This window comes from Helianthus annuus, chromosome 12 (genome assembly GCF_002127325.2).
Source record: "Helianthus annuus cultivar XRQ/B chromosome 12, HanXRQr2.0-SUNRISE, whole genome shotgun sequence".
Lineage (NCBI taxonomy): Eukaryota > Viridiplantae > Streptophyta > Magnoliopsida > Asterales > Asteraceae > Helianthus > Helianthus annuus.
This window is the reverse complement of record NC_035444.2, coordinates 63996035-64068123: the sequence shown is the minus strand read 5'-3', so window position 1 is coordinate 64068123 and position 72089 is coordinate 63996035. Positions and strand designations below refer to the sequence as shown.

Sequence of the window (72089 nt, the reverse complement as noted above, 5' to 3'; positions counted from 1 at the left end):
GTAGGCGAGGGAGTTGTTGACGAGCATGATGAGGAAAAGGTTGAAGAAGTTGAGGAGGAGCAATTGGATGAGAGTGATGAGTTGTGTGTTCCTGAGCCATTAGAGCTCGACGCGTTTAGTGATGAGAGTACTCCTGTGGAGATTCCACCGCCTTTAGAACTTAAGGTTCTTCCATCACATCTCGAGTACGCATTTCTAGGAGAGAAGCCGAATATGCCTGTCATTATATCTTCGAAACTGACAGAGGAGGAGAAAGGGAGGTTGATTGAGGTGCTGAGAGAGCACAGTGATGCGATTTCCTGGAGGCTATCTGATATCAAGGGCATCAGCCCTACTTTTTGCACGCATCGCATTCTGATGGAGGATGTTTACAAGCCTGTAGTGCAGCCGCAGCGTCGTTTGAATCCGAATATGCAGGATGTCGTTAGGAAGGAAGTGATGAAGTTGTTAGAGTCTGGTTTGATTTACCTGATTTCCGATTCAGCTTGGGTGAGCCCTACGCAGGTTGTCCCGAAGAAAGGGGGGATGACAGTTGTTCTGAATGCGAAGAATGAGCTTATTCCGTCTCGTACTGTTACGGGTTGGCGTGTGTGCATTGACTATCGAAAGTTAAATTACGCCACTCGTAAGGATCATTTTCCGCTCCCATTCATTGATCAGATGCTTGAGCGTCTCGCGGGTCAGCAGTTCTATTGCTTTCTCGACGGGTTTTCGGGTTATTTCCAGATTCCTATTGCACCGGAGGATCAGAGAAAACCACTTTTACATGTCCATATGTTACGTACGCGTACCGACGCATGCCGTTTGGTCTATGTAACGCTCCTGCTACATTTCAGCGTTGTATGATCGCGATCTTTCAGGACATGGTCGAGAGTTTGATGGAGGTATTTATGGACGACTTTTCAGTGTACGGTAGTTCTTTCGATCAGTGCTTGATGAATTTGGAGAAAATGTTGAAGAGATGTGTGGAGACGAAGCTGATGTTGAATTGGGAGAAGTGTCACTTCATGGTGACTGAGGGGATTGTGCTAGGGCACAAGATTTCGCGAGCTGGTATTGAGGTTGATAGGGCGAAGATAGATACGATCAGCCTGCTTCCTCCGCCGACTAGTGTCAAGTCGGTTCGTAGTTTTCTCGGTCATGCGGGGTTTTATCGGCGCTTTATCAAGGATTTTTCCAAAATTACACGCCCCATGATGCGATTGTTGGAAAAGGACATTCCTTTCGTCTTTGACGAGGAGTGCCTCAAGGCGTTTGAGTTTCTGAAGGAGAAGTTGGTGAGTGCACCGATTCTCGTGTCGCCTGATTGGAGCTTACCATTCGAGCTTATGTGTGATGCGAGCGATTACGCAGTTGGTGCGGTGTTAGGGCAGAGACGGGAGAATCATTTTCACCCGATTTACTACGCGAGTAAAACTTTGAATGATGCCCAAGAAAATTACACCACCACGGAGAAGGAGTTGTTGGCAGTTGTCTTTGCGTTCGACAAGTTCCGTTCGTACCTTGTTCTTTCGAAAACCGTTGTGTTTACGGACCATTCCGCTCTGCGTTACTTGTTTCAGAAGAAGGACGCGAAGCCGCGCCTTATACAATGGATTCTGCTTCTTTCCGAGTTCGATATTGAAACTAAGGATAAGAAGGGGGCAGAGAATGTGGCGGCAGACCACTTGTCCCGCTTAGAGGATCCGAAGAGAGAGGAGATTCGTGAGGAGGCGATAGGGGACAGATTCCCTCACGAGTCTATTAATGCTGTTACGGCAGAAGCCATGGAGTTACCGTGGTTTGGCGATATAGCCAATTATTTGGCCGGAGGATTCGTGATGGAGGGTATGCATCGCCAACAAAGGAGAAAGCTTATGAATGATGCGCGGAAGTATATTTGGGATGAGCCTTACCTTTTCAGGATAGGAGGTGATCCAGTGCTGAGGAGATGTGTGAGTAGAAAGGATGGTTGGGACATTATTCGGCATGTCCATGAGGGTTTGACCGGAGGACATCACGGTGCGCATGTGACTGCGCAGAAGGTGTATGATTGCGGATTCTTTTGGCCGACAGTAGTAGGATGATGCGGCCGAGTTTGTGAGAAAGTGTGATCGTTGCCAACGGACCGGCAACATCTCATCCAAGGATGAGATGCCCCAGAATCCTATTCAATTATTGGAAGTCTTCGACGTTTGGGGCATTGATTTCATGGGACCGTTTCCATCTTCGAGTGGAAATCGGTACATCCTCGTTGCGATTGACTACGTTTCGAAGTGGGTGGAAGCTCAAGCTTTGCCCACGAATGATTCACGAGTGGTGGTGAGATTTTTGAAGAAGTTATTCACGCGATTCGGTACCCCGAAGGCAATCATTAGTGATCGCGGTACACACTTTTGCAATACCGTTATGGAGAAGGCGTTAGAGAGATACGGAGTTACGCACCGATTGTCTACCGCGTACCATCCGCAAACGAGCGGTCAAGTGGAAAACGCGAATCGAGGTGTGAAGAGGATTTTAGAGAAAACGGTCGGAAAGAGTAGAAAGGATTGGTCCGACAAGTTGGACGATGCGTTATGGGCATTCTGCACCGCCTACAAGACGCCATTAGGAACTACGCCGTATATGATCGTTTATGGGAAAGCGTGCCATTTACGGTCGAGTTAGAGCATCGGGCTCTTTGGGCACTCAAAACGGTGAATTTAGATTTGACCGAGGCCGCTAGGAGACGATTTTTCCAAATTCATGAGTTGGAGGCGCTTCGTGACGCCGCGTATGATCGTTCGTGGAGTATCAAGGAAAAGTCGAAAACTTTGCATGATAGAAGGTTGCGGAAGTTGAAGGAGTTTAGAGTGGGCGATCAAGTGCTTTTATTTAATTCGAGGTTAAAGTTGATTGCCGAAAAGTTGAAGTCGAGGTGGTCCGGGCCGTATGTCGTGAAGGAGGTTTTCCCGTACGGCACCGTGGAGTTGTTGGATGAAAAAATTTCGAATTCGTGGAAAGTGAATGGGCATAGGTTGAAACACTACATAGGGGGTCCCATCAACACCGCCGAAGAGGAAACCATTCCTCTTTCGGACCCGCCTAGCACCACCGCGTAGCTTCTCGAGTGAAAACTCGAGTGTATAGTTTGTACTTTGAGTCGTATTTTGCGTCGTGTCTTTAGTTAGTGTTTTAATGTTCTTGTGTCATTGTGTTTGTGTTTTTCCGTATTTTTGCGTCCGTATGTGCATCGTGAGTAATTTTTGCAGGTATACATTCCTTCACGAAGGCGAAATCAGCAAACGAGCAGCATCACAGGTAAGTTTTACATTGAAAACACCAAAACAAGTGCAGGGGGTAATTTGGGGATTAATAAAATTATATTCTGCTGCTAACTGTTACTGCTGTCAAACATGTTGCTGATATTTGCTGTCCAGGCGGCCCGCGTAACACCTTCTGTCTAGTTAACGCGGCCCGTTTGGGTTTAAAAGATTTTGAAAAAAATATAGGCGCTCGCGGCCCGCCTCAACTTAGCCTAAACATTTACGCGGGCCGCGTGAACCTTGTCTGTCGGCAGCAGTTTCATAAACCCCCAAATCGATCCATTTCAAACCCTAACCTAAATTGCCATCCCCTCCGGCGATTGTTGACCCCCACCACCACCTCTCTTCCGCCTCTATACCACCAACCACTACCACCATTTACTTCTTCTCATTCGGCGATTCCGACCATCGGCCACCATCTCCGGTTTCTGTCCGATTACGACCACCACCACCTCCGACTGGCTGTTATCCCCACCGTCCGATCACCATATCACCTACACCACTGTCGGCCATCAGTGTCATCATCTCACTATGATTTCTATTGACGTCGCTTACAAGGTATGAACCTGCAATTTACTTGTTTGTTTGGTCGTTTTGTTTGGCTGTATCGAGTCAAGTCAGTGTCGAGTCTTCAGTTTATTGTTCATAGTCGAGTCTCGTGTTAGTATGTGGTTCGAGTCAGTCGATAAGTTTGGGTATTAGGTCAGTAATATTGTCGAGTCGCATCTACATGTTTATGCCGAGTCGTTTACAGTGAGTCAGTCCAGTCCATAGTTAGTGATTTAAAGTCCGCAGGTGTTTACGTCGAGTTCATATTGTCTACAGATCTATTGTTGAATATTTGAGAGGGTGCGGGTAGCTCGGGTTGGTTTGATTGGTTTATTGTTTGATTGCGTTGAGCGATGTGAGATGGGATGGTGATAGAAATAAGGGGGGGTGGTTTTGTCCGAATGATAAATTTTTTTTTACACCGAGGACAGTTTGGTTTGGTTTGTGTATTGTTAAGTTTCATGCGGTCGATTGTTTTGGGCGTAATAACAACTCGAGTGTGGGGATGCGGTTGCGCGTTTTTGACATAAAAGACCAAATTTTTACCAAATCCACGTGCGCCGTTTCCATTGCTTCCACGCTTAGGGTTTGTTTGATGATATCTCGGCACTTGGGATTGCTCGAGGGCGAGCAAGGTGCCGGGAGGGGGTAAAAGTGTAGTTTTGCGTCTAATTGGTCTTAGTGTCGTCTTTTGCGTCGAAAGTCTAGTTTTGCGTCATTTAGGGTCAATTAGTGTGTTTCGAGTCGTTTTTGAGTCTTGTAAGTATCATTGTGCGTTCTGTCGCATTGTTTGTTTACTAAACCGCTTCGCTCGTACTCAATCTCCATTCGGGCGAAGTCGGTTTGTTTTCAAGACGTTTTGCAATAAGTCACTTATTTCGAACAACGGCCGCGAACGAAATGCTATACGGCCGTCGTTTGAGTGTATATTATTATTATATTATTATATTATAAAAAAAATAATAAAAATTTCAAAAATTCATAAAAAATCAGAAAAATTCTTAAAAATTCCAAAAAAATTAAAAAACTCAAAAATACCAAAGATAGCTTGTGTTTACTAACTGTTCACCTGTTTTGCACGTTTATTGAATTATTTGAACAGGATGTCAGGTGAGGGCTCGTCATCGGGAGTGAAGCGCAAGAGGCGCAGTACTAGGGCTCAGGCAGCTGCTCAGGAGCAGCCGGCTGATACATTACTTAGGGAGATCACATATAGGGATGACGGGATCCCACATGGTCAGAATAATAGGTTGTTGGATAGCCCGTTGTTGTGATTTACTGTTGGGTCGGCTGAGTATTTGAAGTTTGATGCTATTAAGAAGCTGAGGCTGCTAGAGTTTAGAAAGATCGATTGGGATTTGGTTAGTCCGTTGGGGCAGGTTGAGAGGCTGTAGGAGCTATTAGGGCCAAAGTTCAGAATGGCGTTGGATTGTGACGCGCCGCAGTATTACGAGCTCACCCTGGAGTTTCATTCCACATTTTACTACAGGCATCCAGGGGGTTTTGATGAGCCAGATGTAGTATCATTTGCGTTGGGTAAACGGATCTTCAACATGAGTTTACCACAGTTCGCGGAGGCAACTGGGTTTTATACAGTTCAGGAGGTCGAGTCTGAGGAGTTTAGGGGTTTGCTGAGGCAGATAGTGAAGGAGGAGAAGGATTCTTGTTTGTTGAAGGGGGAGTTAGCGAGGTTTTGGCGCACCATTGCTATTTCACCATTTTCAAACAACATGGTGGCGTCTGATATCGGAGATCCTCTTTATCGGTTTGTGCACAAGATACTGTCAGCTACATTGATAGATAGGCGTGAAGGGGATAAGGTGAATCAGCACAGTTTGTTTTGTTTGATGTGCATGATAGAGCGTTGCCCAGCAAACTAAGCGAGCATTCTGGCATGGTCGTTGGTGAGGCCAAAGAAGGGACGAGGAAAGGCGAGGTTATATGGCGGCCCGTATATTACGATGTTGGCAGCGAATTTGGGTATATTTGCTGATTTCCCTCCTGAGAGGATGAGTGTAGGACCAGCTCCATCACTTATGGAGCTGAGGAGCTTTCAGCTGGCTAGGATAGTTACATGCGATGATCCGCCAGCGTGGTCTGAGGTTTTGCCAGCACCACCCTCACTAGATGCAGCTGCCGAGGAGGCAACACGCACTACGATTCCCGAGCGTTACCAGGTGCCACTTCAGAGGCATCAGCTGCCGGCACGAGAGTACCCCGTTAGACAGCCGCGGCCCGAGCCGTTGACGTTAGAGGCAGTTTATGACAGGATGGATAGGTTATCTGATTTAGTGGAGCAGACACGAGATGGTATGAGAGTGATTATGGATCACTTCCACTTGCAGCCGCCGGCGTCTTGGCAGCCATAGCAGGAGGATCCTGCAGGCGGGCAACAGGGTGGAGCAGGGGGAGCATGAGGATATGCAGCAGTGCTTATGGAGCTTATATCTTTTTTTTATGCTGTTTTAATCCTCATATTTTGGTCTGTACTGATATTATATACTGGTTGGTAGGGTTTTCGGGTTGGTCGATACTTGGATGATTGTTGATATTTTGATTGTATATATTATGTTGGTTTGGTATGATTTGAGTGTTAGGTCGTTGTTGGTGCCGCTTCCATTCGCGTGTCCGAGTTAGTACAGTTTGCGGAGCGCGTTTTGGATTGGAAGGCATGTGTGGTATCGACTGGCATACTGACAGTCTCATATATTTATTCAGCTAAGTCGTTCCACTTGTACACTTGTATATTTATTTATTTTTCGTTTTTCTTTTTAGGTTTTAGGAGTCATGTTTTCATCCTTGCATTAGGGACAATGCAATATTTAAGTGTGGGGATGGGACATTTGAGTCGTGAGTCGTTTAGTTAGCGAGTCTTAAGTCATAAAAAAAACCCGAAAAATACAGAAACAATTGAAAAAATCCAAAAAAATTAAAAAATAGAAAATGTCTTTTGAAATAAGAAGTTTGCAAAATAAAAATGGAAAATGATAGAAAAGTCGGGTTTTTGATCGGGTTCAAATAATAATAATACGAGAATAAATAATCGTGCTTGTGTCTAGTTTGGGATGCGCGGGTAGGCTTGATTCGGTTTCGGGTTCCTTTGATATTAATTGTACCTAATTGTCGGTCTACTAGTGGGTTCTCATCTAGGAAAAATGGGGAAATTGAAACCGCCAAAAATAACATAAGGGGCACCGTTATAAGTTAGAGCCGTTAGAGTTTGTGGTTTTGAAAAAAAAATATATATAGAATAAAAAGTGAGCTAGAAACTAAATGAAAGTAGCCACTTCTATGTAGTCAGGGTTGGGGATAGTGACTCTACAGCCGGATTACCGCTAGGGTGTGTGAAATCGACCGTGCAAAGCAATAAAAAGAAAAAATAATAATAATAAGTACCGAAACTAAGTAGTCTGTGGTTGGGGATAGCGACTCTACAGCCGGATTGCCTCTTGTGTCGGGAAAGCACCGTCTAGACTCACGGAAGAAAAAAAAAGAGAAAAAATCTGATTGTGAACTCTCTTGGCTTTGATATAAGGCGGTTGGGAATTGGTCCAGTGATCATTCCTTTTGTCCTATAAGTTTGAGGTGGGAGTAGATGGGCCTGCAATTTCTAGTGTGAGACCCTAGGTGGATTGACCGAACTTGAACCTAAATTGCATGATAAGGGCTCGGAACCGGGTTGGGTTTAATAGGATTATTATACTTGCAATCGCGGCTAACACGAGTATCGATTTTATAAAATAACTTAAGCTTTTGTCCCGATCGACTATTCCGACTATGATTCCGTTTGCATAATTCTTTTTCGAGGACGAAAAAAGAGTAAGTGTGGGGATATTTTATGTATTGCAAAATACATCTTTATTCGCGTCCGGTTTTAGTCGTTAGATAGTTGTTTTTGTCCGTTTTTAGCGTAGAATGTATATACTTTTGATATTTTGTGTTTTCCAGGTTTTTACAGCCAAAAGGAGCAAAAACGATTTAAAATCTGGAAAGGCGAAAGGCTGGAACGGAAATCGAGGACTCGGGAGCAGAAACGAAGCGAAAATTCAGTTCTGGAGCTTCCATGCGGGCCGCGTAAACTTACATGCACATTTACGCGCCCCGTGTCAACTTAAAACAGAAATCCAGGATTATTTAAGTCCGGGCGGGCCACGACAACTTATGAAACACCTTAACACGGGCCGCCTGAGCTTAAGATTTGTTTCCGGATGATAACAATGAAGCGAGCCGCGTAAGCTTTCTCCTATATCTTACGCGGGCCGCGAGAACTGTTTAAACGTGCAACCCAATCAACAGCAAATGGCTAGTAGGGTTTTTTGAAGTTATACAAGATCATCATCATCAACAGCCGTGGATATACGAATTTTGGGAGTTCTTTGGCAATTTTGAAGGCTGTTGAAGCATCTTGGAGCATCTTGGAGACGTGGAATCATTCGGGTAACATCTTGGAGCATTCGGGAGTGAAGATTACGGGTTTAATCATCCTTTTTCTCTCATTTTCGTTTGTTTTACTTGTAACTCAATGAATTCAGATTATACTATGATTATGAACATGTTTCTGATTATGTTTTCCGGCAAAACTTCAGTAACTACCTAGGCTAATGACAATAGTATAACAAAGTTTGGATTTTTATTTGATTTTTGGCGTGGTTGTGGATTTTTCTTGTATTGTACAAGCTATGGGAATTTAACTTGGTGCGTATGCGTGCTTGTGACTATTTTATTATTGATTATTGCTTCGTATGATCCTTGGTGACGGTCTTTATCACATAATAGGGTTGTGCTAGGGTTCTTGATTTAGGCGAGTGTCTATATCACGTAATAAATCATTAATCTTTTAGGGTGAAAACGCGTAAGTAACCTTAGAAACAATATTCGGTAATTTGATAAAATCAAGTGTTCTGCTAAACTCGTCGCTGTGAGGCTCGAGGGTATTAATAGGTCTCGGTTTAGTTATAAGTCCTTAACATTCCATTGTCTATTAAACCAAGATTAAAACCCGTAGTTGCTTTAGACATTCGCGCTGTGAGGTAGAGCGTCTTATATAGGCACTTTCAAGAAACTAGAGGACTGTGAGGAAATCTAGAAAACCGGTAAGCGTAACAGCCTAGGTAGTGCCACAAGAATCGCCTTGAGAGTGTTTGAGGGGCTTAGTGGTGTCTTAATAGGTTTAGTATCTAAAGATCCCGGTTCCACACCACAAAATCATCAAATAGAAATCCATTCTGAGTTAGCTTGCGTCTAGCCTAGGTAGTCTTCATCATCTCTGGTCAAAGTCTTCGTTCGAGTTCGTGTTAGTTATTTAGCTAATCTAGTTATTCGTTATTTGTATTCTTAGGATTTTTAGAAACCCCCCCCCCCCCCCCAATCAATAAAAAATAGTTTGAGTCGTGTCAATCTAAGTCTAGATAGAGTCGTTAGCGTAATTAGTAGAGTCTCTTGGGTTCGATACTCGGACTTCCTTAGGCTATACTGCATCGATCGGTACACTTGCCGGTCGTATGGTTTAGGGTTTAGAGAGTCTTAGTTTTATAAATTTAAAGCTTAGAGAGTCTAGTTTAGGGTTTAATTTAGTTACTTTAGTTAAACCACTTTTAGCACATCACTGCTGCTCTTGGATCCATTGAGGGCATTGGGGACGAAGATGATTAACATCCCCACATTTGAAACATGCCCTAGGTGGTCTTGCGTTCTGAGGGGCAGACAGAGCTTGTTGAGCTTGAGGGGCTGGAGGAGCTGGTGGAGCTGGAGGCGTTTGTTGATAGATACGGAAAAAGGCGGTATCGTGCCCATAACAATGATAACTGCCACAACGGTGACACCTAGCATTGGCGGGATGATGGTAATTGCAAGTGGCACACTTAGGATGAATCCCAGTGTATGACTTGGGGGCATCAACAGGAGCAACAGGGTTCGGGTTAACAGGCGGCACAATCGCGTTGCAAACGGGGTTGGATTGCTTTCGCTTCTTCGCCCTATTGTTATTCGATTGTTGGGTGATTTGGTGGGCTGGCTTGGAAGACACAGGGTTTGCGGCTTGTTTATCACGGATACGGTTGTTGTTCAAGGACACGGCCAAACGGTAAATGGCCTCGATACTATCGAGTTTGGCTGCCTCGATCGTATCACGCATGCTAGGGGGTAACCCATTGATATACTTGCTCTTCTTGCGTTCAGGGGTCATAACATGGTGTGGGACAATGAAGCTGAGTTGTTGAAACGGGTGGTGTAAGCTAGGTTATCATCACCAATCTGTTTTAAAGTCCAACATTCTTCTTCCAACTTTCGTTGCTCATGCGGAGGACTAAACTCGTCCATCATCAAGGCTTTGTCTACCTCCCATGTCAGTGCATACGCTAGCTCGTTCGAACGGATGTTTCTTTCGTTCGTCCACCACTCAAGAGCTCAGGCTTGGAATACCCCAGTCGCATTACGCGTTTTGAGCTCATCGGGGCAATCACTGTTGATAAACGTGACCTCTATGCTATCAAACCACTCGAGCATGGCGGTCACCCCACCATTGCCAGTGAATGGCTTGGGATTGCACGAAGAAAAGTGCTTGAAGTGGAACTAGATGGGCTTGCGTATTTCAACCTTAGAGTCGACGGAAGAGTGAGGAGTTTCGGAGGCTCGAATCTCGGAAATGACCTTTGGAACGACGCGCGCAAATTGATCGGCCATGAAAGCCATCATCTTCTTTGTGGAGCGAGACTTTGACTTCTTAGACGCGTTGGAGTGACGAGAAGACATCTAGGATTCAAAAGAGGGAATAGGTGAGACTTGGTTATAATGTTTGTTTAAGAAAAAGAAATTGATCACATAGCATAAAGGGTCACATAGCCATAAAAGGTTCACTTGATTCACATGGCATAAAATGTCAAATAGCATAAAAGGTTCAACTCGAGTTGTATAACATAAAAGATTAAGACGTCTCACATAGTATAATCATGGGTTTCACATAGCATAACATGAATAAGGAAAGCATTGTAAATTTAGTTTGTTCGAGAGGAATTATTATTGTTCGCGATTGCGATAACGTGCAAAATGATTAAAACGACATTTGGAAATGAACGAACGTTCAAGTATAAAATCACATATAAATTAAGATACATAAAAGAGAGGCTCAATAAAACATTGGATTGTTTCGGGTAGAGAAACGTCGACTATTCCAAAGTGGGTCGAAAGTTCTTTCGAATTAGAGATATTGTGCTTTGGCCTATAAGTAAGATACTCTCGTCGAGATGCGATTAACGGTATCTTACCCTTCCGGTTACTACACATCTCTAAATGATTGAAACATTCGGGACTTTGGCGAGAATAAAAATCGAGGAATGGGACTTAATCGACGAGATGCGGGTTTCACCCCTAACTTGACGATTTCGTACCCTAAATGTGGTTGGTACTCGTCGATCAAAAATAAAATTTTGACACTTTGACAAGGGTCCACTAGAGTTGAAATGGAAATTACCATTAAGTTGTGGATGTCACTCCTAGCTTAATGGTGAAATTTCGTGCAAAAATAGATTAAAGGTAGGATGAGAGTCGTTTACCAAATTGTGGGTTTCACGCCTATTTTGGTAAATTCTTCTCGTTGATGTTACAAGAGTATAAAAGTAGCATAAGTGTATTCGTGTTAGCCTTAGGAAAGACACATAAATTTAATCAAAAGTATAGCTAGGAAGCATGCATGGTAGAGTACAAAAGTTTTAAACAACAAATAAGAGGCAAAATTCCTAAAACTATAGATTAGGGCAAAAGCATGGCAATTTTCCTAATTCCCTATAGTTATGACTCTGATACCAATCTGTCACACCCCAACCGATGGCGGAAACATCGGGATGAGACGAAGTGTGTATAGATTGCTAGAGACTTCATAACACTATGTGACAATATTTAATTAAATTCAAATTTCATTGCAATACTAAATTGTCATACAAGATTCAAATAGAAATATCAACATTGTTTCAAATTGTAACATAACAACAAAAGATAGATTAATCTGGGTGTGTATCTAGTCCACCCTAAATCTCATTTCATCATTTGTCCATACTTCAATAATTAACCTGCAACATGTATTAAAATAGAGTTCAATGCAAAAGCAAAGGCGAGTATACAAGTTTGACTACATAGCATAATAGAATAAAACTCATATCCAACATGTTACATAATGTGTAAATTACAAGCAATGCAATTTTTGGCGTACAATATGATCAAACCCAGGAATACAACGCATAACAAGCCTAATCCCAAAAGTTTAGCGGGGTGGTAAAGTTTAACTTAACAATACCCACAAGAATAACGGGCGGGGCGTCAATCCTATAGCGCTATAATTGTTAAGGTGGGCTAGAAAAGTTAATGAGCATATAACGTTCCAAATCGTTCATAGAGCATACAAGCATAGCAAATATTCACAATAGTTTCATGTTTCGTTCATAGATAGAGTATGTTTTGTTTAAGCATAAAAGTTGTTTTGAATAGGCATACATGTTGCATCCCAAAGTGTAAAGGGGAAAAAGGGAACGAGTATACTCACGGTTTACAAGTCTTGACTTGAAGATCCGAGAGTAAGTTTGGTGGATGATTTAGTTTGGAGCACCTAGTCCTTCTACACGAGGAAACGTAGGTGTGTGAGTTTGGCGTTTACGGAGGATTAAGAATATGGAATAACTTTGCATAAAGGAAATATATATATATATATATATATATATATATATATATATATATATATATATAATCATATTTTAAACCTTATAACCATCATATGACACTAGGTAACCAATATGGTTATTTAATGTTTTTCATGGGTAGTATACCCATTAGAATCATATTAAGGCTTAGGTCTTGGATGATGTTCTACTTCTTTAACATGTAAACATAAGTTTAACATCAAAGGTTCGAATGAGTATGTGCTTATACTTAGGTTAAATATTACATATTATTTAGGTCCAATATTTCAAGTAGGAGGTAGAAGATTAAATCTCCATTTAGGCACCTCTAGTTACAAGGATGTCATGTATGGGGTAGGAAGACTAAGCTTCCATTTAGGCACCCCTTTGATGTTCACCACTACACTTGATGTAAAAACAACCAAGGAGGGTCATGAACTAAGGTTAATATAAGCATGTAAGATAAACTATACTAATAGAAATCATCAAATCATGTGAGGATTGTATGTTTGGACAACCCAAGTTGTTCCATAATCACTCATGCATCAAAGTCTAAGTTTGACATGACTTGTGGGTTAAACCCTAAACAAAACACCAAGTTTGTGAGGTTTAATCCTCTGATTTTTAAGTATCTCAACCTTGTTTTTAAGCTTAACCAACCACGAAAAGTGTTGTAAGCATTAGGACATAGGTGTGAGATGAGTAGGCTCAAGTTTGATAAGAAATAACAAATTGTTGAATAAAAATAAACAAAACAGAAAGTTTTAGTCCATTTTAGGGAAATCCAAGCATGATTCTTCCAAGGAAAAACCAAGGATTCAAACCCAAGGACATAACAAAGCATTAGGAAGAAGAACCAAGTGATTTGATTAAGAAATGAGCAAGTTACACTCACTTTTGTGAAGATACAAGAATCTGTCCAAAACTCAGATTTACTACAGATTAAGAGTGATTTTGTGAAGATTAGAGAGTTGTGAAAGTGTAAAATGGGTTGGAGAAGGTGGGTATTTATAATGGGAGAGGTTAGAGATTATTGGAGGTGATTAGAGGTGGATTAAAGGTGATTGGGTGGGTTAGATTAATGTGATTTCGTGCAGCCAGCTCAAAGAAACACATTCTGCCGAAACAAGGGGCTCGCGTGACGCCAAGCCCCTTCGCTTCACGCGGCGGGTATGGTTCTCTAAACTTTCTTTTTGTTACACTTAGGCCCCTGGAGTTTATGTTTGATTCATTTTGATGCCTTTTTGGTAGTTTAGGGACTTGTTTGGTCATAAAGGCATAGTATAAGGTGAAATCAAGTACGACGATCATAATCAAAGATAAATTAAGTGTATAGATGTCATACCCAAGTATTGTTCTCGTTCAAAACACGTTCAATGCATAAGTTTAGTTTAATTACAAGTTTAGCACATAGTTTCCAAGAAATACGTTCAAGCACAAATTGATTCACCAATCGAACATACGAGCATAATTAGAGTGCGTACAACATAAATGTAACAAAATACAAGTTTCATTAATGATCCAAGTCTCGGTTTGACAATGATTACAAAGAGAGGAACGATTACAAGAATACAAGGTTTCCAAAAATAGAAATACGAAAAAACTTTCTATAAATGGTAAGTACAAAAGAGCCGGGCGTTACACTAATATAGCACTTACAGACAATAAACGTCACGATACCGAATGTTACCAACACGAATCGTACGACCAAAATACGCGACAGTACATAAAAATAGTGACAATAAACATCATAATATGACATTTAATGACAAAATACGTGAAGTACTGATCCGGTAGGACGTGTATACATACAACACGGGATGTTGGACTACAAGTGAAATCAAAACAGAATCACACGAAATCATGGAATACGACAACACACATAATCAAACTTATCCGGAACATGCCGTATAGACCATATACTTCATAAAATGAAGTGTAATCACAAAATACATAAAAAGTAGACAAATATAGTTGTGTTTTTGAATTAAAAACATTTTTAAAAAATCAAAAAACCACCCAAACGTCGCGGTTTGCTCAAAGCGTTGCGTTTTGGCCTTAAAAATTTACACTTTTGACCCAAAGAGCAAAGCTTTGGGTCAAAAGAGTAAATTTTGGACCCCTAGCGCAGCGCTTTGGCCAAAGCGCGGCGCTTAAGACCCGCGTTTAACACCAAAGCGTTCCAGCTTCCCCTCATTTCAGTTCAAACTCAGAAACACACACATAGGTGCGATAACACACAGTGACGAGAAATCGAGCTCGATTCAACACCATTTTCGACGAGACAAAAGCTATAAGGTAATATTTTCATTCCCCGATTATGTACATTCATTAATTTTGTTATTTGCATGTGTTTTGATCAAATCTTTGGGTGATTGAGGCTGTTTTAGTGGGGTTTTTTTTTTTTTTGAAGAACAGAACCCAAAGCGATGCGCTTTGGCCCTTTATTATTATTTTATTTGTAAATTATTTTTAAATATAAATTGTTAAGAATTTTTTTATAATATAAATGTTGTATTTAAAATTAAAAATTTCAATTCTAAATATAATTGTTAAGAAATTGTTTTTAAAATTTAAAAACTGTTTTTAAAATTTAAAAACTGTTTTTAAAATTAAAAATTGTTATTTAAATATATATTGTTAAGAATTTTTTTAAACTAAAAATTGTTTTTTTAAGTATAAATGTTTTTAACACAGATATGGATATGGATATTGATTTTGATGACACGGATTTCAAAAGGTGCAGCAGCCCGCAGTTGGTCCACTTGATGGTCATGTGTATCTTACGTTCCCGTAGAGGTCGAGTAAGCATGAGAGGTGCGCGAAGTTGTGCACTATGGAGATAGGAGGGCACGTGTGGATTGACTAGGATCTGTTAGAGACCTTGACCAAGTCCACGAAAGCGAGGGAGATAGTTGGATTGGTCACTCCGTTTGCGCGTTTGTTCCCGATTCGACAGAGGACTCGTATCGTGAGCTTACGGTCAAGTTTCTATCGTCATTTATATACGAGTTGCATCCGGACGATTATGTGGAGGACCCGGACCATCCAGTGTATGAGATTTCTTTCCGTTTGGCCGGCTAGGAATTTCATATAAGTATGCGGATGTTTGTCGTCCATTCAAGTTTGTACACACTGGTCGAGCTTGATACAAATATTTATACACAAGGGGGTTAGAGCCTTAGACAGGCAGACCCTTATTAGTTTTTGGATGGCTATTGTGAGGGTTCCCTTTGGGAAATTCTCGCAAAAGGCCACCGCCATCAGAGACCCCCTGTACCTATACCTTCACTGCATAATTAGGTCATCGATCGTGCCCCGACATCGCAGTCGGGACAAGGTCAACCTAGGTGACCTTTTCTTTCTTTACTGCCTATTGCGGGGCTAGCCATGCACGCTCACGACGCGCCTAGCGGAGTACTTTGCTGGCGCATATCATAGGCAGCAGCGCGAGAGGCTCCACGACGGGCCCTACAATACCACCACCGCGCGCTCATTAGGCATCGTGCCTGAGGGCGAGCCGCTACTGTCACGGCCCCCGACCCGGTTTGACCCGTTTCAGGAGCCGCGGGACAGAAATCCTGCGGTGTTTAATTTAGGCGACAGCGGAAGTCTTTTTAAAACAGGATCTTTTAATATTTAAAACTGCTCGTTTTATATAATATAGGGATAAAACCCAATAATTTACAATAAAATGATTTCACTGGGAAATCTTTATTTTACAAAACATGTTTCTTTATTTATTTACATTGAGCCACTTTTCTAAGCTTGTAGTGCTTCATGGCACTTTTCTTTGCTCACAACAGATTACCTGAAACATGTTTGAAAAAGGTTTTGTCAGCGGGGAAATACTGAGTGAATCATTCTATTTACATAAAATGATGCGTAGTTATTAATTACAGCATAAGAGCGATTACAATGGTTTATATCTTTTATTTATCTGGCTCTATGTCACAATGGTGACATGTCACAATGGTGACGATGGTCATACCACTATTAGATCAATGAACCTAAATAGTGATGATTATCCCTGTAGGTCAATGAACCTAACAGTGATTATCCCAAGTAGGTCAATGAACCTAACGGAGAGAAAATTAGTAATGTGCACAATACCCCACTAACCAATAAATCAAGATATCCATGACTTAGTCCCTGTAATTATAACTTCTTGAAAATAATTTGGAGTATTGTAAAACATTTGATAAAGAGAGAATGACTCACTTGCAGATTTAACGAGCAGAGTATAAGCCTACTGATTAGCCTTGATTAACCTAATTTAATTCACAATACACGCAAACGGGATTAATAACTAATTCAGCATTTACGATAACTCACGAGATCAAATTCTCACAACGAACGACAAAGTGCGATACTTAAACATCCATCGAATTAACGACGAACGACAAAGTATAGCCCTAATGTGGGCGGCACTTAAACATCCATTGGATATACTGATCGGTCGGAAAATGAATCGTAACAGCGATCGAGTTATTACCCTGATTGCGGCAGCACTTCGTGAACTGTGTGTGTTATTGCACTGATTCTACTATAACTCGACGTCAATTAGAAGTTTGAGCGTCGTTTTAACTTCCCAGATCAAGTCCCAATGTCCTCTATTTATACTAATTTTTGGGACATGCTTACGGACCGTAAGCCTGACCCTTTACGGTCCGTAAGGGGACACCTGGGGTCATAGGGTGGCCACGTATGGGACTAGCCTGGCTGAGTCAAAATTTGGTCCAATCATAATTTAATAATGAATTTCTGTTGATAATCATCAACTAGGGTTTACCCCTCTTGAGTTTTAGGGGCCCTGATCCTGATTCTGATTGTTCCGAAAATTTTAGGGTTAATGCAGAATTACTTGGGTGTCTTAATTAGGGTTTTCTTATTGACTTATTATCATCCTAAGTATTGATTTTAGTGAGAGTTGTTACATCCTCCCCACCTTAAGAAAAATCTTGTCCTCGAGATTTACTAAAATGGATGAGGGTATTTCTGCTTGCCGTTTTGACGGTAAAGATTTGTCTAATGCTGGTTAAAGGTAGGTTAAGATCTTGACAGAATGAAGTATTTATAAAACTTTGGTTTATACCAGAGTCAAATAATACTTTTGTGTAACCGTTGTAAACCTAGAACGTACCGGCTATCACATCTGGAATGAGTTCTGCTTCCTGAGCAGTCAGTTGGAAGGCTCTTACATTCCTCTTTGCTCCTTCTGCAGGTTTGGCTTTATTGTCAGATGGTTTGTTCAGTTTTGGATAATCTGGCCTAAGATGTCCAGCTTCTCCACAATTGTAGCAGACTGAAGATCTCTTCCTCCTGCAGTCTTCTTCCTGATGCCCTGGAATTTTGCAAAAATTGCAATATCCCTTGCATCTTCCAAAATGCTTTCTTTTACAAGAATTGCAAAATGGACTAGTGGAAGATTGCCCATTCCCTCCTTCATTGAAATTGTTATGGTTACCTGAATGGAATACTTGGGTAATCTTTTGGGCTACTTCCTTTCTCCTATTTTCTTCTCTTGTCCGTACTAGTTCGTCAGTCAGAGTATTGGCTAAATCTACCGCATCATCAATTGTGCGAGGTTTCGTAGCCTTGACGATATTACGGATTTCAGCAATCAATCCCCAAATATAACGAGAAATAAGTACCGGCTCTGGTGAAGCCAGGGTTGGTACTACTCGAGCATACTCGAAGAATGTCGAAGTATAACCTCGACAATCTACATCCACCATCCGGTGGGTTAGAAACTTATTTGTCATTTTCTCCTTTTCATATTCGGGACAGAATTTTCTTTCTACCAAGCTCTTAAATTCTTCCCAGTTCATAGCATACGCCATCCTTCTTCCTTTTGCTTGTAACACCGTATTCCACCATTCTAGCGCTCCTTCTTTGAAAAGATTTGACGCATACATGACCTGATCATCCTGAGCACATTTACTTATGGCAATTACTGCCTCAGTTTTCTCTAACCAACGTAGTGCAGCAGTCGCTCCTTCATTGCCTGCAAACTCAGATGGTTTACAAGCAAGAAATTCTTTGTAAGTGCAACCAGGCGTTGCAGCTTTTATTTTCTTAGGGAGCGGAGCTTGTCGTGGTTCATTATCATGATTAACATGATTATCGCCTCCGTTTACACTGTTACTGAAGTTGTCTTCAGAAATACGTTTGCTAGGAACGATTTATTGTGGTTCTATTGGGTTTTTAACAACAGCAACGATTGTTGGAATAGCGTTGGCTATCCCTTGAGCAATCACTGTTGGAATAGTGTTGGCGATTCCTTGAGCAACGATATTTTCTATATCCTGCCTAGTCATATATTGATCCCCTGAGTGTTGTTCAGATTGATTAATCTCGTTAACTGGTTCGTTATTAACGTTTTCCATCTGATAACTACTTTATAGATAAATAATTAGTATACAAGAAATAATCCAAGGTTACACTTAATTGCACATAATCACATAAACGAACAAAATTTGTAATTTTTTTTTTAAATTTCATTTGTTTTATTGATTATATCATACTTTTATATACAATCATTTTGTTATTTACACATACTGATTTTACTATTACTATTACATAATCATAGTTCCATAATCTCCTATCCTTTATTTAGATAATATTCTAGTAACGGCGTTCCCTCTCATCTCTCTTGGATTTTATTCCCAGTCTCCATTAGTTCTTCAGCAAAGCAAAGTTCATCCGTATTCTCGTTACTTATTGGTGGATTTGGTAAAGGTTCTGAATTGAGCTGAGGAAAAAGCTTATAGGGATGGTTTTGTAACTGTATTTCACTAGTCAACCATTCGTCTATTTGCGAGTGGATTGAAGGGTTTGGAATAGCTGGTTCTAAGTTCATCGGTAGTTGTGTTTCAAAAGAATGAATAAAAGCATTTTCATTATCAGGATTAATAATACTATAGTTTGCCGTTGTAAAATCTAGCTCTTCCTGAGATGGTAATTCTTCCATTTGCCTAGAACCTTCCCCAATTTCTATTTTCTTGGGTTTTTCGAGAGGTAAAACGTCGAATTCTATAGGTTCTTCTATGTCTGGTATATACCTATTGAAATCTCTGGAAACTTCTACTCTTACTGGATAGAGATTTAAATTCTGAAGGGCCTCAGACAAGTCACTCATGCTGTTTAGTAAAATACACACAATTATTAAGTTAAAATTCATAACAAACTTTTGCAGAAAAACTTTTAAATATTATTTTATATTGGGTAACTATCAAAGCAGCTAAAATTTAAAATACATTAGGTTTTATTTGTAATTCTTATGATTTCCCGAATAAGACTTCTAGACTGTAGATAATAAAGGTACTAATACTGGAGTTAAATTTGCATTAATTGCTACCTTGGCTAACATATAAAGATTTGTCCATACTGTGCACAATTATTCAGATAATAGAACACACAATCACGAAATAGCAATTTAATAAAAAATTAAGTATTTTCTAAATACTTAATTGGCTTAAATCAGTGGCTTGATAAGTGGCTCTGATACCACCTTATTTCTGTCATGGCCCCCGACCCGGTTTGACCCGTTTTAGGAGCCGCGGGACAGAAATCCTGCGGTGTTTAATTTAGGCGACAGCGGAAGTCTTTTTAAAACAGGATCTTTTAATATTTAAAACTGCCCGTTTTATATAATATAGGGATAAAACCCAATAATTTACAATAAAATGATTTCACTGGGAAATCTTTATTTTACAAAACATGTTTCTTTATTTATTTACATTGAGCCACTTTTCTAAGCTTGTAGTGCTTCATGGCACTTTTCTTTGCTCACAACAGATTACCTGAAACATGTTTGAAAAAGGTTTTGTCAGCGGGGAAATACTGAGTGAATCATTCTATTTACATAAAATGATGCGTAGTTATTAATTGCAGCATAAGAGCGATTACAATGGTTTATATCTTTTATTTATCTGGCTCTATGTCACAATGGTGACATGTCACAATGGTGACGATGGTCATACCACTATTAGATCAATGAACCTAAATAGTGATGATTATCCCTGTAGGTCAATGAACCTAACAGTGATTATCCCAAGTAGGTCAATGAACCTAACGGAGAGAAAATTAGTAATGTGCACAATACCCCACTAACCAATAAATCAAGATATCCATGACTTAGTCCCTGTAATTATAACTTCTTGAAAATAATTTGGAGTATTGTAAAACATTTGATAAAGAGAGAATGACTCACTTGCAGATTTAACGAGCAGAGTATAAGCCTACTGATTAGCCTTGATTAACCTAATTTAATTCACAATACACGCAAACGGGATTAATAACTAATTCAGCATTTACGATAACTCACGAGATCAAATTCTCACAACGAACAACAAAGTGCGATACTTAAACATCCATCGAATTAACGACGAACGACAAAGTATAGCCCTAATGTGGGCGGCACTTAAACATCCATTGGATATATTGATCGGTCGGAAAATGAATCGTAATAGCGATCAAGTTATTACCCTGATTGCGGCAGCACTTCGTGAACTGTGTGTGTTATTGCACTGATTCTACTATAACTCGACGTCAATTAGAAGTTTGAGCGTCGTTTTAACTTCCCAGATCAAGTCCCAATGTCCTCTATTTATACTAATTTTTGGGACATGCTTACGGACCGTAAGCCTGACCCTTTACGGTCCGTAAGGGGACACCTGGGGTCATAGGGTGGCCACGCATGGGACTAGCCTGGCTGAGTCAAAATTTGGTCCAATCATAATTTAATAATGAATTTCTGTTGATAATCATCAACTAGGGTTTACCCCTCTTGAGTTTTAGGGGCCCTGATCCTGATTCTGATTGTTCCGGAAATTTTAGGGTTAATGCAGAATTACTTGGGTGTCTTAATTAGGGTTTTCTTATTGACTTATTATCATCCTAAGTATTGATTTTAGTGAGAGTTGTTACATCCTCCCCACCTTAAGAAAAATCTCGTCCTCGAGATTTACTAAAATGGATGAGGGTATTTCTGCTTGCCGTTTTGACGGTAAAGATTTGTCTAATGCTGGTTAAAGGTAGGTTAAGATCTTGACAGAATGAAGTATTTATAAAACTTTGGTTTATACCAGAGTCAAATCATACTTTTGTGTAACCGTTGTAAACCTAGAACGTACCGGCTATCACATCTGGAATGAGTCCTGAGCAGTCAGTTGGAAGGCTCTTACATTCCTCTTTGCTCCTTCTGCAGGTTTGGCTTTATTGTCAGATGGTTTGTTCAGTTATGGACAATCTGGCCTAAGATGTCCAACTTCTCCACAATTGTAGCAGACTGAAGATCTCTTCCTCCTGCAGTCTTCTTCCTGATGCCCTGGAATTTTGCAAAAATTGCAATATCCCTTGCATCTTCCAAAATGCTTTCTTTTACAAGAATTGCAAAATGGACTAGTGGAAGATTGCCCATTCCCTCCTTCATTGAAATTGTTATGGTTACCTGAATGGAATACTTGGGTAATCTTTTGGGCTACTTCCTTTCTCCTATTTTCTTCTCTTGTCCGCACTAGTTCGTCAGTCAGAGTATTGGCTAAATCTACCGCATCATCAATTGTGCGAGGTTTCGTAGCCTTGACGATATTACGGATTTCAGCAATCAATCCCCAAATATAACGAGAAATAAGTACCGGCTCTGGTGAAGCCAGGGTTGGTACTACTCGAGCATACTCGAAGAATGTCGAAGTATAACCTCGACAATCTACATCCACCATCCGGTGGGTTAGAAACTTATTTGTCATTTTCTCCTTTTCATATTCGGGACAGAATTTTCTTTCTACCAAGCTCTTAAATTCTTCCCAGTTCATAGCATACGCCATCCTTCTTCCTTTTGCTTGTAACACCGTATTCCACCATTCTAGCGCTCCTTCTTTGAAAAGATTTGACGCATACATGACCTGATCATCCTGAGCACATTTACTTATGGCAATTACTGCCTCAGTTTTCTCTAACCAACGTAGTGCAGCAGTCGCTCCTTCATTGCCTGCAAACTCAGATGGTTTACAAGCAAGAAATTCTTTGTAAGTGCAACCAGGCGTTGCAGCTTTTATTTTCTTAGGGAGCGGAGCTTGTCGTGGTTCATTATCATGATTAACATGATTATCGCCTCCGTTTACACTGTTACTGAAGTTGTCTTCAGAAATACGTTTGCTAGGAACGATTTATTGTGGTTCTATTGGGTTTTTAACAACAGCAACGATTGTTGGAATAGCGTTGGCTATCCCTTGAGCAATCATTGTTGGAATAGTGTTGGCGATTCCTTGAGCAACGATATTTTCTATATCCTGCCTAGTCATATATTGATCCCCTGAGTGTTGTTCAGATTGATTAATCTCGTTAACTGGTTCGTTATTAACGTTTTCCATCTGATAACTACTTTATAGATAAATAATTAGTATACAAGAAATAATCCAAGGTTACACTTAATTGCACATAATCACATAAACGAACAAAATTTGTAATTTTTTTTTTTTAAATTTCATTTGTTTTATTGATTCTATCATACTTTTATATACAATCATTTTGTTATTTACACATACTGATTTTACTATTACTATTACATAATCATAGTTCCATAATCTCCTATCCTTTATTTAGATAATATTCTAGTAACGGCGTTCCCTCTCATCTCTCTTGGATTTTATTCCCAGTCTCCATTAGTTCTTCAGCAAAGCAAAGTTCATCCGTATTCTCGTTACTTATTGGTGGATTTGGTAAAGGTTCTGAATTGAGCTGAGGAAAAAGCTTATAGGGATGGTTTTGTAACTGTATTTCACTAGTCAACCATTCGTCTATTTGCGAGTGGATTGAAGGGTTTGGAATAGCTGGTTCTAAGTTCATCGGTAGTTGTGTTTCAAAAGAATGAATAAAAGCATTTTCATTATCAGGATTAATAATACTATAGTTTGCCGTTGTAAAATCTAGCTCTTCCTGAGATGGTAATTCTTCCGTTTGCCTAGAACCTTCCCCAATTTCTATTTTCTTGGGTTTTTCGAGAGGTAAAACGTCGAATTCTATAGGTTCTTCTATGTCTGGTATATACCTATTGAAATCTCTGGAAACTTCTACTCTTACTGGATAGAGATTTAAATTCTGAAGGGCCTCAGACAAGTCACTCATGCTGTTTAGTAAAATACACACAATTATTAAGTTAAAATTCATAACAAACTTTTGCAGAAAAACTTTTAAATATTATTTTATATTGGGTAACTATCAAAGCAGCTAAAATTTAAAATACATTAGGTTTTATTTGTAATTCTTATGATTTCCCGAATAAGACTTCTAGACTGTAGATAATAAAGGTACTAATACTGGAGTTAAATTTACATTAATTGCTACCTTGGCTAACATATAAAGATTTGTCCATACTGTGCACAATTATTCAGATAATAGAACACACAATCACGAAATAGCAATTTAATAAAAAATTAAGTATTTTCTAAATACTTAATTGGCTTAAATCAGTGGCTTGATAAGTGGCTCTGATACCACCTTATTTCTGTCATGGCCCCCGACCCGGTTTGACCCGTTTCAGGAGCCGCGGGACAGAAATCCTGCGGTGTTTAATTTAGGCGACAGCGGAAGTCTTTTTAAAACAGGATCTTTGAATATTTAAAACTGCCCGTTTTATATAATATAGGGATAAAACCCAATAATTTACAATAAAATGATTTCACTGGGAAATCTTTATTTTACAAAACATGTTTCTTTATTTATTTACATTGAGCCACTTTTCTAAGCTTGTAGTGCTTCATGGCACTTTTCTTTGCTCACAACAGATTACCTGAAACATGTTTGAAAAAGGTTTTGTCAGCGGGGAAATACTGAGTGAATCATTCTATTTACATAAAATGATGCGTAGTTATTAATTGCAGCATAAGAGCGATTACAATGGTTTATATCTTTTATTTATCTGGCTCTATGTCACAATGGTGACATGTCACAATGGTGACGATGGTCATACCACTATTAGATCAATGAACCTAAATAGTGATGATTATCCCTGTAGGTCAATGAACCTAACAGTGATTATCCCAAGTAGGTCAATGAACCTAACGGAGAGAAAATTAGTAATGTGCACAATACCCCACTAACCAATAAATCAAGATATCCATGACTTAGTCCCTGTAATTATAACTTCTTGAAAATAATTTGGAGTATTGTAAAACATTTGATAAAGAGAGAATGACTCACTTGCAGATTTAACGAGCAGAGTATAAGCCTACTGATTAGCCTTGATTAACCTAATTTAATTCACAATACACGCAAACGGGATTAATAACTAATTCAGCATTTACGATAACTCACGAGATCAAATTCTCACAACGAACAACAAAGTGCGATACTTAAACATCCATCGAATTAACGACGAACGACAAAGTATAGCCCTAATGTGGGCGGCACTTAAACATCCATTGGATATATTGATCGGTCGGAAAATGAATCGTAATAGCGATCGAGTTATTACCCTGATTGCGGCAGCACTTCGTGAACTGTGTGTGTTATTGCACTGATTCTACTATAACTCGACGTCAATTAGAAGTTTGAGCGTCGTTTTAACTTCCCAGATCAAGTCCCAATGTCCTCTATTTATACTAATTTTTGGGACATGCTTACAGACCATAAGCCTGACCCTTTACGGTCCGTAAGGGGACACCTGGGGTCATAGGGTGGCCACGCATGGGACTAGCCTGGCTGAGTCAAAATTTGGTCCAATCATAATTTAATAATGAATTTCTGTTGATAATCATCAACTAGGGTTTACCCCTCTTGAGTTTTAGGGGCCCTGATCCTGATTCTGATTGTTCCGGAAATTTTAGGGTTAATGCAGAATTACTTGGGTGTCTTAATTAGGGTTTTCTTATTGACTTATTATCATCCTAAGTATTGATTTTAGTGAGAGTTGTTACATCCTCCCCACCTTAAGAAAAATCTCGTCCTCGAGATTTACTAAAATGGATGAGGGTATTTCTGCTTGCCGTTTTGACGGTAAAGATTTGTCTAATGCTGGTTAAAGGTAGGTTAAGATCTTGACAGAATGAAGTATTTATAAAACTTTGGTTTATACCAGAGTCAAATAATACTTTTGTGTAACCGTTGTAAACCTAGAACGTACCGGCTATCACATCTGGAATGAGTCCTGAGCAGTCAGTTGGAAGGCTCTTACATTCCTCTTTGCTCCTTCTGCAGGTTTGGCTTTATTGTCAGATGGTTTGTTCAGTTATGGACAATCTGGCCTAAGATGTCCAACTTCTCCACAATTGTAGCAGACTGAAGATCTCTTCCTCCTGCAGTCTTCTTCCTGATGCCCTGGAATTTTGCAAAAATTGCAATATCCCTTGCATCTTCCAAAATGCTTTCTTTTACAAGAATTGCAAAATGGACTAGTGGAAGATTGCCCATTCCCTCCTTCATTGAAATTGTTATGGTTACCTGAATGGAATACTTGGGTAATCTTTTGGGCTACTTCCTTTCTCCTATTTTCTTCTCTTGTCCGCACTAGTTCGTCAGTCAGAGTATTGGCTAAATCTACCGCATCATCAATTGTGCGAGGTTTCGTAGCCTTGACGATATTACGGATTTCAGCAATCAATCCCCAAATATAACGAGAAATAAGTACCGGCTCTGGTGAAGCCAGGGTTGGTACTACTCGAGCATACTCGAAGAATGTCGAAGTATAACCTCGACAATCTACATCCACCATCCGGTGGGTTAGAAACTTATTTGTCATTTTCTCCTTTTCATATTCGGGACAGAATTTTCTTTCTACCAAGCTCTTAAATTCTTCCCAGTTCATAGCATACGCCATCCTTCTTCCTTTTGCTTGTAACACCGTATTACACCATTCTAGCGCTCCTTCTTTGAAAAGATTTGACGCATACATGACCTGATCATCCTGAGCACATTTACTTATGGCAATTACTGCCTCAGTTTTCTCTAACCAACGTAGTGCATCAGTCGCTCCTTCATTGCCTGCAAACTCAGATGGTTTACAAGCAAGAAATTCTTTGTAAGTGCAACCAGGCGTTGCAGCTTTTATTTTCTTAGGGAGCGGAGCTTGTCGTGGTTCATTATCATGATTAACATGATTATCGCCTCCGTTTACACTGTTACTGAAGTTGTCTTCAGAAATACGTTTGCTAGGAACGATTTATTGTGGTTCTATTGGGTTTTTAACAACAGCAACGATTGTTGGAATAGCGTTGGCTATCCCTTGAGCAATCATTGTTGGAATAGTGTTGGCGATTCCTTGAGCAACGATATTTTCTATATCCTGCCTAGTCATATATTGATCCCCTGAGTGTTGTTCAGATTGATTAATCTCGTTAACTGGTTCGTTATTAACGTTTTCCATCTGATAACTACTTTATAGATAAATAATTAGTATACAAGAAATAATCCAAGGTTACACTTAATTGCACATAATCACATAAACGAACAAAATTTGTAATTTTTTTTTTTAAATTTCATTTGTTTTATTGATTATATCATACTTTTATATACAATCATTTTGTTATTTACACATACTGATTTTACTATTACTATTACATAATCATAGTTCCATAATCTCCTATCCTTTATTTAGATAATATTCTAGTAACGGCGTTCCCTCTCATCTGTCCCCCAAATCTCTTGGATTTTATTCCCAGTCTCCATTAGTTCTTCAGCAAAGCAAAGTTCATCCGTATTCTCGTTACTTATTGGTGGATTTGGTAAAGGTTCTGAATTGAGCTGAGGAAAAAGCTTATAGGGATGGTTTTGTAACTGTATTTCACTAGTCAACCATTCGTCTATTTGCGAGTGGATTGAAGGGTTTGGAATAGCTGGTTCTAAGTTCATCGGTAGTTGTGTTTCAAAAGAATGAATAAAAGCATTTTCATTATCAGGATTAATAATACTATAGTTTGCCGTTGTAAAATCTAGCTCTTCCTGAGATGGTAATTCTTCCGTTTGCCTAGAACCTTCCCCAATTTCTATTTTCTTGGGTTTTTCGAGAGGTAAAACGTCGAATTCTATAGGTTCTTCTATGTCTGGTATATACCTATTGAAATCTCTGGAAACTTCTACTCTTACTGGATAGAGATTTAAATTCTGAAGGGCCTCAGACAAGTCACTCATGCTGTTTAGTAAAATACACACAATTATTAAGTTAAAATTCATAACAAACTTTTGCAGAAAAACTTTTAAATATTATTTTATATTGGGTAACTATCAAAGCAGCTAAAATTTAAAATACATTAGGTTTTATTTGTAATTCTTATGATTTCCCGAATAAGACTTCTAGACTGTAGATAATAAAGGTACTAATACTGGAGTTAAATTTGCATTAATTGCTACCTTGGCTAACATATAAAGATTTGTCCATACTGTGCACAATTATTCAGATAATAGAACACACAATCACGAAATAGCAATTTAATAAAAAATTAAGTATTTTCTAAATACTTAATTGGCTTAAATCAGTGGCTTGATAAGTGGCTCTGATACCACCTTATTTCTGTCATGGCCCCCGACCCGGTTTGACCCGTTTCAGGAGCCGCGGGACAGAAATCCTGCGGTGTTTAATTTAGGCGACAGCGGAAGTCTTTTTAAAACAGGATCTTTTAATATTTAAAACTGCCCGTTTTATATAATATAGGGATAAAACCCAATAATTTACAATAAAATGATTTCACTGGGAAATCTTTATTTTACAAAACATGTTTCTTTATTTATTTACATTGAGCCACTTTTCTAAGCTTGTAGTGCTTCATGGCACTTTTCTTTGCTCACAACAGATTACCTGAAACATGTTTGAAAAAGGTTTTGTCAGCGGGGAAATACTGAGTGAATCATTCTATTTACATAAAATGATGCGTAGTTATTAATTGCAGCATAAGAGCGATTACAATGGTTTATATCTTTTATTTATCTGGCTCTATGTCACAATGGTGACATGTCACAATGGTGACGATGGTCATACCACTATTAGATCAATGAACCTAAATAGTGATGATTATCCCTGTAGGTCAATGAACCTAACAGTGATTATCCCAAGTAGGTCAATGAACCTAACGGAGAGAAAATTAGTAATGTGCACAATACCCCACTAACCAATAAATCAAGATATCCATGACTTAGTCCCTGTAATTATAACTTCTTGAAAATAATTTGGAGTATTGTAAAACATTTGATAAAGAGAGAATGACTCACTTGCAGATTTAACGAGCAGAGTATAAGCCTACTGATTAGCCTTGATTAACCTAATTTAATTCACAATACACGCAAACGGGATTAATAACTAATTCAGCATTTACGATAACTCACGAGATCAAATTCTCACAACGAACAACAAAGTGCGATACTTAAACATCCATCGAATTAACGACGAACGACAAAGTATAGCCCTAATGTGGGCGGCACTTAAACATCCATTGGATATATTGATCGGTCGGAAAATGAATCGTAATAGCGATCAAGTTATTACCCTGATTGCGGCAGCACTTCGTGAACTGTGTGTGTTATTGCACTGATTCTACTATAACTCGACGTCAATTAGAAGTTTGAGCGTCGTTTTAACTTCCCAGATCAAGTCCCAATGTCCTCTATTTATACTAATTTTTGGGACATGCTTACGGACCGTAAGCCTGACCCTTTACGGTCCGTAAGGGGACACCTGGGGTCATAGGGTGGCCACGCATGGGACTAGCCTGGCTGAGTCAAAATTTGGTCCAATCATAATTTAATAATGAATTTCTGTTGATAATCATCAACTAGGGTTTACCCCTCTTGAGTTTTAGGGGCCCTGATCCTGATTCTGATTGTTCCGGAAATTTTAGGGTTAATACAGAATTACTTGGGTGTCTTAATTAGGGTTTTCTTATTGACTTATTATCATCCTAGGTATTGATTTTAGTGAGAGTTGTTACAGCTACTATCACACACACGTTTGACGGCATTGGTCTGCGGTTTCGGACACGAGAGTACCGGGTTTTCACCCCGAAGTGTTGTCGGAGGTGATCCCAGTTGTCATTGAGCTGAGGGAGGGAGTACTAGCGCCTTCACATGTTCAGGATGCGGCTCGGCAGGCTCAGCTTGAGGCTCTGGGTCAGGCTCAGCCTCTGCCACCGCCTCTACATCCACATTCGCCTCCGCCTCCGCATTCGCTCGGCAGGCTCAGCTTGAGGCTCTGTATGTACAAACTGATTTTATATGTATATATATTTATGCAGTTGATCTTTTATTTACACGATGTTTGTTTGGATTGTTTGCGTTTATTTCATACGTCTCTTTCGCAACTTATGTTCGTGTAATTTAATAAAATAAAATCGGTTAACATTTATAAAAACAATGGCATAAAGAAACGTATCTTATAAACGACTATTATAAATCAACTATAACCAGGCCTATATTTATAAAAACAATCGCAATATGCATCAACCATCAATACCTATACTTCCAAAGGCAGTACACTCACGTTTAACGACCGTTATAAATCAGCTTTAAATTATATATGTTTTGTAAAATAAAACTCAAATCTACAACTTTTCAACAAAAAAACACAACCAAATACAACCAAACAAACCAACACCCCACTTTTTCCACCCAAAAACAAACAAACAAACGCCGAAACGCTGCGCTTTGGTCAAATCGCAACGTATAGGTGTATCTAAAAAGCCAAGTGGGATGTGTGAATAGTCAAAGCCTATATTTTTTGTATTTTTTATTAGGAATAATGGATTTTAATAATCCTAACTATTAACCATTGGCCGGCAACGGTCCCACCTTCAAAAATCACCAATGGTGGTCCCACCTTTTCATAGAGAAATTAATAAATTATTACTATTATTAATATTAATTATTCTTATCATCATCATACTTAATACATCCCACTAATAGCAAAGTTAAGGTAGAGTCTAAGGAGGGTAAAATGTAGACAGCCTTACCTCTAATCCGTAGGAATAGAGAGGCTGCTTCCAGTGAGACTCCTGACTCGATAGTAGTTTCATCAAGCCTTGGACATAAGGCACATAAGACTCAGCAATCAGGACAACTATCAACGCCACCACATGATGAATGATTAACCGTCTCTCGCTTTTAACATTATTTTTACGAAATTAGTAAAATAATGTTAAAATTAGTGCACTTTCACTCCCCCCCCCCGGGTGGCCTGCGCATATATAAATTATTATTAGTTATTCTTATATTTAAACTAAAATGTGTAATGTTGAAAAAAATGAGAAATTGGATGAGATGGAGTTAAACTAATTCCTTGAGATGAGGTAGAGTAGATGAAGTTAAGAGAGTTTAAAGTGTACACTATGACCTAATAATCACATAACTATATATGCCTAAATATCTAATTATTATAAAATAAATGAATAATGGATTTTAATAATCCAAACTATTAGTCGTTGGCCGCCAACAGTCCCAACTTCAAAAATAACTAGTGGCGTTCCCACCTTTTCACATAATGGACCTTTACTAACTAACATAACCTTAATTTCTTTTCGTCCCTTTATCGTTTTCGGTTTAGTAAAGGTCTATTGGTTTATAATATATAAAAAGGTAAGACCACCACTGGTGATTTTTGAACAGTTACCAATCAATAGCTAATAGTTAGGATTATTAAAAACTATTATTCCTAACATAAATTGGTGTTAAAATGCCTCTTTGTGAAAGTCCAAGATAAGAGAATGCCTTTTATAACAAAAGTTGATTAAAAACCATTATATAAAACCCATGCTATTACTACATCTTGAGTTATTTAAATTTACAACCTATAATTGAAATTGATTGTCAAAATATACATGTAAATTCATGAAATCCACGATTCACACGTTTTTACAATAGAAACAATATCACTCAACATGATTAAAAAAATATAGAAAACAGTAAAGGCAATAACCCATTGAGACATATTTATGCCCATGGACCCAGAATTTATTTTCGGTGGAGGAGGATTTGAGGGCTTAATCATACTTTCAAGATGAGCGATTGGAATTTTTGCCTAAAAAATACATTAATTTTTTTTGTTCACCAAGGGCAGAACTTAAGGTGGATAAAAAGTTATTCCTTTCTAATAAAGTTTGCCCTTTTGTTAGTCCATTTGTCATTAATCCAGTTGTTTCAAATAGAAATTTGTTATTAACCATAGAATCCTTTAAAAATTCTAATTTTTATGATCCATAATATTATATTATCTTTCTTATTGGTTCAAATTCTTTTTAGAGATTTGATTTGGTGGAGTTAAGGGGAGTTAAACCAATTCTTTGAGATGAGGTAAAGTAAAAGCGGAAAAAAGTAGATGGTGTAGTGTTTAGGTAAAGTTAAGAAAGTTTAAAGTATATCCCTGGCCTAACAATCACTTAACAACATATGTCCAAATATCTAATTATTATGAAATAAATTGTTAGTGTTAAAATGCCTTTGTGTGAAAGCATAAATGATAAGAGAATGCCTTTTATAACAACAGTTGATCAAAAACGAGAAATTGAAATTTACAACCTATAACTGAAAGTGATTGTCAAAATGTACATGTAAATTCATGAAATCCACGATTCACACGTTTTTACAGTAGAGACAAAATCACTCAACATGATTAAAAAAATTAAAAAACGGTAAAGGAAATAAGACATATTTATGCTCACGGACCCATGATTTATTTTATGAGAGGGGGGGGGGGGATCGGAGGGCTTAACCATACTTTTAAGAGGAGCGATTGGGATTTTTGGCTAAAACTAAATATTTTTTTACGAGGAGTTGCCACCTCCCCAAGCTTGGTTGTTATGAAATTATGAAAAGTTTTTCCTTTCTAAAAAAGATGGCCTTTTTATTAGTCTATTTGTCATTTACCCAGTTGTTTCAATTAGAAATTTGTTATAACCATTGAATCCTCTAAAAATTCTAATCTTTATGATCCATAAGATTATAGTATTTTTTTTCTTGGTGCAAATTCTTACATAATCAACCAAATCAGTTTAACAAAGTGGATAGTTAATGTTACATACTAAACAAGAGAACTCAACCCCAAAGATTAGTCTGGTGGGCGAGAGAACCCATTTGGTATATAAACCCCACATCAGTTGCCCATACAACCGATGTGACTCATACATTGCAATGGTTTCAGTCCATAATAGTTAACCGCCATTCTTTTACATGATTTGCTCTAAAAGAAACTAAAAGATAAGACATTTTCAAAACAAAAATTAATAAATGCCTAAGGAGACAAAACTAAGATTGTATTTGACAATCAAATCAGTAGATACAAGAGAGCTATCTTAACAACCTTAAACGTTGTCCAGAATATATACAAGAATCAGTTATGTGCCTAAGAAATTGACAGCAAATAAGCTGAGAAACAAGAGTCAACAACTATGACCATGGTTGAATCTACGACCAACCGAAAACATAGTCCAGAATATATACAAGAACAAGGGATAACGGGTAGAGCACAAAAGCAATTAAAGATGTCCAAAGAGGGAACGTTGTACGCAAACTGCCAAAAACGCCCATCACAATGCAAACAATCAAAATAACAAGCACTTCTGACGTAAAATCCCACGTCAGTCCTCGCGCATAAACAAGTGCTAAGAACACTGATAAGCAAAGTAGATTATTCATCGTTGCTGCCCCATATAACTGCAAGAAACCCATAAATTTAGCTAAAAGTAAGATGGATCATATGGGTCAAAAAAAATTTAAAATATCCTAAATTGCATTTTTTATGCTTAAAAACCTCATAACTCGTATTATTTCAGATATTATTATTGTTAGTACATAGTTTTTGTAGTTATATTTAGTGCTTGACAAGTTATCGATGATTTTTGTGGGTCAACCCAACCCGGCCCATACTAAAAACAACCGTTTCAAGCTGAACCCGTTACCCAAACTAGCCTATATAGTCAATAAGCAAGAAACAAACCTCGGAAAAGGTTAAAGAGGCGGATCTTTGCTTTTTACGTGAAGCAAAGATGATTGCTGATACGGATTCGCTAGAGTTGGTTACTAACGGCAACACAATGAATGAGATGAAGAAAGACGGGATACTTGTCGCAGTAGAGAAACCGTCAACAGCGTCTACTAGAGGATCAGCAAATATAGCAGCTACAAGTGTGCCAAGTAACAGAAATAAAACAGCTTTTATCGTTGTTTGATGTGGGTCCCTGTCACCTTCCTCATGTTCTTCATCTTCGCCGCCTTCATCTCCCAAAAGGTAATGTTCTCTTTTTGTTTCCTGCATATTCATACTTTTGTTCTCAAAATTCTTGGCGTTTTTACTATTAATGAGTCATGACAATAAAAACATACCTCATAATAATCATGAATATAGTTAGTTGTGTCAGGACCAGCTATAGGAGAATGTGTTTTCGTAAGTCTAGCCTCCTCAAGCCAATTCCCGATTCCAGTTATGAACTCTTCAAAATCTACTTCATCGTCTCCAGACGTATCAAATTCTTTCATCACTTTGTAAATGGTGTCATCTTCGTTTAAATTTATATTTAACTGCATTCCTACAACAAGAGATCTTAGTTCAACTTGTGAAAGATGTCCGTCCCCATTGACATCAACCGAGTTAAATAGCCTGCCAAAGATTAGTTTCAAATATTATATTCTTAAGTATTATATATCAGATAGAAAAAGATCATTGAATAGATAGTAATGGAACTGACTTGTATAGAACTTCTCGATTAAGTTGGCCTTGATCGTCTAAAAGTCCTCCAAATGCATTTGTTTTTAAGTACCTAAGAATTCCAGACCGTACATGTTTATGCTTTGCGAAAGCAAGGCGTCTCTTTTGTATATTAGGTTGATACACCTGCAGATGATTCTCATCCATAATTAATCAATCAACCAAGAACAGTAAAGCTGATATTCAAATATACTCGCAATTAAAATACCATCAAACAAATGATTAATATCTATATGCACCTGATAAATGCAGTATGCAATTAGAAGAGAAATGGATATTATAAGACCGATTAAGACCGTCAACTGTCTTCCAGAAGTCGAATGGAGGATTTGTGGGAATTGAACAACTATAAAAGGGAGTACAGATACAGCCATTGTCATAGCAGAATAGCTGGTCCATATATCAGTGCTTACACCAGAGCCTGGCGCATTAGAACACATATTAAATCAGCCAAATGGGTAGAACATTATCTAACTTGTAAGACATATTGGCTTTAACTCTTTAAGTATGCAAATCACTATCTTCATTATGTTTTTAGGATCATTGACAAAAAGAACCAAATAGTTCTGTTGGTTTTGGTAATTTAATCTTTCGTATGACAAGATGGAGGCACATACCTACTAAGTTGAATCCTTTAGTATCTTGGTTATCAATAGCAAATGAGTCTTGTAAATCGCATTTGCCTATGATGATACATGATCCCCATATAACAGTTAGAAGCATGACAGTTGAACCGGCCAATAATCCCATGCCGACGGAGACTTGGTCTTGAGCCGTTTCTGGGCTTCCAGATAATCCAGAAACTATAACAAGTAAATGAGACAAAAAATATTACATTACTGTGTAATAGGTGTAGAATAACTTCTAACTTATATACAGTCTCCAAAAAAAATTATTAATCAATAGTATAAGAACCTAGAGGGGCGAATGGGTTCCTTTTAAATTTAAGAAATCTTTACAAAAGATTTTAGAAAGGTATAAAATCAATTTTTAAATCAACATGAAACACAAAGAGAGGGACCAAGATACATGAACAACTTTAGGTGGATAAAAATCCACCTTAGTTCCAGTCCTGAACTTTCATGAAATTAAGGTTGTTCTTCACTAATGCTCGTTCTAAACAGTAGAAATCACTTGCGTGAAAACGTATAAGAAAATGAATATTATGTATATTTAAACTTTAATATATTTATAGACTATTTGTTAATTTTATATATATTTTCATGTATGTTTGTTTATCCTCTAGATAAACAGATTAATAGAATTAAGGTGAATAAAGAGATAGTCAACATAGATTCATAGCCTAGATTCATTAATCAACCAGAGAAATTGAGATGGGAAACCAGATAATTCATACACAAGTGCATTCATGCCTTCCTTTTAACTAGGGGTACAAACCAGCTGAGCCCAAACTTGACCAGGCTCAACCTCGATAAAGTTATGAGAGTTCGAGCTCGGCTCGTTGGTAGTTTCTTAAGCTCGAGCTCGGCTCATTAAACTCGTTTAAGCTCGCGAGCTCGATAAGTGAAGCTCGGGTTCGGGCTAGTTTACTAAACAAGCTTAATTTTAGGTTTGGGCTCAGCTCATATACAAGTTTAAATAAGCTAGCCACGGCTCATTTACTAGACAACATTAATTAAGGGGTAAATGTTATTAAATATTAATAAATTTAATATTACACTAAGGCTCGATAAAGCTTGGCGTACCTAACGAGGTTTACATGCTAGGCTTGAGCTCAGGCTAGATAAATAAGCGAGCTTTAGCTTAGGCTCAAGCTTCTCGTGCACGATAAGACTTATTTCGTTTCAAGCTTTTTATCGAACCGCTTAACTCGTTTGCATCCCCTACTTTTAACTTGAGCTGGTTCCTCTAGATCCTTCATAAATTGTTGGGCCTCACTAACTCTTGAATTGAGCTCATTGCGGTGATATTGACGTTAGTTGGATTTTGGCTCCTAGTGTTCATAACTTGAATTTCATTGTGGTGGTATTGACGTTAGTTGAATTTTGGCTCCTAGTGTTCATAACATAAACGAACACAAACAAACATATTTTCTTAAGACATAAAAGAAGTAAATTTGTTCATTTAAGTGTTTGTATTTGGTTGTTTATTCAATTAAATTTAATCAAGTAAATACAAACAAACCTTTTTTTGTGTCCGTTTATAAGTAATTGTATTCACTTAATTGGTAAATATCTATAATATACAATTTCTTTTATAATATCTGTAGCTATGTAACGTACAACCAAACCCACATTTCAAGGATGCAACCTAGCATTTTTCAAGTATCTTACGTTGTAAATTACATAGCTATAAATATTATTTAATACAAATATTAAAACAAATATGTATCTGTAGATATCCAAATTTTAATAAAGGATTCCAACCTTACACTTTTACTTATATGTTATTTAAAAGTATTTTTTTATTCTTTTCCTTATTATAATTATTATTATTATTTATTAAACACTAAATATTATTATTGTTACATTAATAATATTTATTATTATTCTTAATTTTTTTGAACGGCAAAGGTTACATACAATACTCTTAAATTACACCAAATTTTACTTTATGCCAGGAATTGAATCCTGGTCTCTCTACAAGAGTCACAATGCCTCTAACACCCCACCAAAATGGTGATGGCATTATTATTCTTATTTTTAGCTTTCAAAAATATGCATATAACATATAGGATGATAATCTAGCCTCATGAAGTAAAGGTTACATAAAATATATTTTGATTTTTTGTGTAAAACATAATGATAAAATATATTTAAAAAACTCAATGTCAAACATTAAAAAGAATGTGAATAAATATAGTTGTGACAAGTAATATAAAGATTATATAGAAGTTTATGATTTATATTTTTTGATATTTAGTGCGTCTAATACATGGTTTATAACATCTATAAATTATAATAATTTTAGTCCAAAATAAATTATCATTTTAACATATAATTGAACCTAAAAGTATTACCTTCTGTTTTCTCCTAATATAAACATATAGTTGTGCATGTGAAGCACATATACAAATACCCCACTGTTCAAAGAATCAAATCAAAAGTAAGATATCCAATAATAACTGTGTTCGTTGGGACAACCGCAACGACCGCTAATTAGTCAAATCATTATCAAATCACCTTTAGCATCTTTGATCTAATCAAATTCTAAAGCGAACACATAAACAAACACCACTTACATGTTATTTTTAGAGTGTCATACGGTCTGTATAATTTGTATGAGCTAAACGACATAAATAAAACAATCATACAGGCCATATGACATGATAACAAATAGTCATATGGGCCGTATGAGGGCTAAATCATACGGCCCATGTGATGTTTTAACCAACAAATAAATAACTTATGTGACATGACCCATATGACCTTTACGCCCTGTCATGTAGCATGTATGACCCAAACGGCTATACTGCTTATATATTCGACACCCTTGCTAAAACAATGAAATGGTAACATTAATTAATTATAAGGTTTGTGTTTTTGTACCGAGAATGAGCAAAGCGTCCGGAAGAGCTCCAAGGATTGGAAGAAAGAGACCCCCGACGATACCAGGACCTAAAATCTCCAACATTAGCTCACTGCCCGTGGACAAGTATGTGGCAGCAAGGAACATGAGGTAACCATAGACCGAAATGAGAAAAAGATTGCCGAGTACGGAGGTGGTGCAAGGCATGAACCCATAAGTCTGGTCACATAACTCTAACTCGTTCGTTGATGATGACAATGTGAGGATACCTTTGTGACCATAGTGAACACCGTCACTAACCTCACTAACGAGGTTAGTGGATGAGTTGGTGGCGCTGATGTGACGGCTGGCGGTTGCTACGGTGAAAGAGACGAGAATCGTGATTAGAATAAGAGAATTTTGAGCCATGTCTCCGGTTAAGGTTTGGTGTGTGTATGTGTGTTTTCGTGGTTTATACTGAACCTTGATCTAAGGTGTTTGACGTGTAGGAAGCGCGTACAAGATAGGAATTGACTTTATGAAGACGTTTCGAATTTACTTTTTTTAATGAACATATGGCCCATCAACTTGCACTTTTTTAAGCACACTTGGTGTTCTTGAGCAATATAATTATTATTATCAACAAGCAGATAAGTTTAAGTCCCTATACAATGTATTAAACTCATAGAGTTCTCATGAAAAAAGCAGTGGCGGACCCAGGAATTTTTTCATGGAGGTGCGGAACATTTTTAAAAATTTTAGACCCTGAAGAAACACGGAATCACCCCGGGATGACTGGACCGCGTTCTACATGAGGGTGAAGAATCGCACCTTGTTCTTCCTCTTGAACCTAGATCTGCAATGGAGAAGAGAAGAAAGTGGAGCTGTAGAGATTGCCGGTAGGAGATGACTCTCCTGTTTCCAGCTACAAAAAGTGTGGCGGCTCCATTTCCTCTGCCCTATTCAAGAGGTGAAGACCTCTTTATATAGGGGGATATGGGCCTCCCCTAACCTCAATGGGCCAGGCCCAGTTAGGGGTTATCTCTACAAGCCCCGACCCAAAGTAGTGTAAACTACAATGCGTTGGGCCTCGCGGTTGGGTTAGTAGCAACAATAATAAATAATTAATATAAAAGCAATAAGTAACGGGAAGTCCGACCGCTCGGGTCAGGTTTAGTACCGTACCCCATCAAGTCCCCCAGTCTAGTGCTGCTCCGCGTGCAAGCGTGGTAGGAGTACTAGACTTGTTAGGAGTGCTCGAAAAAGATTGAGTTTTAGGCTTACCTGTCGCCCGGGTGCGGGAAAGTTGTTGGCCATGCTTGTTGCGTCTGTCTTTCGCTGTGAGTAGAGATAATGGAGCGGTGAATATTACATGATACTGGTTGGGCAAAACTGATGCACGCTGATTGGTTGCAGGCGGTTGCTATTGTCGGTCTTTGTCATCAGCCAGTTAGTGGAGATCGTGGGGCAGGTGTCTCTGCCTCGTGATTGGTACACGTAGGTGTCTGAGTACTTTTTGTCCCCTGCGAGTCGGATGATCGTGGAGCACGATTTAGCAGGGCCTGGAGGATGCGGATTGGCTCTTTTCGTCTGCCATTTGTACCCTTTGTACTTTTAAGATGCCTTTACGCCACATCCTTGCGTGAGCCTTGTTGCGCATGGTACTGACCTGCGCAAGCGCTTGGAGGCTTGACTTCAGGATGCTAAGTTGTTGATTTGGCTTCTTTAGACCCCGCGCGATGCTGTCGAGTATTGCTCTACCCGCGCGAGGTTGAGATCAGAATGTAGTTGATTAAGGAGTATGGTCCAGCGCGCGAGCTGGAGGAAGAATTGCGTGGCCTTTTGGGACCATACCCCTTCAAGTCCCCTCAGTCCAGTGCTGCTTCCATGCGTAAAGTAAATGGTGGAGCTCTGGACTCAGAAAAAAGAAAATGTGTTGGTCTTTAAAGCATTTGTTAGGTCATGGTAGCCGGCGCGCGTGTAAGTGTTTGTCAATTACTACGGCGAGGCTACCAGGCTTGTTAATTGATACCTGTTGCTTTTGAGAGCTGGCGCGCATGATCATTGGTTGGTGAAGCATGCGGCGCAACCCTTGCTAACTTCAACTTGCAGTTTCGTTGTGATTTTAGGCGAGAAATTTCTCGAGATTTAAATTCTGACAGGGTGCAAATGTCGTTGTTGGTGACCCTTGAGTTGGTTGCTGACACGGCGATCATTATGTTGTCACTGACGGTTCGCTTTTGTCAGGTGGGTGTGGCCCAGCTTTAGCGGTGCGCACACAGTCGTGTGGCTATTGTAAAATATTCACAACATGGTGTGACTTCTGTTGGTTAGCGCAAGGTGCGCGCGTGTCTTAAACCATGAAGCATATGTATTTATAGTGTTTGAATCTTTGTAAACTGTTGTCTACAATAGTTGCACGTGTTAATTCACTTTGAACAGGTTATCGCGAATGAGAATTGGCATAAAGTTGCATCAGGAATAATGAAGTGGAGACCCGAGCCTGCGCTAATCCTCTGGTGTGACACAACAACAATGTGTCATGAAGCAAGGAGGTGTGGCTTGTCTAGAAGATTGTAGGTGTAGTCGAAACTTTATTTCAGCCAATGTGTTTTTGCGTATACCCAAAGTGGTGCGTGCATTTGTAGCGCAGTTTACGCTTTGTAAGCATTTTCATATATGGCTAAGCATGCGCGCGTGGACAACACACACGCTCGTATGTAAAGAAGCAGGGTCACGTGGAGATTCACGTGCTTACACGTGTAGCAGCAAGGCTCGCATGGAGGCTGAGATGATCGTAAGTAGAACAGACTCGTATGGAGATCGACGTGTTGGTGTGTAAAAAAGCTTGCGTACATGACGACTTACATGCTCGTAAGTAATGGAGTACGCGCGCTTGGCGACTAACGGGCTCGTATGTAAAGGAGCATGCACCCGAGGCGACTCACGTGCTCGTATGTAAAGGAGCATGCGCCAGCCGGCGACTTACGTTCTCGTATGTAAAGGAGCATGCGCCAGCCGGCGACGTACGTGCTCGTATGTAATGGAGCATGCGTGCGTGGCGACTTACGTGCTCGTATGTTGAGGAGCATGCGTGTATGACGACTTACGTGCTCGTATGTAAAGGAGCATGCGCCAGCCGGCGACTTACGTGCTCGTATATAAAGGAGCATGCGCCAGCCGGCGACTTACGTGCTCATAAGTAACGGAGCATGCGCGGATGACGACTTACGTGCTCGTATGTTGAGGAGCATGCGTGTATGACGACTTACGTGCTCGTAAGTAAAGGAGCATGCGCCAGCCGACGACTTACGTGCTCGTATGTAAAGGAGCATGCGCCAGCCGGCGACTTACGTGCTCGTATGTAAAGGAGCATGCGCCAGCCGGCGACTTACGTGCTCGTATGTAAAGGAGCATGCGCCAGCCGGCGACTTACGTGCTCATAAGTAATGGAGCATGCGCGGATGACGACTTACGTGCTCGTATGTAAAGTAGTATGCGCGCGTGGCGACTTACGTGCTTGTATGTAAAGGAGCATGCGCGTGTGGCGACTTACGTGCTCGTATGTAAAGGAGCAGACTCGTGTAGAGACTGAGATGTTCGTATGTAATGCGTCACCAAACCTGCGAACTTCATTATCAAATGCTGGTGTATCATGAGATGCCCAGTCGTATATTAGTATTTCTCGACCTTAAAATAAGTTGACAAGATATATTGTAATAAAGAGTGACATATGGAACACACTGTACCGACTTTGTCCTTAGGAGGAGTTCGTATTATGCATCCATACCTCACAATATGTGAAAGCAACTTCGAACTTCGGAATGGTGTTGGACTATGCTAGTCCTTTTGTTTATTGCGGCTGCTAAAAATGTCAGTAGCATTGAACTTGAATAATAATAAGCAATGATACGAGTTGTTTGCTCATACATCTAAATACGACTCGTGTAATGCGTGTCCCGTGATTGATAAAACAAAAATCAACATAGGCCTGAATAGTAGTATTAAAATCTCATTTTTATGCTTTTTACTCGTGACGGGTCCCCAGATGTGAATGTTTTGTTTAAATACGTCCAAATGTTAATGTTTTATTTGAAAACGTCAACAGGATGGCTTTGTTTGACCGTGCGCGCCAAAAATCCATTAACTTTCATGAGTATTTAGATGTCAAGAATATTAAATTAAGAATGATGGGCATTCAGGCTTTTGGAAGTGATGTCCGAGAGCCTTTTGCAACATGTTTTTTTTTTTCTTTTATCTTTGTAAAAAACCTTTACAACACGGGAGGAGTACATTTCGTATAACCTTTATTATACCATGCTTTCTACAGAATCTTGCATAAAGAGAAATAATCGGCCAACCCAATTTAGTATGCAACGAAATAAACATTGAAGAAATGACCTTTTTAATTTGATTTCCACCATGCACATGGTTGAGTAATAATATATATATATGTTGGATCATCTAGAGAGCATAAAATGTGCCCCTAAAGTTTGTCGGTTAGTGACTTCATGATATGATATGAGAATCACAAAACACTAACTGTAGTATAGAAAACTCCTTGTCCCTTTATTCATGATATTAAATGATTTTCAATGCAGTTCTTGAAAACGGAGTGTTATAATAATAATAAAAAAAACAAGTCCAAATCCCTTTACATACAGAAGCAAATGTTTTAGAATATTAACAAAGAGCCACCCATAGAGTTACTCGCGCGGCATAGAGAGTCAAGCAGCAGCGTACTCGCGCGGTGGAGTTACTTGCACGGGGTTAATGTCTCTGGCAGCGGTGTATTCGCGTGCCCGAGTTACTCGCGCCGTGTGCTCTAGCGGCGAGTTATTCGCGCGGGGTAGTGTCTGGTAGCGGTGTATTCGCGTGCCCGAGTTACTCGCACCGTGTGCTCTTGCAGCGAGTTACTCGCGCGGGGGGTGGTGTCTGGCAGTGGTGAATTCGCGTGCCCGAGTTACTCGCGCCGTGTGCTCTAGCGGCGAGTTACTCGCGCGGAATAGTGTCTGGCAGCGGTGTATTCGCGCGCCCGAGTTACTCGCGCCGTGTGCTCTTGCAGCGTGGTGTGTTTGACGGGAGGTATACTCTCGCGGCAGAGCTGCTTGCGCGACGCTGTGTGTTTGTCAGGCAGTGCACTCGGTGCGGAGCGTGTCCAGAAATAAAGGGTCCTCGCGTGACAGTATTCATCCGCGGCGGCGGATTACGACGACGAGCAGGAGACTTCCCTCAGCATGCGTTTATGAGTTGTGGTATCTAATGGCTTTAAAAATAGCATGTCTTTGAAAATGAAAAGAGATAGGGACAAAGACCTCTATTTAATGGCAGCTTGGGACCACATGGTTGTCAGCTTTACATGATGGTTACAGCTGTATTTCCTTTAATTGGGGTGGATGACAGCTATTATAAGCTTTGTCATTTAGTGTTTAAGAATTAACTTAAAATAACAAAACTGAAAGAACTCCCTTTACCGAAGACTAAATTCAAAGTTATAATCACATATTCCGTAAGCTCTTCATCATCAACGAATATTAAATTAATAGAGCATATGGGATTTTCAGATGTGATGTAAAAGATTTCGACAATTTGTTTTCTTTTCTAAGATCCCTTTGCCAGCCAACAAAACTCTCTCATGGCTTTTGTATATTTTTTTTTTTTTGAAAAAAGTTGCATCATAGAGAGTAGAGCAGATGACTTACTTGATTTGATGTGTCAATGAGGTTGAAACTCGTTAATAGAGGCATAGGACTCCCTCTTGAAGTGTGACTGTGCACCCTCAACTAAACAAAAGGCCGAGAATCTTGTGGGATCTTGCAAAAAACTTAGATCTAGAAAAACAATTCACAGCAAGATGTGGTGCAGATTCAGATTTGTAGGAGAGAACGAGAGATGTGATTGTTGTGGAGCGTTTAGATCAGTGGGCGCCAATGAAGAAACACGGAATCACCCCGGGATGACTGGACCGCGTTCTACATGAGGGTGAAGAATCGCACCTTGTTCTTCCTCTTGAACCTAGATCTGCAATGGAGAAGAGAAGAAAGTGGAGCTGTAGAGATTGCCGGTAGGAGATGACTCTCCTGTTTCCAGCTACAAAAAGTGTGGCGGCTCCATTTCCTCTGCCCTATTCAAGAGGTGAAGACCTCTTTATATAGGGGGATATGGGCCTCCCCTAACCTCAATGGGCCAGGCCCAGTTAGGGTTATCTCTACAAGCCCCGACCCAAAGTAGTGTAAACTACAACGCGTTGGGCCTCGCGGTTGGGTTAGTAGCAACAATAATAAATAATTAATATAAAAGCAATAAGTAACGGGAAGTCCGACCGCTCGGGTCAGGTTTAGTACCGTACCCCATCAAGTCCCCCAGTCTAGTGCTGCTCTGCGTGCAAGCGTGGTAGGAGTACTAGACTTGTTAGGAGTGCTCGAAAAAGATTGAGTTTTAGGCTTACCTGTCGCCCGGGTGCGGGAAAGTTGTTGGCCATGCTTGTTGCGTCTGTCTTTCGCTGTGAGTAGAGATAATGGAGCGGTGAATATTACATGATACTGGTTGGGCAAAACTGATGCACGCTGATTGGTTGCAGGCGGTTGCTATTGTCGGTCTTTGTCATCAGCCAGTTAGTGGAGATCGTGGGGCAGGTATCTCTGCCTCGTGATTGGTACACGTAGGTGTCTGAGTACTTTTTGTCCCCTGCGAGTCGGATGATCGTGGAGCACGATTTAGCAGGGCCTGGAGGATGCGGATTGGCTCTTTTCGTCTGCCATTTGTACCCTTTGTACTTTTAAGATGCCTTTACGCCACATCCTTGCGTGAGCCTTGCTGCGCATGGTACTGACCTGCGCAAGCGCTTGGAGGCTTGACTTCAGGATGCTAAGTTGTTGATTTGGCTTCTTTAGACCCCGCGCGATGCTGTCGAGTATTGCTCTACCCGCGCGAGGTTGAGATCAGAATGTAGTTGATTAAGGAGTATGGTCCAGCGCGCGAGCTGGAGGAAGAATTGCGTGGCCTTTTGGGACCATACCCCTTCAGACCCCTAGTTATATGAGTAAAAAAATCGGTTCGTATCGGGTCGGATCGGGTCATGTAAAACAAACGAACATCAAACTAAATTTATATAATAATAAAAAACATGTAAACTTTGTTACAAACATAATTAAAACGTCGACGCCCTACGGGTTTTCATTTTTTGAAATCTATCCAAAACATCACTTAAAACTAAATTTTTAAACAATTCTTTCTCTATATAACATAAGTTCATCGCTCCATAACATAATGTTTCAATTTTAATTTTCAACTATTCAAGCCAGAAATCATAACGATAGTTGTAATCACCCTAAAAATATATAAACAACATAATCACCCTAAAAATCATCTAAAAAACCATAAACAACGTCAAAACACACAAAATTTGAAACCTATTTAACAACTTTATTAGCTTTTTTCTCCTATAATATCAACCAAAATCATCAAAATACAAAGAAACTTACCCGTGTTCGGATTCCGGTTAGATTTAGTGTCAAACGACGGTGGTATGGTGGCTGATTACGGTGGTCACCGGCTGCTGGACTGTTGTCGCTGGGTGATGTTGTTCGTTGGCAGTGCAGGGACGCAAGAGAGGGAGAGAGCGGGAAAGAATTTCTAAAGGTTTTGGGCTTTAATTATTTTATTATAGTTTGAAATATTGTTGGGTTTGGTTAATGGGCTAAGACTTAGTGGGCTAGCTAGTTAGGAATTATAAGGGGGTAAATATATGAGTATTTGGGTTTAGTTAGGTATTAAAAGTTATATAATTTAGGTAGTATTTTTTTTAAATAAGAGTTTACCAAAAAATTAAAATATAAATTGATAACACTTTTTACCTAAGGGGTGCGTTCAAGGGTGCGGTCGAAAAATCCAAGGGGTGCGGACGAAAAATTCCAAAGGGTGCGGACGGGATTTTCGACGGAATTTAACACTAATTTTTTTTTTCCCGGGGGTGCGCCCGCCCACCTTGAAGTGGGCTTGGGTCCGCCCCTGGAAAAAAGTAATTGTACATGTAAAAGAGGAGTTGGTCATGATTTAAACAAGTTTACATATTGAATACTACTTGTCTATCCTTTTACTAGGGATGAACATGGTTCAGTTCGATTCGGTTATTGTCTAAAACCGAAACCATAACCGCACACTTCGGTCATCAAAAAATCGTAACTGTTCGTTTCGGTTAATGCGGTTTCGGTTAATCGGTTAGTGGCGGTTAATGCGGTTTCGGTTCGGTTATAGTTCGGTTTTCTTCATTGTTTCGAAAGTTGGGCTTTAAATGTGTGGGTAGTGCAAATTAATGGGCAAACAATAAATATACACGATTAAAGTTTATAGAATTATCAATTACATTTCACTACCACATACATACTGAATTCCAAAAATAATAGTAACACGTGTAGACACGTGTTATGTGAAAGCATACATACGAACACAATGTGGCTAGAGTTTTAAATTCAAGAAATCTGCATCATCTTCATCAAAATTCTAGTCCCAATCTTCATCATCTTAAAACATATGGATTGGCGATGTTTAAACACTAACTTAAAAACCTGTGGTCCTATGGTTTCGACCATGTTTAAAACATTCGGTTCGGTTCGGTTATTTTCAGTTATGAAAATAAGAATAACCATAACTGAACCGCAACAATCGGTTATCAAAAATATAAATAACCAACCCTTTGGTTATTTCGGTACAGTTTTTTTCAGTTATTTTAATTCGGTTTTATGCTCACTCCTACCTTTACATTTTATGATAGTATATGAAAATAAAAATAAGATACAAAAATATATGTGATATGTCGCCTATCAATACCTGTATATCCATGCATATATTTGTAAATATTAATAAAAACATGGTGATAACATGAGAGCCCCTAAAATTAATAAAGTCTTTTGAAAACTATGATTTGCTTAAGTCCCTCTCACAATATCAAGGTTAGGAAAATAGAATATAATGAATAAATTACAAAAATAGTTAAGTTATAACAATATTATAAAGAAAAACCTAGACTAGATAAAATTTTATATAACAAATATTAATTTTTTCACTAATAAATCCATGACACGTGACATTAATTGTAGATTAGTGTCCACCTACAAAATTATAAAGGAAAACCTAGATCAGATCAAATTTATGTCGGATAGTATCACATATATCAAAGGGCCTATGGTCTAGTGATTTCATGGTGTATCAAGGATTCGTGTCTCCTGTTAAAATGTGATAAGAAAAAGAAATAAGAGTTCGATTCGATTGTTAAAAGAAAAAATAGTATCATGTCTCAAACTAACTTTATAAGATAAAGATGAATAGAACCAAATAGTGAGACACATGACCCTGCTGCTTTCCATGTCGACAAGATAAGAAAACTAAGAGTACAACGATTTAATGATTCTTAAATGTTAATACTTTGTATTATATTTCAAAAATTAAGTACATATGAATGTAAATATATGATATTAAATTAAAGACTAAGCTTTGTATTCTTATTTCGGTCATTTGTTATTATATGTTATATTGACTTTGTATTATTTAACGTTTTTTTAATAAAGGATATAAATATACAGTATTTAAAAAATTAGTTGCTTCTTAATAACTAAAGAAGGGAAATAAAAAAAAAAAAAGAAAGACGAAAAAGTTGTTAACGCGTTAAATTGTTTCATATTGCGCCCCAAGGTTTACACTAATTCACCTTTCCAACCCTCATTTATAACATGTATAAAACTTTACTTTTAGCAAAATTTGACGTGGACGATAACTTCTTTTTAGTACGAAAAGATGAATCTTTCATATCTCCATCTTATTTATCATTGTAGTGACTCATGTTATTTTCAGTTTAATCTACTATACTATGCAATACTTTGGTTACACGTGTAGATCCTCAAACAAAGCATAAAGCATAAGCCAAAAGAATGGTGTGAGTGTGATAGCTTATTTGGTCCCGAATATTTATGCATTCCAACATATTTTATAATGTATACTTTGTATTAATATTAGTGTCATCTCCCGCCCGCTTTACGGGGCGATAAGTAGAATATATCTCAGTTTGATAACATGTAAGGGTGGGTGGGGTACCCACCGATTTGCAATCGGGGACCCCCCCTGCCGCTTCGGTAGAGTGCCGCCAACAAAAGCGGTGAAGAGAGAGAGGGAAGATATCGGTGGTGGGCTGCCGAAGAGGGGGGAGGAGAGAGGGAGGAGAGAGAGAGGAGAGAGGGAGACTTGGTCCAATCAATGATTTTCTTTTTTTTTCTTTTTTTTTTTTAAAAAAAAAAAAAAACCAATTCACCTAAGACGGGAGTGGCGCCATCAAATGGGGGTGTTAGGGGAGTTTAAGAGGGGAGTTGACGTGGCACACGGGGATTGGTTTGGCGTAAGAGAGGGGACTCACCTATTAGGTGAGCACCCCCTTCACCCTAAGTATAGTACACAAGTAAGCATTAGACGGGGTTCAATGTTGTTTTTAGACACGGTAATGCACATAACCCCGTCTAAAAATACACACACAATCTCAACCCATCAGGATCCTAACGAAATACCCTTTAACACTAATGAAATTCGTGTCTTTTGATACGAACCCCGACTTAAAATATAATTAAAAACCGTGACTTAAAATATGTCAACCGCGACAAATAATAGCATAACTGTTTTAAGTATGATACGGGTGGAGATATTATTTGAGTTTTTGAAGTATGATATGGATAGAGATGAAAAGGCCATATTCCAAATTGGTGTAAGTCACCTTTTTATTTTAGAGTCCTAGTTGCGGTAAGTTTGTAATTAATTAGGATAGTATCTTAGGTTTATAAATATGCAAGGTTGAGTTTTGAAAAAGAAAAAAGGTCCATTTCCTTTTGGTGCTATAACGTTTATTTTGTTTGATGAAAGGCTCTAAGCAAGAGTATTAATTGGAGTTGTGTGTTCTTGGTTCACTTGTGTAAACGACCTCAGGTTTAACAATCATCTCCATCAAAATTCTACATTCTTTTAACCCACCATTGATAACCTTCAAAAGTTACAAGGTTAGTAATTTTATAATGATGTTAATGTCCTATTTAATTGTAGAATCATATTTATATATTTTTACTTGCTTCTACAAAATTACTTATAAATGTGTTTTATGTGGTGGATGATGATTAAAATCACCGTCTTTATCTTACAATGTCTCATTTCACAACTCCTCACCTTCTCTTACTTTTTTTTATTTTAAAATACCTTTCAAATTCAGTTCCAACTTATTTCTACCTTTCTAAACAATATTAGATTATTATTTTTTAATCTTGTTTAACCAAAAACGTCCTTGGTAAAAACTACTACATGAGTGAAAAAGCTAATGCTTTGCCCAAGTAATATGAATAATGAATGATTCGAGGCCGTTCTTGAATTAGATTAGGTAATTTAATTTAGTTATATTGTTGTGTTTGATCCTAAGGTTATTGTATTCTAGTTTAGCATTCACAAGTAACTTGTTTCACACCTAACAATGAAGTTTGAACTTACTTTATGTCCAAGTTATGTCTTATGTTATTTAGGCAACAATAACTGTACGTCATATTTAATTGTAGAATTATAGTTATATGTTTTTACTTGCTTCTAATTGCTATAATCTAACTTTTTTTTTTTTGCATTTAACTATCCTTTAATATCAAACTTCGTTTACATATATGAACAAAGTGTGTTGAAGTTAGGGATGACAAAAATACCCGAGCCCGGTGAGTATACCCGAAACCCGAAACATTCGAGACAGGTATGAAACTAAGTATGGGTTTTAAAACAAATTCACTGAAAGCTTATATAAATTTATATAACTAATCAAGAAACATGTATAAAAAAGTAACTTTTAGCCTTTTATATAAATCGAGTAAATAATAAAATATTTATCTTAATAGATTAATGCAGATAGCCTTTAAATGAAAAGTGGATTAGAATGGTAAATTCTCAAATTTCATAGACAATTCATAAAATCGAAAAATATGCAAGTTATTTAATACATTTTGGTCGAAACATATATAGACTTTTGTTTCTATTAGTTGTTTATTTGTATATATGTGTTTGTTTTTATATTTTGGACGGACATATGTTTTAAAAAGTAGCCCTAACTGAAATTTTAATTTTCCAACTATCATTTAGTCACTGTTAATTTAATAAAAAAATTAAAACTAAAAGTGGTTGAAAAAAATATTGGCTACTCGATTTATTTGTAAACTAGTGTTAATACCCGCGAACTTCGCGGTTTTGAAAAAAATGATATGTTTTGTGGTTTTGACAAAAAAAATTATACGTTTAATGTTAAAAGTTTGAATCAGTTCCATAATACTTAATATCAATACACTTAAATAAGGGAATAGTGCTAATACCCGCGAACATCACGGATTGGACAAAATAATATGTTTTCAAGGAACATTATATATTTATTATCATATTATTTCATGTTAAATTTGAATCTATAAATTTAATGCACGTTTTTTTTAACATAATCAAATTTCTTCTTCGTTATAGAGCTTTGCCACACCTATTATCACAAGCTTCAAGTGAGTCACCCTATATAAGATTAATACACGAAGTGACAATAAGCTTAATATAACACAAATTTAGTTACAAATTAAAAAAAAAAAGATACAGAAGGTGTTTGCCGGTTGACTCCACCCGGCCTGTTGTTTTGACTCACTAATACCCATTTTGACACCATACCACAAATTCTTTTAAGCATACTCAAGGGTAAATTTACAACAAATACTTTTGAGTCGTTAATGTAGTCAAAACCTTGTAGTTTGACTCCGCTAGTCCGATGTTCCACATTCCAAAACAGTCAAAGAAACGACTCCTGCACATAATGTAAGATTAAATATATTACGTATTAATATTTAATCTATAGCCATCTTAATCATTTACATTATAGAGATCAAAATATATTAGAACCTATTATTTAATTAGTTGGTAATTGTTGATGGACCATATTACCCTTAGTAACTAATTAGGTTTCCTCCTGGGTGCTTATATAAGGAGAGTTATGTGGAGGTTTAGGGGTTACTCAGTTACACAATTCACACACCCCATTAGCCATAACATCATCACGAAACCTCCTCTCCATAACCGATACCCCTTTTCGGTTCTCTAAGTCCCCATCATCAGTCAGCACCCTAAGGAGGAACCAGATCAAGATGACAAGCATGTCGAACTCCATTACTGGATTCTCCTCTACACCATCTGCTGTGACAGGTATGATTTATATTGTTTTCCTTCATGCACAAACAGAACTGAACCAACATGTGGTATCAGAGCATATGTTGATTAGTCAGTTCTGTTTTCGGATCCATAATTCTGGGATTGAAACTTGGAAAACGGAATTTTGAAACTTTATGAAATTAACAGCCGTTTCGAGTCATGAACATCGACTCGAGATCTTAGTTTTCGTGAAAAAAATAATCATATGTTCATTCGATTTTAACTGGGTTCATGTTTTACAACCGAAATCTGTTTAGAAGTCTTAAAAAATTCAGGTTTCGGGTTCCAGAATTTTATTTTTTATGATTAGGGTTCATCATGTTCATGAGAAAATTCGAAGATTTCTATTATGTTTTGGAATGATTTAGGATTAATGGGTGTTTTTTCCATGTTTGATCTAATTTTATCTTTTAATTTTATTCGAAACTGTTATTAGATAAACAGTTATTATTTTTCGAAATATGTTGATAAAATTAGATCACTTTAAAACAGGAAATAATATCCCATAATCCCTTAGATTTCGAATTTTCAGTTATGATATCACAATTAACAGCTGTTAACGAGGTTGCTACTCGCAACCATGAGGTTGCTACTCGCAACCATGAGGTTGCTACTCGCAACCATAACGTCATTACTCGAGATCACGAGGTTGCTACTCGCAACCATGAGGTTGCTACTCGCAACCATAACGTCATCACTCGAGACCACGAGGTTGCTACTCGCAACCATGAGGTTGCTACTCGCAACCATGAGGTTGCTACTCGCAACCATTACGTCATCACTCGAGACCATGAAGTTGCTACTCGCAACCATTACGTCATCACTCGAGACCATGAGGTTGCGACTCGCAACCATAACGTGATTAGTCGAGACCGTAGTTGCGACTTGCAACCATAACGTGATTAGTCGAGACCGTAGTTGCGACTCGCAACCATAACGTCATTAGTCGAGATCGTGGTTGCGACTCGCAATCTCATTAGTCGAGTTCGATCCGCGCTAACGGGTGGTTTGCTATTAAATGATTGGTTTTTGTAATTATTTAGTTAATTAATGAGGATCAAATAATGTTTTACAAAACCAAAATGGCTTTACTTGAATGAGCTTCTGATGCATCATTTCTGGCCAAAGCTGACTTGATGCATCTACTTATCATCCAAGTATTACGAAAGCTATGTTGTGTGTGCATCATAAGCATGAATGTCTTTATTTCTGGCCAAAGCTGATCTAATTCATTCATAGATGGCATACTCAACAAGTGCATAACTAAAGTGTTTGCCTCAATTTCTGGCCAAAGCTGATTTGTTTCAACCACTTTGCACATATGCTTAAATGATTACACTTCTGGCCAAAGCTGTTTTGTCTTCGTTTAAGTAGAACTTTAAGTAGTCTATTATTTTGATGTTAGTAATAGACATATCACAACCTCTTCACATAATGATCCTTATATTAATGATCCTCAATTAATTTTTGTGATCATTTTGTCTGCCTTATTCTTAGTACCCATATTTTTACTCACTATAATTTTCTTCTATAAATCTATATCTCATCCACTCTAATTCCTAAGCCTAAAATGTTTTGCTTTATTTAAAGTTTCTATAAGAATTAGCTCTTAAATTAAATCCTTGATTATCTCTTAAGACACGATAACCTTATTGCTCTCTTCTGATAAGGCACTACGGAAGAAAAGTAGAGCATGATGATTAGGATAAATCGAACATGATGTCTCTTATGATAATCAAGAACTCTCTAACATAATTGCTATCACTAAAGTTATTCCAGATTAAGTTTTTCCTAAGACTAATCTATAATTGTGGAACAATTACAAGAACTCCTAAGGTGCATGTCTTTATTTAACTAATTATAAATTATATGGTTAAGTGGTATATGTGAATATATTATAATGTACAATACCATGACCCATAAAGTTAAGGGCTTACGCATGGAAATAAGTACATTTTCCAGTACATTACATACTAAGTTTTCATTTGTACAATTTGATGCATTATAAATCAGCTATAACACTCAAAAGTACCAAAGTATAACGAGTGTGTTGATAAGCAACATATGTACATAGAAATAAATGTTTGAAACTGGAAAATAAGATGTTATTCACCTTACAACCACTAAAACCTTAAGAGAGGATTGTTATAAGGTCCATAGACAAATTACAGGTGCTAATCCCAACGTTAAGGTTCTTCAAGGGAAAATCTCACTGCATAATTATGTCATTAGATTAGGCATAAGCAACGAGATTATCCATTATTCTAAAGAACAGTTGGATAAATTGATTAGATAGTAACTTACTAATGATATTTAAGTCTGATAATTTTAATATTCCAATTAACACATGATTAGTTGACTCTAGTTCCATACGTTTCCTTACCAGAACTCGACAAATAACTAACATGAGAGTTAGTGACAAAATTAAATGTTAAGACTATAAGAACCATAATGAACAGTCTTCCAACAACGCTTTTCGATACCTTATATATTCTGATTAATCATAATATAGTATCATAATTAAGCAATGTTATGAAGGTTGTGAGGTTTGCATAGTCAACACAAAGTCACACTTATCTTAAACTCTCCTCTTATTTGTTCTAAATATCTGGATAGAAACATTACTAAGATGAAACTAGATGATACCTTATTTTTTCACAACTTTTGTCATCATGCTAATGAGAATTTGACAAAAGGAAAACGAGACTTATAAATTTCATCCATTAGAACCAAAATTCATCAGAAATCATAACATGGTTAATGAGGATGCTTTTTTCATCTAATCTCATTTTCAGTGATTCTAAATCATGACGTTACAGCCCTAAATATTACTTGGCTTAAGGAATAAGTATGGGTCCATCATAAGTCATTCATTGACATTCGTGGAACTTATTCCAAATGGAATATTCAGACATGATTCATTTATCATTTGAAAGACTATCAACTTGTATCTAAATTTTGTCGCATATGGCCTACGGTCTTAGAAGAACTCTATTCATATATGTAGTTAATCAGATTTCTATTAAATATGTCCTTAAAGTTTCTTATGATATCTGGACATTACAGAAATCAAATAAAGTCTAACGTATATGTGATAGGTTCCCACGTCACGTAGCTCATTGAAACTTCTCTTGTAGCATTCTAGAGATATTAAAGATCAGTGGGAGCATTAAGTGTCTTAATAATAACTTGCAATAATTGCAAGAGGTGGGGGATTGAAAATTTTAAATTTCCACCTCTTGCACAAGACATCGCTCCATCACGACACTGTTCAATCAAACCTTATCTCCTTAAATATAATGCTACTCTTACAAAAGTTTCATTGTTGCTTAATTGTGGGCGCACTTAGATTTCTTACCTAAACTAACATAATCCTCAACAAGAGAAACTACAACGACTAATGTCATTAATTTGTTTTCTCTATTAGAATTTGTTGGTCGTTAAGTATTGACCCTAAGCATGCTGAGTTCCTAAAGATTTCTAAGGTTAGTGGGAGCAGTCAAAGTCCTTATCATGTTTTGCAAGGAATACAAGAGGCGGGGGGAAGAGTGTCATTAAATTCACTCCGAATTTAACTCCGATTACACCTCTTGTACACTATATTGCACCAACTCTTACAAACTTAGAATGAAAATGATAGCAACCTAACCAAGAGCTAATCCATAAAACTGAAACTTCTAATGAACCCAATAATCAACTCAGGAGGTCATCTAGATTTAAAAGCCTACTAACTTTGATGATTACATAACCTCCCTAATTGAAGTTGAAATGGATTTTGGAAATATTTACTGATCCTATCTCTTCAAATTAAGCCATTAGTGTAAATCAATCATTTGAATGGAATAAAACAGTTAACAGTTTTCTAGTAAAACTGACTTTGTGTGTTCTTATAACGTTTGGGATTTGATTAAGTTACCTAAGAGTGTTCATGACTAAACCAAATCCTAATATAAGCGTTAAGACACTCAAAAGCATGATTGATTGTCAAAGGTTGTACTCAGGAAGAGATAAGTTATTAAAGACTCTTTATTGCATATCTAACAAAAGATTTCTTTGAGGATCATCACTGTTCTAGTAGCTTATAATAGTTTTAAGCTACAATAGATGAACATTAAAACGATTTTCCCTAATAAATGGCTGACACATTTACATGTTCATTAGATAACAACCTAAAGTTTCAAACTGAAGGTTAAAGAACACTTTATTTGTAAGCCAATAATATCCATGTATGGGTTAATGCAAACATTATAATGTGATGAAAAGCTAACGTAATTATTTTCATCAAGAATCAAGTGGATTAATGTACCTACCTCAAGATGAGTGGGAGCAACTAAAATAAACTTGTCTATATAGATGACATTCTTTGACAAGCATATGTTACATAAGTCAAAGCATTGTTAACACAAACTTTGATATAATAAAACTCAGAGATATCTCTTACGTGATTGATATCATAACATACTGAGATAGACCCAATGGGATATTAGTTTCGTTCCATAAGTTTAACATTAGATGGGTCCTTACATATGTAACAATCAATATTGCTCTCCTTTAGAGGATAATAGGATAAATGAGATTATTTATTTACGCTTCATTAATTAGAAGCCTTATGTAAGTTTAAGTCTATACTCGTTTAGATATTACTCATATTGCAACACACTAGATATGTCTAGATTAATGTGTAGCATCTAATGGAGTATTACAATATCTTTAAAAGAAACGAGAGACTACAATTTAAAGAAGAAGTGAGAATTAAAACCGGTTTATTACTCTAACTTTGAGATATTCAAAGATTATAAAATGCAGTTTCGGGTATATCTTTATGTCAGCAGACAAAACCTATTTCATGGAGGAGTCATAATGCACTGATATTAACAACCTAAGTTATAACGACATAACATGGTCACTAAATGTTGTTGGAAATTTAATCAGTGGACTCATAAGTTTATTAACTCCATATAATGTTTTGAAGAATTAGTGTGATAAAGTCAGCTACCATAACTCCTTGAACAGTAACAGTTCAAGAGGTGCTGCATTAAGTTTCGATACGCAATTAATTATTTGTTTATGAACGAATTGAGGAAACTAAGTTTTGTATCGAACACATTCATGATATGCTTAAGGATCCTATAACTGAAGGGCTATTACCCATAAGTCTTACTAAGAGAGCTCATAGACGGGTATTAATTAATGGCCATGCGCAACCGCATATCGTACTATGAATGACTAAGTATTAGTTAACTTTCCTCAAGTTTGATTTTGTATGTCTGTTAGAATATGTTTAACCGGTATAATGGCATATAGACAAATAAAAGTTACAAATCAAACAAAGGGCTTACGCGTATTTTGATCATGATGATTAGGTTTTAAATTAAGGCTATAGTATGATTAATGGGGGTCCTGAGTCGCATAATGATTCAACGGCTGTATTTTTCTGCTATAGTACTTGTTTAAGGCTAAAATGAGTGTTAACTCCTGATCAGACTTATCTAATACTCATAGTAAATGATTACTCGGCTAAGTGGGAGAATGTAAGATTAAATATATTACGTATTAATATTTAATCTATAGCCATCTTAATCATTTACATTATAGAGATCAAAATATATTAGAACCTATTATTTAATTAGTTGGTAATTGTTGATGGACCATATTACCCTTAGTAACTAATTAGGTTTCCTCCTGGGTGCTTATATAAGGAGAGTTATGTGGAGGTTTAGGGGTTACTCAGTTACACAATTCACACACCCCATTAGCCATAACATCATCACGAAACCTCCTCTCCATAACCGATACCCCTTTTCGGTTCTCTAAGTCCCCATCATCAGTCAGCACCCTAAGGAGGAACCAGATCAAGATGACAAGCATGTCGAACTCCATTACTGGATTCTCCTCTGCACCATCTGCTGTGACAGGTATGATTTATATTGTTTTCCTTCATGCACAAACAGAACTGAACCAACACATAATACATATGATAAAAATCTCAAATTTGAAGCAAGGAAATCAAACTACACATAATTCACTTAAAGCCAAATCCACTGTAGTAATATCTATTAAACATGAAGGGCAAAAAATAAAACCTAAGATAATAAGCATGGCATCCTAATATCACAAAGATTCAAGCAAAATTTCAAAGTTGTTTCTTTGTGGTTTTTGCAACAAAAAAATAACTGTATTTTCTTCTACAATATATATGTATGGAGTTAAAATAACAAATAAATGAATAGTAATAGACCTATCCGAAATAGTAGAACAAACAATACCTTCGAAATTCGGCTCTGGGCAAACCATCAGCGAATAAAACCACATAAAGCAACCAATTGGTTATCAGGTCCAGTCGCAACCCAAAACAGAAGCATAGATGAGGATGATGGCTTACGAATCAAGAAAAATAACACAAAAAAAAAATGATTTCCTATTCAGAAGGTTGTAACGTGAATGATCACCAACAAAATTAGTCGCAACCTCCACCACTCAACATACTGCTAGGTCTTCTGCCCATACATGAGTGCCTAGGATGATATTAACTATAACAACCTGCATATTAATTAAACCAATCACATGTCAGATGTTTAGGGAGCATATAAAAACCTCTAGCTTTCATGTATTAGTTATCTAATTATCATAACAATATAACATGTAATTTATTTTAAGAGAATGAAATACATATGCTAAAATTAAATTAACTTTCACTTGTTGCTTAATGTGCCAATATAAGCTAGGCAAATCCTTCTTTGGTTATATTTCATAAATATAACTTCCAGGACCAGATATGCTAGAAATGCAGTGATCCAGATTGTATAAACGTGTAATTAAACGAAATCAATAATGTACTAAGTTGTCGGGTTATGCGTTTATACCTTCAGATGGACCACTCTTGACTGTGATTGACCGTAGTTGAATGTCGTTGACAAAGTTTATCCATGATCCGACCCGAACCATCACTAAGCACCAAAACTTATATATAAAACTATAAATCAACATATGTAAAAGATACTATATTGGTTAGTCTTTCCATAGCAATAATTAATAGACTGGTTGTGTTACAAACCACAAAGACAACGAAATAAAGGGTGTATTTAGCCTTGGGGTTTCACTTATTCCTAGTCGAATTCTGAGAATTTGGATTGGTCATACGCCTTATCTTTTAATTAATGTAGTTCTCTTGTTTTAGTGGTGGTTTTGTACTCTGCCCCTCTTCTTAGCAGCTGTTGTTTGTTTTTTTGGTAGTATATAATTCCATTTTATTGAAGATGATGTTTCAATTTTGTCATCTGCTTTATGTAGGCCAGTTCTCCCCGCATTCTCTATTTCTCTCGACATCTCATCAATTCAAGTTAAATTTATAAAACTTTTAACATTACATAAGGGCTCTTGAGAATATAGAGTTTTAAAAAGGCAATGCATTAAACTAAATAAATACAAATCAAACATTAAAAAAAAACCCTTAACTAATTGATAAGCAAGAAAATAATCAACATCAAGGGGGATTTAGAACTTACCTGTCAAGACATGGGCTGTGGCAGCATTCCAAGATGAAGAGCCTTCTGTTTCTCCAAACCAAAGCTGTTAAAAACCTGCAATACATTAAAGATACACATAAGAATCATAAAATTTGGCAAACACATAGAAACATCCTAAATCACAAGTACTGTCGTACTAGTATCGACATGCATTTTTATGGTTTTCAACTGATGGTCAGTTGCTATACTGAATGCCGGCATCGTACCGATAAAGTAACGAACCGATCCAGTACTGGCAGAAAACACGCCTCGCAAAGCGCGGAGAAGATGAACATAAAAGGAACAAAGGTACCAACAATTTTCAGGGCTATATAGATTTTCATCTAATTTTCTGAGAAGGTGTGGCCATCTCCTCTGTTCCTTTCACCTACCAACCATGTGAAAAAACATCATATAGAGCATAAATCATCTTACTCACTAAAGCTCAAAAGATGGTGTAGTATCAAATGTCAATAAATTATCAAGGAACATGAACATGACTAACCTTGTATCTTGCAAGTGGATGAGATAGAAAAGATGTTACCAGCTTGTGTAAGTAAGCATTATATATGTAGATCATACCTTCATCATTTTGTGAAGCATACGCACATGAAGTTACATTGATAAATAAATTATTCCAGAACTTAAAACCGAACTCAGCTTACTTTGAACTAAAACAAATTATCATAGCCCACAGACACACAATCATGGTAAAAGTAAATTCATTCGCATTTAACCTCAAACCCATCACCATATCCTACAAACATGAACAACTACCGTGGATGGAAAAAATATAAGCGTCAATAACCTTAAAAAACGTAACATCATAGGCTCAGAAATGCAAAGATTTTAAGAAATAAAGATTATGCTCTATGGCTGCATACTAAGAGATTGCCTTCTAAACAAAAAAATACCTTAGTTGTCGCACCAATAGACATAAAAATTCATGTTTCTTTGAACTCATACAAATCATCATAGACATTGATATCAAACATAATCCATCATGGCTAGATAGGACGATTCCTCAAGAAACATAAAAATGCTCATGTGCAAAATCCTTCAAAGAAAGACCAGCATATAAGATGTATATAAGATGTATAAAAAAACTGAAAAGGCGAAAGGAAGGAAGTTGTAAAACTCATAGGTAACCATATCAACACAAATCTAACAACATTACCAGCCCAACAACCATGGTAGCCTTGCAAAACAATAGTCAAGTACATGACCATTGAACGCACCATCCAAAGGTAATCATTCAAAGGTTAGAATCGCCTTTCTTATAAAAAAAAAGCAAGAAATCCCATCATAGCCGCTTAATGGCTTTCACCTAAATAGAAAGAAAACTCAAAATTATCTTCCCAACAAACCCCTAACAAAAGTAAATTCAAATAAAACTTGATATATACAAAAGAAATTCAAAAAAAGAAAAAACAATTACACATCATTAATCATCAGTTTCACTTTTTTTCACCTGGTTTCATTATCCTATCCATGAAAACCCGCAATACTACCCTACAACCCAGTTCGTGTTAACCACCCAATAACTAAAGAAAGTTTTTTAGTAATATAGGTTCCGGTGAGGTGCAACCGAAGAAATAAAGGCATATCGATGGCATACCTGGTGTTTGTTGATTGATGACGATTCTCGACTACTCCAATGGAGAGTTAGCGCAAAAGCCTAAATTCCAATCAACCACCATCTACACTCGACAACAACCCTAGTCGTCGGCATCATCCACACCTTAGCAACCATCAGTGCAATTCAGACCTAAACCCCTGTCTCGCCAACATCTGAGACCACCGACTCTACTACAGTTGCTCACTTCGACGTCACCACACTGCGATATGACCTCTTTTATGACGTGCTGAAGTTGTGGGGAAAAATTCGGATGCAGCCTTCGTTGTCGCGGGTGATTTGTTATCTAGAACATTGAGTTAGTCACACGTTTTGACAAATTTCATTATCAAAGATTAAGCAACTAACCTGATCATGAGCCTTACCGATCTTTCTTCCTTTTCGCTTTTACCACGCCTTACTGATTAAGGCATAATAAAAGATAAATATTAAAACGATATTTTTTTGAAAAAATAGCAAAAAACAGATCTGGAGCAAAATCGAAACACAATATCATCTAAAACGGCATGACTATTAAAAATCCCTAAACAGGATAAAATCGACAATTTTAATTAAAGAATCTACAAACAAATTCTAGTATATGAACATAAATATCTGAACAATAGATGAATATTCGAATAATACCTTGGTGTGGATGACATTTGTGTCTCAAAGAAGTCCAACGTCGGAAATAATTCCACCCCGAGCTCCCAAGTCTTCCAAGATTCATCAAATGCACACGTAATACTAAAGATTTACGTGAGCAAGTGGGTTCAAAAGACATCTGTTACCCATGCAATTTGTCAAAAATACAAAACTTGTGGAACAATCAGACCCCAAAAAATAATCATCAAAAGGGTCATCATCAAACAAACAATAATCCATTAAAAATATATAACCTAAGTTCTTTGTCTTCAAGAATGCTTTGTTCACTAATGTATAATGTGAAAACTGATCATCACAAACAAATTAACTGAAATCACACAATATAAGATAAATCAGACCTGAAGAAGTATATATTTACTACTGTATAATGTCAACACTGATCATCACAAACAAATTAACTGAAACCATACATTATAAGATCAGTCAGACCCAAAGAAGTATATTCAAAACCCCAAAAAACCCTAAACTAATTTCTTCTATCGTTAAATGAATCAAATATAAGTTTACATAAAACCTTTATGTACCAAATTATCATCACAAGCAAATTAACTTGATGTTAATAGAAAGAAATCGGGATCGTACCTTGTTATTGAAGATCTTTCAGTGATGCGAATTAGGGTTCGAAGTAATGTTGATACCATACAATCGGCTAAGATCGTAGGAATGCAAAACAAAAAGAAAAAAAGAAAAAATATATTCAACAATCAAACATAAAAACTCAAGAATCAAGATGATTAATGGAAGATTATTGGGATTCTTACATTGATTTTCAAGTTGTAGGTGGATACGATCATAAGAGCGAGAGACAATTATCAAAATTCTAGATTGAACAAAGGTAGAAAAGGAACAGAGGGGAGAGCGGCTGATCATAAACCCTAATCGACCTTGTTGCCGTATTAGAGAAGATGAAGATTGTTTATCTATGGTATGTAATAAAGTCGACCCGAATGGATGTAAACGGATCCCGCGTCGGGTTTCACATGAGGGGATTGAAGGAATTGCAAAATGGCGGGAAAATGAGGTTTAGAGGCTCTAGATGGGGGACATGTGTCCCCTAGGTATGGCTTTTATTAGATTAAAAAGATTTTGATTTCAGATGGATCGTGACGATTGGATATACAAACAAAGTCCTGTTAGTGCAAAATATATAATGGGTGTTCAAAGTTTTCTTAAGGCCGCCGAAGCTCATCAGGTTCGGGTGAATGCCGAAGATCAGCTCACTTTTTGTCCTTGTGCATCGTGTCAAAATTTCCAGAAACATGATATTAAAGACATAAAGTTTCATTTGTTGAGAGATGGTTTTATGCCTGGATATACTTGTTGGTCAAAGCATGGGGAATCGCTTTCAAATCGTGGCAGGTCATTGTTCAATGAAGACAATGATCAAACATATAACAACGAACAAGATACTGATCACGATAATGACACTTTAAATGAAGACAATGACAACTTCGATGAAATGTATAATGATTTAGAGACTAATTGATGCGGGCCCAAGTGTGGAAGAGCGGGCCATCTTGTATTTGGAGGCCCAAGATCGGGTAACAAAAGGGGCTTCACTAAAATGGCTCTAACTTGGGCTACGGGGGTCCGTTTTGGGCATGTGACCAGGCGAAATGAACGTGAGAACAAGCTCTATCTTGCCGCAAACGCTCACGGCGGTTTGGGTCATCGTCCGGGCGAAAAAACGCTTATTTCTATTAGTTATTTCCATTTTTATGTTTTTCAAGTATTTTGGGCATTTTGTTTTTGGGCTTGTGTTTGGCCCGTTGTCTTTTTTAGGCCCATTTTGAATTTATGTTCCTATTTATATGTTGCTCTACTGAAATGAAAGATCAGACTTGAATTTTGAAACTACTCAATTTTTCACTTCAAATTCCGTGCCCTTTGGGTTGCAATTTGGGGGTTGGGGAAGAACTACACGGGTATTCGTAGAATCAACGTGTTTGATCTTCATTATCGTACTACTCACTACATCAGTTGGTATCAGAGCCAATTTCCTGACTCAAAATGCCTCCGAGGAGAAACAACAACAGGCCTCTCGATGAAGTGTATGAACGAGAGTTGGAGCAGTGACTTATGGCGAGAGTGGATCAGCGGTTGGATCAAGTGGTCGATCAGTTGATTGACCGGATGGCCGACTTGATCAATCATAGGAGGCAGAGACCCAATGACGGGTATGGTTCTGATTTTAGTAACCCATTTGGTGATGGTTCGACTTCCGAAGACGATCAGGAAGGGCGACCAAGGGGTGAACGTGGAGGGGGTAACAGGCGTTGGGATTCTGGGATAAAGATTGATATTCCAGAATTTGATGGGTCTAGTTTGAATCCAGAGGGGTTCATCGATTGGTTGGCTACCGTGGAGGAGGTGTTTGAATACAAGGAGGTGCCTGAGAATAAGCGGGTGGCCTTGATCGCTACCAGGTTACGCGTTAGGGCCTCTGCGTGGTGGCAACAATTGAAGTTAACACGAAACAGGCTCGGAAAGTCAAGGATCGTGACATGGACCAAGATGAAGCAATGCTTGCGGTCCAACTTTTTGCCTCATAACTTTCAAAGGTTGATGTACCAGCGTCTGCAGAACTTAAAACAGGGGGCTAAATCGGTTGATGATTATACAATGGAGTTTTACCAGTTGATTGCGAGGAATGATATTCAAGAACCGGATGAGCAACTTGTTTCTCGGTATATTGGGGGTCTAAGGGTTCAAATCATGGAGTCCGTGAATCTTTTTGATCCGTTAACCATTCCAGAGGCACACCAACGGGCGTTGGCCTTTGAGAAGCAAAACCGTCGGGTGGGCGGTTCATTTACCCCTGCTGGGGGAAACGTTGGGTCAGGAAGTGGGGCACCTCGTGGCGGGCCTAGTCAGCAAAAGCCGGGGGGTAGCAATACCGGGCCTACATCTAAGGGGGCTAGCAGTAGTGGTCCGAGATGTTTTAATTGTGGTGAAACAGGCCATCGTCAAGCTGAGTGCAAAAAGGCTGGTAAAAGACACTTGTTTGCTGAGTCTGAGGATGATCAATATGAAGAATATGAGAATAACCCAGTGTTCGATGAAGAAACTGAATACGAAGAGGAGGTTGTGACCGGTGATGTTGGGGTGAACTTGGTGGTTAGACGTTCTTGCTATACACCAAAGGCAGATGGAGATGACTAGCTGAAGCATAACATCTTCCACTCAACATGTACTATTTTGGGAAAGGTTTGCACGTTTGTCATTGATTCAGGGAGTTGTGACAATTTGATTTCTGAAGAGGCAGTTCAAAAGTTGGCCTTGAAGACAAAGAGTCACCCGAAACCTTATAAGCTTCAATGGCTTAAAAAGGGAGGTGAAGTGACGGTATCTAAAAGGGCACTTGTTTCAATTTCCATTGGGTCCACGTACAAAGATGATGTTGTGTGTGATGTGGTCCCTATGGACGTGTGTCACTTATTGTTGGGCAGGCCTTGGGAGTACGAACGTAATATAGAACATAACGGGCGGTCCAATACTTATAGCTTTCTGTTTGGTGGTGTGAAGATCACTCTTGTTCCTAGCAAGCCTAAACAGTTAGCCACAAAACAGTCGGGTACTCTGTTGACCATTAGTCAGTTTCAGGATGAGTTGGAGGAAGCAGACAATGTTTTTATTTTGATTGGGAAGCCGGTGCCCGAGGAAGTCGAAATTCCTGAATGTATGGTTCCGTTGTTCGAGGAGTTTGTTGATGTTTTCCCAGATGATCTACCTGCCGGGTTGCCACCCCTACGAGACATCCAACATCACATTGATTTGGAGCCGGGGTCCAGCTACCCAATAAGCCCCATTACAGGATGAGCCCAAAAGAACATGAGGAATTACGTCGGCAGGTTGAAGACTTAATTTCTAAAGGGTATGTTCGGGAAAGCATGAGTCCTTGTGCTGTTCCTGCTCTGTTGACTCCAAAGAAGGATGGGACATGGCGTATGTGTGTTGACAGTCGTGCAGTCAACAAGATCACTGTAAGGTACCGATTTCCAATTCCCCGACTTGATGATTTACTTGATCAAATCAGCGGTGCCACTATTTTCACAAAACTCGACTTGAAGAGTGGGTATTACCAGATCCGACTCAGGCTTGGGGATGAGTGGAAAACCGTCTTTAAGACTCGTGAGGGGTTGTATGAATGGTTAGTGATGCCTTTTGGGTTGTCCAATGCCCCTAGTACGTTTATGCGGGTCATGAACCAGTTGTTTAGGCCCTTTATTGGCAAGTTTGGGTGGTTTATTTTGATGATGTTCTTATTTATAGCCCTAATTTTGATGAGCATGTGAAGCATGTATGGCAGGTTTTGACCTTGCTCCGAAGGGATAACTTGTATGCAGCCAAACAGAAGTGTGTCTTTATGGTCCCTAAGGTCCTGTTTTTGGGGTATGTTGTTTTTGGGGATGGAATACAGGTGGATGAATCAAAGGTAGCGGCTGTTAAGCAGTGGCCAACCCCCACTACAATAACTGAAGTACGTAGCTTCCATGGTCTTGCTTCATTTTATAGACGGTTCATTCGAAATTTCAGTTCCCTTATGGCGCCAGTGACTGACTGCATGAAGGGGAAGACTTTTATATGGACTGAGGAGGCAGAGTCAGCTTTTCAGTTAATCAAAGAAAAGCTTACAACAGCACCACTTCTAATATTGCCAGATTTTTCTTGGGTTTTTGAGTTGCACACAGATGCCTCGCAGGGTGGTATTGGGGCAATCCTAAGACAAGGGGGCGTCCAGTTTCTTATTTTAGTGAGAAGTTGACTGGGCCAAAGTTACGTTATAGCACTTATGATCTTGAATTTTATGCAGTGGTCCAGGCTGTGAAACATTGGCGTCATTATTTGTTTCACAAGGAGTTTGTTTTATTTACAGACCATGATTCGTTGAGGCATATCCGTAGTCAAGATAAAGTATCACATAAGCATGCCCGGTGGATGGCTTTCTTGGAAAAGTTTACTTTTGTTGTGAAGCATAAGTCTGGAATTTCGAATCGTGCGGCAGATGCATTGAGCAGGAGGAGTAGCCTACTAGTTTCTTTGAGGGCTGTTGTACCCGGGCTAGACAATCTCATGGAACAGCTCACAACAGATCCATATTTTTCTGTCATTTTGCAGGATGTGCAGTTTAGGAAGAGGACAGATTTTCTTGTGCATGACGGTTTTCTTTTTAAGGAAAATCAATTATGTATTTCCAATTCCAGCCTCCGCCTTTAAATAATTAAAGAACTGCATGGGGAAGGGCATGTGGGGAGAGACCGTACTTTACGATTGGTGCAGTCTTCTTATTTTTGGCCTACTATTCGGAGGGATGTTGATCGGTTTGTTAGACGTTGCAGGATCTGTCAAGTTTCAAAAGGCACAGCTACCAATGCAGGGCTATATATGCCTCTACCCATTCCTCAACAGCCTTGGGTTGATATTAGCATGGATTTTGTGTTGGGGTTACCCCGTACTCAGCGTGGTAATGATTCGATCTTTGTAGTGGTGGACCCGTTTTCGAAAATGGTGCACTTTATTCCTTGCAAGAAGACAACAGATGCAGCAGTTAACGTGGCTCAGTTGTTCTTTCAGGATGTCTATCGTTTGCATGGTTTGCCATCTTCTATTGTTTCTGATCGGGATACTCGTTTCTTGAGTCACTTTTGGCGCAGTCTATGGAAAATGGTGAATACTCAGCTCAATTTTAGCAGTGCTTACCACCCACAAACTGATGGGCAGACGGAGGTTGTTAATCAGTCACTTGGTAATCTTTTGCGGTGTCTTGTGGGTGATCATGTGAAGTCTTGCACTACTAGAAAATACACATTTCATGACGCATATTGTGCGTCATAAAACGGTAATTATGACACACAAACGCGAGTCGTTGATTGAGGAGTCATAAAATTAACATGACATGCATTTGTGTGTCATGTTTTTATGACAAACATTTATGACACACATTTAATGACACATATTTGGTGACACGCATTCATGACACACATTCATGACACTTATTTTATGACACATTTTAATGACACACATTCATGACACTTATTTTATGACACTTTATAATGACACACGTTCATGAAAGCATTTATGACACATACGTATGACATTCATTTACACGTGTCATGCTTTTAATTGTTTAAATTATTTTTTATAAAATTACTAATTTGCCCTGCATACATGTATAATAACAAAAAAAATATATTTCATAAAACAAATACACATATATACATACCAAAACAATTCATTACATAATCATTTGTCTAGTAGGGGGAGGTTTATTTAAGAAGAAAATTTAATTGAGAAGAAAAAGAACAAAGGGTACAATTGTAAATTGTTAAGTAGTTTTTCATTCATCTCATTTATTACTATCTTTAAGTAATTAATTACTCATAAAGATTATTATTCTCTACACTATTTTTTTTCCTACACACATAAAAAGTTATCCTACACATTTCGAAATTTATCATACACATATTTAAACTTATCCTACACAACTCGTAATTTATCCTACACACCAAGTAATTTGCCCTACACTCTAAATTAATTTTTTTTTATTTTTTGAAAAAATATATATTTTTAAAAATAAGTTACAAATTTAATGTAATTAGCTATTAAAGAGGAATACTACAAATTAATGATCTATGTAAGTTTACAAATATACCCTTATATTAAAATTAAATGCAAATATTAAATGAAGTAAAATGAAGCATTCTTATTGGTTGAAACTTCTTCTTTTTTATTCTTACAAAAAATTGCTCCACATTTGAACCCTCCACTTGTCAAGTATACTACAAATATTGTAACGTTAAAAAAAAAAAAAAAGAAGAAGAAGAATTGTTTGTCAATACATCATCAACACCTAAAATACAATTTATCACTTAAAACTAGAGTTAACCGCATAAGTCGACCAGTCTTCGCGAATGCCATCCATATCCGCAGCCGAGTATTCCTCTAGTCTTTTCCCAACCTGAGACAACAATTAAATAAAATAAATCTTGAAAAACAGAATTTAATCCTAGTATATGAATTTAAGAATTTGTTTGGATATATAAGTACATATTTCTCTAATATATAGAATAAAATATGCATAAACTTCAGGGGCGGACTTAAGGGTTGCCCAAGGTGGGCGTGCGCACCCCCGGGAAAAAAAAATTTAGTGCTAAGTTCCGACGAAAATCCCGTCTGCACCCCTTGAATTTTTTTCGTCCGCACCCCTTGGAATTTTCCGTTCGCACCCCTTGGAATTTTTTTGTCCGCACCCCTTAGGTAAAAAGTGTTATCAATTTATATTTTAAAATTTTTTTAGTAAACTCTTATTTTTTTTTAAAACCACTACCTAAATTATATAACTTTTAATACCTAAATAACTAAACTCAAATACCCAATACCTTTAACTAGCCCACTACTAAGTCTTAACCCAATAAACAAACCCAATAAATCAACAATATTTCAAACTAAAATAAAATAAACAAGCCCAAAACCCTTACATATTCTCTCCCGCTCTCTATCATCCCTGCACGCACGCCAGCGATCAGAACATCAGCGACAACAGCAGCCGCATACCACCGTAATCAGCCATCATACCACCACCGATCGAACACAGGTAATTTTCTTTGTTATTTTAATGATTTTTGGTTGATTTTTGGTGGGGTGGGACGGAACCGGTAGCCACAGGAAGTGATTTTTTGATGGCAGGAGACATGTGTTACTTGTTAGAGATGATATTTTATTTTGTGGTGGGTTATATATTTATATTTTGTTAGTGATGATGGTGATATTTTGTCTTTTTGTTGTGGGTTATATACGATCAGACCTGATGTTTGGGTTTTTTTTTTTTTTTTTTTTTTTTTTTTTTTTTTTTGTCAGGCTGAGTTTGCTCATAATCATGCTGTTAATAGGAGCACTGGGTTTAGTCCATTTGAGGTAGTCTATTCTGCTAAGCCTTGGGGTCCTCTTGATTTGATGTCACTTCCTACCCCAGGTTCTGTTCCCAATAAGGTGCAAGATTTTGTGGTTGGGTTACATGAAGTTCATAAAGCTGTGCAAGATTACTTGGCCAACGCTAATTCGAAGTACAAGCAAGCTGCAGACCAAAAGCGTAGGCAAGTTGATTTTGAAGATGGTGACTTTGTTTGGGCCATTTTGACTAAGGATCGTTTTTCAGTGGGGGGGTATAATAAATTGTCAGCCAAGAAGATTGGGCCAGTTGAGATTGTGCAGAAGAAAATTCTAATGCCTATCGTCTGAAGTTAGCAAGCCACATTCGTTGTTCCGATGTTTTCAATGTCAAACATTTGCTGCCCTTTCATGGGGATTCGTCTAATGATGAGGTTGCTGCGGATTCGAGGTCGAATTTTGTCTACCCAAGAGGGAATGATGCGGGCCCAAGTGTGGAAGAGCGGGCCATCTTGTGACAACTCGAAATCTAGAACCTTCGTTGTGTCTTGATGCAACATACTTGTACGTTATGTGACTAGTTAACTGATTAAACTTAATGATAAACGTGAACCTTTTATGTGTTATGTGATTTGTTATATGTGCATTTGTATGTATATATGTACGTGTTATATGTGAGCCGAGAACCCGACCGAGAACAAAGAACCCGACTCGAGACCATGAGGTCTCGAGTGAATAGTGACCGATTTGGGCCTTTGGGCCGTGATCTCCTTAACCGGCTAGCAAGCCCTTAGGGTGAACCATGAAGGACTAGTATATATACTACACTCATGGCCACACTCACCATTTCTTTGGACACCACACATACTCCTCTACACACATTCTCCCATCTCCTCTCTCACTAAAACCCAAAGAACACAAACACACATCACTTTCGGATCCAATCGGTTGGCACTAGGACTTTCGGTTCAAGCTTAGAATCGACACTTGGAGTTCACCTTTCCCATCCCTTAACCGGTTAGTGATTCTCATTATGTTTAGTGTTTGAGTTTGATTGTTAAGTTGTTTATACATGAGATGATTGCTTATCAAGATGTTTGTTTGATAAAATAGCTATTTATTGTCAAAAGATGAAACTATATGCATGATTGTGACAAATCGGTTGATATGTCTTGATTTCGAATACATTGCATGATGGGTTATGATATCTTGTGTTAAATGGAGTTCAAAACTACTAGTTGTTGATGTTCATGAAACCGGTTTACATGTGTCATAGAATCGGCTTAGTATAGAACCGAGTTTGTAGTGTTCGGTTAAATGTGTTGATTTGTTATTCATGACTATGTTGATGATTGATGCAAAATGTGTTAGAATAAGGGTTGTTTGTGATTTGAATGTTTGAAGAACTTATAGAATGTTTGAAGAACATGAAGAACTACTTGAATATGCTTTGAATGTGGTTTGAATATTTGAAACCTGCGTTGTTTGATCCATTTTGGGTAAATTTTAGACAACAAAACATGTTTAGTGGCTGGTACATATTTCTGCATGAATTCTATTGGATAGTACGATCTGCGCAGAATCAGCAACTGTTGGGGAGTCGGAACCCCTGGTTGCGACTCGAAACCTCCACGTTGCGACACCAGTTGCGAGTCGAGAACACCTGGTTACGACTCGCAACCATAACATGACAAGCCGAGACCACAGGTTACGAGTCCGGTTGCGACTCGAGACCTCAGCATGACGAGCCGAAACCATGGTTGCGACACAGGTTGCGACTCGCAACCATCCATGATCAACACAAACAGCATGACTCGAAACCATGATTGCGAGTCCGGTTGCGACTCGAGACCACGCTTATTGGACTTGCTTAGTTACGGGCCATGGTTAATGGGCCGGCCTTGTGGACTTCTGTATTAACTATTTTATGCGTGATTTGGGCTTAAGTGATTGGGCTGAACATATGGGCTATACCTATACGTGCTACTGTTAACTGATTATGTTGTGCACTGTTGTTGAAACTACCATGTTGTAACTGTATGCCATGACTATTACTTGTACGTGCACTGCTTGGTTTGAATCTGATTATAAGTGGTATCTATGTTAGGACGTAATTAACTACTTGCGACTTGATTGACCTTTCTGTGTTACTACCGAGCAAACCAAGGTGAGTTCACACCCTCTACAAAGCATGGGATTCCCTGGGTTGGGAACGGGGTAAAGGAACGTGGATTCCTCGTCCTCCTCGGGTAGGACGGCTATGGTTCAGGAATGTGATTCCTCGTCCGGATGGACGGATAACTCGTACTAGACTAAAACTCTATCACGAAGTCCCTCCTTTTTGTATCGACTTAATCGCCGGGCCAATGGCGAGCGGGTCATTAGTTAGATAGCGCTATTTAGGTCTGACAAACCTCACACCGTGCCGCAGAGGACGGGCGTGAACTAATGGATCTGGGGCACGTCAATGATGATAGACATTGATGTTTTCAGGGCACATAAACATGACTACAGTCAGCAGTCGATATGGTAACGAGTCTAGTGTACGCATGGGGTAGCCCCCACGGCCGAAATGCCTGATAACTAACATGGGGTAGCCCCCACGGCTGGAGTGCCGGAGTAACTGGGAATGAACATGTCACGTTTTTAAACTATGGGGTAACCCCCACGGCAGGATGCCAGTTAAAGGAAACTGTTTTCGAAACAACTAAAACGAACACCCAACTGTGAACTCACTCAACTAGTTGTTGACTCGTTACTACATGCTTTGCAGGACCTTAGGTACTCAGCTGGAGCTTGCATGGAGAAGAGTCGTTGTGGGACACGGATTGCTGCGTACTATGTTAAACTTGAAACCATTTGAACTTATGTTTTAACTTTAAGACTTATGCTTCCGCTTGCAACTTAAACTTGTTTGTTTTGAAACACCAATCGTATTGGTTAAACTTTTATAACTGTTTATATGCTTGTTCAGTATGATTGGTGGCTGGATCCTGGTCAGTCACGCCTCCAAGCGGTAGTACTCCGCAGGTGGGATTTTGGGGGTGTGACAGATTGGTATCAGAGCCATTGGTTATAGTGAACTTGGTTTTAATAAAGGGGAAACGTTTTTGTTAAAACCAGACTATAACCGGTATAGTGCTCGACGGTCCACAACGACGCTCCACTCCGCATGCAAGGCTCGACATCCTAGGTGATGTGATATGCGTATGTTGCCTACTTGTTAGTTACGTAGTACATTGCTCATGGTATGCTTGATTAGTATAACTACTGTTGTTTGAACACGTGCGTGCTTACTCTGTCCTACTATCGTACTTTCACGAACCTCTCTCACTCGTATTACTCTTGTTATGAAGAATCATGTCTGGACGCGTTAACATGACACAAGCCCAGTTGACGGCTTTGATCAACGAACGAGTTGCCGCAGTGCTTGCAGCTGCAAACGCAGGAGGTATATCCTGCAGTCCGAATTTGTTCTAGGATCATTTGGATCCTACTCTCGTGAACCAACCTTTGTGTTAAATTCTG

At 38.2% G+C, this 72089-nt stretch overlaps 2 protein-coding genes across 41 annotated transcripts; both read right to left on the bottom strand.

The window, feature by feature from the left end:
- Window positions 1–32697: 32697 nt before the first annotated feature.
- On the bottom strand, window positions 32698–38082 carry LOC110895156 (sodium/calcium exchanger NCL). Its single transcript, XM_022142434.2, has 7 exons — window positions 37691–38082; window positions 34799–34984; window positions 34421–34602; window positions 34162–34307; window positions 33800–34073; window positions 33414–33725; window positions 32698–33130 (listed from the first exon to the last, which is right to left on the bottom strand). Exons 1-7 carry the CDS (start codon window positions 38076–38078, stop codon window positions 32882–32884), a joined length of 1737 nt encoding a protein of 578 aa, XP_021998126.1. The 5' UTR covers window positions 38079–38082; the 3' UTR covers window positions 32698–32881.
- Window positions 38083–50227: 12145 nt separating this feature from the next.
- Window positions 50228–61679, bottom strand: LOC110895158. Of its 40 annotated transcripts, none has more exons than XR_004875191.1 (11): window positions 61436–61673; window positions 61257–61323; window positions 60908–60981; window positions 60654–60792; window positions 60378–60429; window positions 60012–60315; window positions 58552–59720; window positions 58394–58468; window positions 57752–57861; window positions 57155–57428; window positions 50228–50487 (listed from the first exon to the last, which is right to left on the bottom strand). XR_004875191.1 is itself a non-coding variant. In XM_035981085.1 (5 exons), exons 1-5 carry the CDS (start codon window positions 61542–61544, stop codon window positions 60136–60138), a joined length of 462 nt encoding a protein of 153 aa, XP_035836978.1. In that variant the 5' UTR covers window positions 61545–61679; the 3' UTR covers window positions 60026–60135. The 40 variants fall into 40 exon arrangements, 1 of the variants encoding a protein (XP_035836978.1); XR_004875193.1 differs by lacking the exon at window positions 60908–60981 and having other exon boundaries at window positions 57752–57835; window positions 58621–59450; window positions 59571–59720; window positions 61436–61672; XR_004875195.1 differs by lacking the exon at window positions 50228–50487 and having other exon boundaries at window positions 57009–57428; window positions 57752–57835; window positions 58552–58781; window positions 58899–59720.
- Window positions 61680–72089: the final 10410 nt, after the last annotated feature.

Coding starts and splice junctions, on each gene's coding strand:
- LOC110895156 (XM_022142434.2), bottom strand. CDS start 38,078: ATGGCTCAAAATTCTCTTATTCTAATCACGATTCTCGTCTCTTTCACC. Junction 34,308..34,420: donor TTGCATACTGCATTTATCAG/GTGCATATAGAT, acceptor AATCATCTGCAG/GTGTATCAACCTAATATACA. Junction 34,074..34,161: donor AATCGAGAAGTTCTATACAA/GTCAGTTCCATT, acceptor AATCTTTGGCAG/GCTATTTAACTCGGTTGATG.
- LOC110895158 (XM_035981085.1), bottom strand. CDS start 61,544: ATGATCAGCCGCTCTCCCCTCTGTTCCTTTTCTACCTTTGTTCAATCT. Junction 60,725..61,256: donor GAAAGATCTTCAATAACAAG/GTACGATCCCGA, acceptor GAATCTTGGAAG/ACTTGGGAGCTCGGGGTGGA. Junction 60,316..60,394: donor GCGAAAAGGAAGAAAGATCG/GTAAGGCTCATG, acceptor TCAATGTTCTAG/ATAACAAATCACCCGCGACA.